At 36.9% G+C, this 72,089-nt stretch overlaps 1 protein-coding gene and 2 pseudogenes across 1 annotated transcript; all 3 read right to left on the reverse strand.

The window, feature by feature from the left end:
• Positions 1 to 17,930: 17,930 nt before the first annotated feature.
• Positions 17,931 to 45,483, reverse strand: TIPARP (TCDD inducible poly(ADP-ribose) polymerase). Its single transcript, XM_039857664.1, has 6 exons — positions 45,295 to 45,483; positions 41,253 to 42,208; positions 26,339 to 26,507; positions 24,850 to 25,010; positions 19,661 to 19,939; positions 17,931 to 18,980 (listed from the first exon to the last, which is right to left on the reverse strand). Exons 2-6 carry the CDS (start codon positions 42,167 to 42,169, stop codon positions 18,533 to 18,535), a joined length of 1,974 nt encoding a protein of 657 aa, XP_039713598.1. The 5' UTR covers positions 42,170 to 42,208; positions 45,295 to 45,483; the 3' UTR covers positions 17,931 to 18,532.
• Positions 45,484 to 50,352: 4,869 nt separating this feature from the next.
• LOC120599092 (uncharacterized) lies at positions 50,353 to 50,471 on the reverse strand (annotated as a pseudogene).
• An 8,103-nt stretch (positions 50,472 to 58,574) lies between these two features.
• Positions 58,575 to 58,693, reverse strand: LOC120599086 (uncharacterized; annotated as a pseudogene).
• Positions 58,694 to 72,089: the final 13,396 nt, after the last annotated feature.

Below are 72,089 nucleotides of genomic sequence, written 5' to 3' on the forward strand. Positions count from 1 at the left end.
ACAGCTCTTAGAGCGAGCATCTTTTTGCTAAGTGTTAATATTTGGAATTTTCCACCTGTAGAGCCTGGGCCTGAGAAGAAGCCACCTGTCAGAAAAGTCCTCCTGCATCTGGTGCTGCTGGTTCCTTCCTACGCAGGATGACCCTGTCCCGCCATATTCTTCCACTGTCAGAAGTTTCCTTAGGTCCTGGGGCTTGCTGAGATCGGAGCAGGGAACTCTGTGAAAGGCAACCAAGAATGACTTCCCTGGAGCGGGTATATCTGATAGGCAAAAAGTAGAGAGCTGACAGATGAGGCTGTCTTTGGACAGACACCCCTGCAATAGCTGTTTTCTCCAGTGTCTTCAGATCTGAAGGACCACGCCCAGGGTTGACTTGAGAACTGCTCCATGGGGGTGCTCAGGAACAACCATCCAGCTGGAAGTGGAGACTAGCTAGAAGACTTATCTTTGAAGCTGTACTCTCATAGCATTTTAAGCTTGAAAAAACATTAATTGTTCATTTAAAGAACTGGGGAAGATAACTAATGGGGATGAAGGGGATCTAAATCTCACAGGACACTCCCTTAGCATGGCACTGAAGCATGAATGACTAGATGCAATTTCTATATAAGAAACTGAGTAGCGGACTTCTGTAAAAATTCTGAGAAATGCGCATTCTTTGACAATGAAGATGAACTTACTTCATATATTTAAGTAATCAAGACTGAAAATATTTTCTAGGGAGAAGAGACACATGGTATACCCTGTAAATCCCAGAATACATAACGCCTAGAAAGTTCAAATGACATTTTCATATCTTCCTGGTACTGAGCCAGGAAATGAGTGGTAAGACATGTTTATATCAACAGCCATTACTAAAGTTTCCCACACAGCTGAATCTAATTAATTAGGCCCAGCCAAACTTGCCAGCCACACCCGGGACCCAACCGAATAACCCTTAGAGGATTTAAAAACACCCCTTCGACAAACACTCATTTATTACTACCTACATTCACTGAATCACCTCTAAAGCAGATACCACCTGATACAACTTCCTCAAAACAGAGTGCGTTATAAACTAAAAGTCAAAGATCTCTGCTTTATTTATTAAAGAACATCTCTCTATTCTCTTAATAATCATAGCAATGGTGCTTGACACTTTTCAAGCCACTTTACACACGTTAATGTCTATTCCAATTTGACATAATTTGCCCAGAACCAAGGATAATGCAATTTCTTTTCCTTCAGGCCCAAATCAAAGGACTGGGTAGTTTCTACCAGCTCCATTTATTTTCCTTGAAGTTAGTGTGAGCTTTGCTTTCCCTCAAAAGCCTGTAAAGTATTCCCAGAATGGGTTAGAAACTCCTCTGAGCCAGCCCCCCACCCACACCTTTCTTGGAGGGCTCTGGAAAGTTATTCCAGAGCAAACTCACATCCATAGGGACCAAGGGTACCTTTGGACCCAGAGTTTCATTCAGTGCACATGTATTGAGTGCCCAGTCCATGCCAGGTACTGCTTCAGATACTGGGTGAACAGCACAGACACACCGTCATGCTTCCTACTATCCCAAGGGTTAGCTTCTAGTGGGGTTGGTAGGGTTAAGGAGAAACAATAAACAAATAAAGAAGCAAAGTAATTTCTAACAGTGAAAAGTGATAGTAAGACAACACAAAGGATAATGGATCAGAGCTTGACTAGGGATGTCTGTGCTGGATGGTCAGGGAAATTTTGTTGAGAGAATAACATTTGAGTTGAGACCTGAATGATAATATTGTATATTAACTGTGTCATTTTCTGTTAGGTATACTATTCTTTACTTTGAAAGCAACTCCACAAAGGCAGAAACTCAAATAGAGTAAAGAGATTGATTATGAGATCATTGTCCTCTCCTACTTTCTTTTTCTTTTTTTTTTTTTTTTGAGGGGGGGAGGTATACAAGGAATGCAGGTAAATTGGTTCAGTCTCTAAGGAGGTCGACATTGTAATATCTATCAAAATTTAAAATGCACTATCCTTAGACCTAACAACCACACTTCTAGGAATTTAAACTATAGCAATAATGGCATGTATGCATGAAGATATATATATATAAGAATATTTGCCACAGCACAGCTTGTAATAGCAAAAGACTGAGAACATCACGAAAGTTCATCACTGGGGGATTAGCTAAGTAAATGATGGAACATCCATGTGAGAGAACACTTTGCAGTCATTAAAAAGAATGAAGTTAGCTCCAAGATAAATTCAGTGGGGGAAAAGCAAGGTACAAGAGCTATGTGTTCAATATGCTATCATCTTTAAAAAATATATGTACACATACATATTATCTTTGGAAGGATATATAAAAAGGATAAAAGTTTTTGCCTCAGCAGGGATTGGGGAGCTTAGGGAAACTCTACATATTCTTTTGTAACATTTTCCTTTTTACCTTTTTCATATCTTAGCTATTTAATAAACATGTTTTGAAAAATAGAGCATTTCAGTAAAAATAATTATATATGTAATTTTCATACAAAGTTCTTCTCATGTGTAGTTATGCATTACAATATACTACTGTAGTTACAGTTTCAGTTGGAATGAATTTTAAATGTTAAAAGTGTAAAAGCTCCAAGACTCAGTTGTGCAGTCAGCTTTTTGGCTGGCTCCATGAGTGGGCATTTCTCAGCCAGGACTTGGGTATGGTTCCTATAAGATGAGTTTAGTTAATGTTTCAGAAAAGGCATTTTCTCTCAGAATGGACATCCTTTTTGGAAGGCAATGCACTCACTTCTAAGCCATTTAAAGATCTGAACAACTACCCTGACCAATGTTCAGATAGATAATTGAAAAAATGTGACTTTTCTTGAAAAATACTTTCCAAAGCATATGTGATATTATAATTTTCCTCCTTCTAAGTTAGAACAGACCTTGGTTTCTAAGAATGAACTCGTTCCCGCAGGAGTGTTTTTCTAAATTCTCACAGCTATTTCACGTTCCGGTCCATTTATGATTATGGACTGATAAGAGTCTTTAGCTACCAGTAAAATTTTAAGAAATATGATGGAAATCAAATGTTTTTCAGATGTCTGTATCGCGAGCCCAATCTCTGTGGTTTTCTTCAATGCTGTGCCAAGGAAGGACAGCAAATAATACTTACAACTCCTACACTTCCTGGGAATAAAATCTGCCCCATGTTAAATAAGTCATTTATGCATATAAAAGTTTCATTTAAAAGAAAATTTGCCATCAATAATCTGAAATAGCCATGGAAATGACATTCAGTATCTATTTTTAAAATGCATTAAATATGTATCTAGTAGAATCGTGAGGAATTAATTTGCTTCTAGGCATAATTTCCATCAGCTGCAAGGTAGATATGAGAACCCACACAGGGACAGAGCCTGGGGAAGTGGCCTGCGGTTTGAGTGCCAGTGGGGCTGCAGGAAGGAGAAATGGCTCATTAGAAAAAGGCTTGGTAACACCCCAGAGAACAGCTGCATGCGAAGCTGAGTCAGAGAGCACAATCTGACCAAGAAGGAGCAAAGAGGACACAACCTGCTCGCCATCAACACGTGGACAGCAGCTTTGAATGCTCCATTCAAGGAGCGAATGTCATCGATTCTTGGCAGAGTCTACCTGCTCTGTGAAGCTGGGTACAGATGAAAGGTGTTTCTGAATACTCACTAGAAGGCTGTAGGGCTTGCACTTTAGCAAGAGCCCCAGGGGAGAAAGCCAGAGTCAATATTGCAGGAGCCTTTCCAGGCAGTAGGCCTGTTATCTGTGCCGACAGAACCTGATCGCAGGGGAGGAAGTTATTAAAAAGTGGGTCATGGGAGAGGGCTGGGCTAACTCCTGATCAGGGTCCTTTGGCCTTGTGATCAGGTTTCAGGGAAGGCTTTTGTGTGGCTCTTGAGGAAACACACCCTCTGCTGTGTTCTTGGAAGAGGGAGAGAAAGGGTACTGGTGTGGGTGCTGGCTAGTGGAGGTGAAAAGAGAAAAACCTGAGGGAGACAGAATAATTGAGACAGAGCTCTAGAAATCATGACTGCAAGTAGCTGTGTTCCAGGGAGGGATCTGCTCTAGTACAGGCAGCAAATATGTCTGAGAGTCCTGTGGAGATATCAGGGTGACAACTGTGAATAATCTTGGATTTCGACTTATATTTTCCACCTTCTGTTTTTGAGATCCTTCTTTGGAATCACTCAGCCTGGAATCAGATGACTTTCTTTATGAAGCATATTCTGTCTCTAAGGTCATGGTCTTTAGCATTAGTATTAATGATTCAAGCTACAGATTTATTATTTGGTATTTCTTAATTTGTCTTAGAATCACAGAGTTGGAAGGGGCAGTAGAGATCCGACCCACATATTTTATGGTTGAGGAAACTGGGGCCTAGAAAGGTTAAGTAACTTGGATAAAGCTTTCAGAAAAGCTGGGACTAGAATTTAAGGTTTTTTTCTTCTAAGCAGAGTCCTTTGCTACTTGAAAAGTAACACTAATTTCCTACTTTTGCATTCTACTCACACCTCTATTTATTCACTGTTTCAAACTGTGTGGTCCATTTCCCTGTCCCAAAGAGAAGTGAATATGTTGATTCAGCAGGAATTTTCAGAGAGCTGAGCCGAGAGAGGGAGAGGAGGAGAAGAGGGGAGGAGGAGGGAAGAGGAGAGAGAGAGAGAGAGAGAGAGAGAGAGAGAGAGAGAAAGCGAAGAGCAAGCAGCAAGAGCAAGAAGGCAAACATATATAAGGGCCTGCAAAGCTTAATGTGACGAAAGGAATCTTAATTGACAAATAATATCCAGATTTAATGACACTTGAGACATTATAAACTGACACCAGTTCAAACTATGAAATACAGAAAACAGGATTAACCTTTGTCTTCAAGGGAAGGCCATGCCTGCTTAAAGACAATCAGTCATCAGCTGGCTGATGTCCTGACATGGTCTGGGATTCTGCACTTAATCATTGCAGATAATATTCACACGATGCCAAGTAAAAAGAACTTGGCATTTTCTGGTTCAATAAGTCTAAACAAACCACGTAATTTGGCATTAAGTAGATTGTGTTTTACCATAATTTTCCAGTCCCGTAGTCTGTGTTGATCAAATCAACTAAATTATTGTCACTCTAGCTATCTATGAAAAAACATGATTAAAAAACTTGGTGTCTTACCTTACATCTTTTCACGTAACACATCTCCTGGTGATAGTGAGATATCTCATTCTGCTGAGTCACAGCAATTTCCTCCCTCCCTTGCTTGGGGTGGGTCCATAGTACACAGTGACACTTTGGGGACATATGCTGCCTTATATTTTTATGCTCTGTTTTGTCTTTTGTGTTCTTAAATTAACCTTATTCCTCAGGAATGGGTCCCAAATCTTTTGCTTCTTCTGTGCCTCTTCATTCACTCACCCAACAAACCTTATTTATTGAGTGTTCACAATACCTGGTTTCCTATAAAGGTACTGAAGATACAAAGATACCTTCAAGGAGCTCACAGTCTAGTGGTAAGATATACCTTTAAATAAATAATAACAACATAGTGTGGTAAGACAGACTTGGTCTGGATGGTGATTAGAAAGTCTGTCCAAGAACTATAAGCCCTATTCTGCTTCTTCCTCCACTGGTTTATCTCTGTACTCCTTAACTTCCATTCTTGAAGGCAGTCATCACATTGACACCCCCATCTGAAAGGTGATTAGAGTTAGAGATGATAAAGGTCACACACCTCCTCCTCCTCCTCTCCTTCACTTTACCTACCCTTTTATATCCCTATCACTTGCTTTCACAAACAGATGTGCAGTAGCTTTAAGTCAATAAAGGGGTGTGGCAAATATAGTGGTGCATAAACAATGATCAATAGAGAAGAGGGAAAAAATATTGGAACACAATTTACGTTCATTTTTTTACCCCCCAATTTTAAAGAATAATCTTAAATTTCCCCAACTTTTAGCTTTGATGACACTGCCAGCCTCATTAGGCCTATCTCTTGGATGGGCCCCATCATACAGTGAGTGTGGTACCCTAAGGAAAAAATGAGAGCTTCCCAGAGCAGAGAAAGGCGTGTGTACTCTTTGGAATATTGAAACATATCGCAGGTTATCTGTGCTTGGTTGAGTGGATTTAGAAATTATATTATCCTAAAGCTAGGGTCAGCAAACTATAGCCACAGCAAATTGCAACTTGCTGCCTATTTTTGTAAATAAAGTTTTATTTATACAGCCATGCTCACTGGTTTAGTATTGTCTATGGCTGCTTTCAGGCAGCAACGAAATAAATGAGTAGTTTAGGGGCTGGGAACCGGCTCCCCCCAGCTCCACATGTGCCACTCTGACATGCAGATTATTTCTAATTGAAAACAATGAAAATCCAACCAACTCAGAAAGAGTTTTATTTTATTTTATTTTTTTTACCTCCCCCTTACCTCCCTAAAGAGATTCAGATAGAAGAAACTGCTTCAGGAAGGGAACCGTAACATATTCACCTTAGCACATATGAATTAAGTGTGGCAGATAGGAAGGATCCAAGCAAAAAATGTTTGCTAAATTCCCCATAGTGTCTCATTGTATCTGGGTGGCCCTGAAAGAATGTTTACCAAATGTTTGCTCTTTCTCATCTACCTGTGAATTGCCTACTTCCCCCTCCTTAGTCCAAAATGACATATATACCTCATTTTGCCTCACTGTCTTTGCAATTTTCATGCTGATGTGAATTCCCTCTGAGTATTAAAATTTGATTTCCTTATGATAATCTGCTGCATGTCATTTGAATTATTCTACTAGTCAGAGAACTAAAGCCATAAAGGAAATCTTCCTGGGCCCCACAATAGTGCAACATAGACCATATGGCCTGAAAAACCTAAAATATTTATTAACAAGCCCTTTACAGAAAACATTTGCCCAAACCTGCCCTAAATAGTTCAATTTTTGTCAAATTTTATAAGATGGGGAGAAAGGATAGTGGCCATGAAAATCCTTACATCACACCTAGAGTCATTGGTTATCTCATGACAAAGTTCTTAAAACAAAGGTAGAATTAAAGATTAATTACACATTCTTATTTTATGAAAACACTGTTTCAAAGTTGCTGGCCTTTTTTTCTAATAACAATTAGCTGATTCTGGTGACCTAGAAGATATTTTTGGGAAAAAAAAAAAAACCACACAAAACAAAAAATCTCCCACATATTTAAACTGTTGTTTTAAGTTAAACTGTCTTTTCACCTTTGAACAATGTGAAACAATGTGAGGAATGCTTATGTATTTCACAAGAAACCTACATGGACAGAGCATTTTGAAAAAAAAATAGTTTGATGTTTTCACTTTATGTGATTCTGTTTCTAATGAAAAATAAGTATATCATGTAAAAATGTTCACATGTGTATTCTTAGAAACACTTGAGAGCAGAATTTTTGTTTAGCAGCCATCTAAATGAAGAATTTTGATGGAGGATGAAGCCGTATGTTAAAAATATAAAAATTCAACACTTTTCTACAAGTTTGCGAGAATGACTGACATCTGGAAATATGAATATCTACTAGCTGAATTTCAATAGAAATCTTTGTCTTAAGAGGTTAAGAATGAAAACATGAGCATCATGATTTAGTAAGCTCAGTCAATGATGGGCTTTTTTTCCACCTGGATATAAGTATCTTTGTGATATACTATTTTCCAGCTACTATTACTATTTTTTTTTATAATGAGAACAAAAATTATTTGTGTACATTTAATAAAAATATAAAAACACTACATTTCTTGTTTTTAAAATATTTTTTAACTTTTATATCATTCATATTTTTTGTTTCATTTCTAGTTTGTTTCTGTTTTGTAACATATCATTTATTAGTGGAGAAGAAGATATATGTAATTTGTGAATAAATAAATATACATACAATGGGGTGCATGCCCCCAAAGTTTTTAATGATAGGAATGTATCATCACAATGTTTAGAGACCACAGATTTTGAGTGTGAATTTGGAAATTAGTAAACAGGTTAAATAGGGCTCTGCCATTCACTGGCAACATTCTCTCAATTGGAATAATTTATTATAGGCTGTATTTTTTCAACTGTAAAATTTTGAGCTAAGACCCATAAGGCCCTTAATACAGAGCCTTTCACATAGTAAATGTTCAATAAATATCAATAAATGTTTAATAAACATTGGTAAACATTATTGTTGATTCTAAATATCTCCACATTCTCCAGCCTTCTAGGGTCACCCTTTACTAACACAATAAAATAAGTCAATTCTTCTCATCTCATTTATTTATGGGAAGGCCAGCATATGTTCCTGAATTTCTATAGAAGGTGCTTAAATTCTGCTGGTAGTTACATTTTCCTGGTGGTTGCTTGATGTCTCTCTCCTGGGTCAGTTGTCTATCACTCGAAGGCTTCTATTCCTTCTGTTCTTTCTCCACATGACTCCCAAGAGAAGACATAACCTCCTTTTCAGCATTCCTAAGGCTCAAGGCTGTTGTACGGCTTTACTTAAGACTTGTAGATAACACAGAGTAAATACAGTTCAGAACAGTAAACAACTTAAAATTTAGGTATCACACAATGCCCTTCTTAAGTTCACAGACCGCTGCCCACCACTGGGAATGTCTTACTGATTCTATATACCGTCGGGCCTGGCCTATTTTCCTGTTGTCGCCACAATCTTTTCCCTTCAGAGAACTTTCTGCTTCCTCATTTCTTCCCTGAATTCAGGGTCCAGCCCCAGTTTCTCAGACTATGGGCTACTCTGTCATGCTGAGGCCTGAAGCATAGCTGCAATCTAAGCTTTAAACCCCTCCAGGGTGCCATTCACACTGACTAGTGAATAATGTTCCCTGGAGTTGTACACTAAGGCAGCCCTGACCCTTTCCATTAAGAATGGAGATAGATGAAAAAACTTCACTTTCAAAATCAAGAAGCCATTAACATATCTTCCTAAATAAAAAAAACCATTCACCATAGGTCTCTGTTTCTCACTAAACAATCAATCAATAGAACCTTTTGAATTTATTGCTTTTCTCTCCTGACTCCAACCATCATCACCACCATCACCATCAGCATATCATCTTCTCTATCCACCACTATATCACCACAGCTGCCATCACCAACATCACAGTCACCATCATGAAGGACCACCATTATCACCCCCATAATCATGAGCACCACCACCATAACCATTACTACCTCCTTGTTGGCTTTTCTGAGGCCCTGTGGCAATTCTATGAAAAGCTGCTAAATTTCTCTAGTTTTTTAATTTTGGAAAGTCTATAGGCATGTCTGCCAATTGTCTGCTTCCAACTTTTTCTGCTCATTAGATACATTCCACCCCCCCCCCCATTTCTGGAGAGACAGATAGAACAAAACTCATGTCCTGGTCCTAATCTCTTGCTTCCATACAGCCCAACTGCAGGCTCTAACACCGGTCTCTTTGCACTTGGGTCTAATCCTGAGCTCTGTCAAACATATGGTCATGGTGCTGTAATATTGTTTCTACCCTTTCCATCCTGTCATCTTTGTCTCCAGAGAAAGCTACCTGATCTATTTTCTGGCCCTGGAGAGTCCTATCACCATTCAGACAACTCCAACTCTTGTGACCCCTTGTCTTTACAGGCTTCTTTGGGCCTTTGGCCATCTTATGACAGAAAAGCCCAAAGGCACCCCAGTAAGAGACTCTCTGCCACTATGGGAGCCAGTTGGTTTCTTATCTACTCTGCTCTCTGATGTGAGGTTTCTGTTGAACCAAAACAGCAAGGATGGGATGGCCTTTCAACTGGTGGGTATATCAGGACAATGGTGGAAGCCTTCTCATAGTGGCCCCATGACTCACCACTGTCCCCAGAGTGGAGAACATAAGCATTTCGTAGGCCTTCGCAAATAATGTCAGCCACAGAGCACAGCCTTCCTAAAGGCTTTCGATTTTCTTTTTGAATTGAATATGGTCTATTACTGGACAGGGAAGGAAAGGAAATTAGATTTTAAAAAGTTGTAATAATGCTTTCACTGTAATTAGAAGCACAATTATACTAAGAGCAAGAATCAAAAATTTGATATAGTACCTGGACATCTGAAGTAACAAATCAAATAAACTAACTTTGGTTCAATTATTTAGACTGAATGAAAGTGGTGTATAGCATAGGTGGTAGTGGGCTAGAAGTAAGGTTTTATTAGAACATAGCTAGGCTCATTCACTTTACACATTGCCTATGGCCACTTTTGTGCTGCAATGGCAGAGTTGAGTAGCTGTGAGATTCTGTATGACCTTCCAAGTCTAAGGTATTTACTACCAGGCTCTTTATAGAAAAAGTTTGTTAACTCTCACTCTAAGTAACAAATACTTTCTCTTCCTGGAGATGGCAGGAAAATTAGTTAGACTGGTCTTTCTTTTTATCACAGAAGTAAAGGCTGATACTCCTGTTAAGGTATTAGAAGTAGGAAGTAGCTGAAGCAGGGCTCCTACATAACCTTCGGAATCTGAGGGTATTTGGTCCTAACCAATAACAAAGTAGCCTTCTGTCAGTTCAGTTTATGATATTAGAGATTGGAGCCAAGACCCCATTCTAATAATGGTCTCTTCGCTTTGCTTCCTTTGGGCAAATACCTCCTCAGAGATCTTGCGGGGACGTGAAGTGATTGATCCAAGGCAGAATTGGGTATACCCAGAACTGAGTATTCCTGGGTTTCTCAATCGAATATTGCCTGGTAATTCCATCAGATATTGGTCTGCATTAATGCAGAAAGCTAGCTGAGTTTGATTGTTGGTAATGACATGATTTGACTTTATCATTCCCAAGGCCTGGCACAACAAGCTCAAGCTGTCCTGTAATGTCCTGGCAAATTCTGAGGGATGAACATCCATTTCTGATGCTGTCTATTGCCAGCCCCATCTCCCCTCCCAGAACTAGCCTTTTTTTGCAGTTCCATAAAGACGAGAGGTTGGTTTTAATGCTAGGAGGTAGAGTAGACAGAGTTAACTTTTGTTTTCATTGTATTTTATCATCTATGTAGTTTATATATTTTTTAAGTTGTGACTAAGAAGTAGATTTTGAGTCTAATACCAAGGAAACTGAATGATTTAACTTTGCAGGGTTTTAGCCCTACTCCCAAATATTAATCTTCAATTTGGCTTCATTCTGAGTCCTTGGACTCAAGTTATAAGTCAGCATTATTGTGGTTCGATGTTTTAAATGAATTCTCCTTTAATCCTTATGTAGTCTATGAGGTTATTTATTATAAGGAAACTGATTCTTAGAGATGATAGCCTGCTCCAGTGACCCACATGGAAGTAATGATGCTAGGATTCCAACTGAAATAATGTAACCGAAATGTTTGTTCCTGCCCCCTGTACAGGCCTTTTTTATTTTTTCCAGCTCTAATAAAATTTATTTAAATGACAATAGAGAGATTTATTAGTAACATGTTTCTGCTATTCTTTTTTTAAGGACTTTTTTTTTGGTCTTTATTGAAATATAATAGACAATTAGTTGCTTCTATTTACATTGTACAATTCACTGAGGTTTTTTTCACTTACAGTTGGCATACAATAATATACCAGTTTCAGTTGTATAGTATAGTGATCAGAGAGCCACATAACTCGCAAAGTGATCACCTCACTAAATCTAGTACCCCTCTTCCCCCTTACATATTTATTACATTATTAACCATCTTTCCCATGCTACATTCTACATCTCCATGTCTATTCTTCGACTCTCCATTTATACCTCTTAATCCCTTTGCCTTTTTTTGTTGTCCTCCCAACTCCCCTCCCATCTAGTATCTCTCTAAATATTCTCTGTATCCATGAGTTTATTTCTGCTTTTGTTGTTGTTATTGATTTTGTTCTTTAGATTCCACATGTACGTGAAATCATGCGATATTTGTCTTCCTGTATCCGACCCATTTCATTCAGAGCAATACCCTCTAGGTCCATCAAGGCAATATCTTTTTCCATCCCTTTCTTTTTAGTCTGTCTGTGTCTTTTAATCTGTCCTGCCTTCTGCCTTTGCAGGGTGATTTCTTGGATTTCTCCCTGGTTGTATGGCTTGTTCATCTGGATCCCAGGCAATTTTTCCTTGCTGTTTGCTCCTTATTTCTGTCACAACTTTGATTTGGTCACCAGAGAGATGAACAAAGCCTCTATCATCTATGCCATTTTTTTTTTTTCCGCCTCTGCACAGGCCTTCTTAATGCCAGCCCACAGGAAGGCCAAAGTTTCACATTAAAAATAGCTCTACTCAGAGTCTAGAAGCTTCATAGACTAGACAGCAGTAAATCCAGTTTTAAGTTAGTTTATAGGCTGAAACATTATTTTTGCTTCCGTAACAATTTTAAAGTAAATGGATACCTAGGGTCTTTATGAAAATAGGTTGGAAAACTTTCCCAAGGAGTGCCCTTTAGTGCGATCCCTTGATTTAACCTTGAAAAACAATATGTGTGACAAATAATCGTTGGTTTCCCTCCCCAACAACCACTTTCATTTTTCCTAACAAAACCCCAATCTTCTTCAGGGGACTAAACTACTGAAATGGGTGACTACTTGCTTAATGGATCACTCCCCTGCCCTAGAGAGTGAATACCAGTTACTCCAAATCATTCATAGTGATTCTGTTCCTCTTGCCAGTGATTGGTTTAGACATCATGTAATGCAACTAGGACAATAATACAAAAATGGCAGTCTACTGGGGTGCTTTTAAAAAGTTTTCCTAACTCTCTAAAGGAAAAAAAAGGCACTAGATTAAGAACACTCCTTCCTACTTTTGGATGTTGCAAATGAGATGTAATATTTGGGGCCAGAGGAGTACTCATCTTGTAATCGTGACGGGAGAACCAAGAGAATCATACTGAATCTTTGGAAATGTTACACCTTTAAATTAATCAGTGTTGGAATAACTTGTTCTGAATGAGAGATAAAGAATTCATTATATTAATTATATGACAACTTTATATATTTTTACCAAAACAATCTGATTATCCTGTGACCCTCTCCATAAGACTCTTTGGAAGAATGTACAAGAGAAAAGCAAAGCAAGAAGATGTCCCCTCCAATGAGGTTTTCTGCTAAGAAGTTCCTGAGTGCAAAAAAATAAGCGAGTTAGGTGTGAAGTGATTCTTAATAAGGTTTGAGACTTTAACAAGGTCCCTACAAAAGATGGGTTTCTAATATTCCTTATCAACAGGGCTAAAGAAAACTCTATACCTAAGTTAAAAGAATCTACTTTATATCCTGGAGCACAGTGCCCTTTCAAGGAGAAATTCCTGGGGTTGTAGGAGGTACTTAAGACGTTTTTTAAATAGCAGTGTACTCTTTCCTATGTAAGAACAAGACATCACCCAAAAGAAGCTTGAATATGCAAAGTAAACCTATTATTTAACAATCTCAAATGTTAAAAATTTTCCATCCCTACATCTTTCTGATCAATTCTCTAAAGCAATTTGATTTCTCCTCACCTTTCATGAAGACTGGGCTCTCTATAGTGCTCGTCTTTATTTAAATAGTGCTCATCTTTATTTAAATACATCCTAGAAGAAGCCTTATTTTAAATGGTTTATCTTTAGCATGTATATGTATCAATTTTGAAAAGCTACTGGTAGTCCGCTCTTTTGGAATTTCATATAACTTTTTAAAGTAACAAGCATTTGAATTTTTCATATTTGTAGTGCTTTTTAATTACTAATTTATATTAGAACTGCTTCCTGATTTTTCAGTATAATTTCTATTATAATTACTACTTCTATTAGCTTCCTATTGCTACTGTTACAAATTACCACAAATTTAGTGGCTTAAAACAACACAAATTATCTTACAGTTCTGGAGGTCAGAAGTCCTACACTCAAGGTGCTGGCAGGTCTGTACTTCCAGAGGCTCTAGGGAAGAATGTTTCCTTACCTTTTCTAGCTTCTAGAGGCCACCTGCATTCCTTGGCTTGTGGCCTCATTCTCCATCTTCAAAGTCAACGGCATTTTCCAGCCTCTCTGACCTCCTGCCTTCCTCTTATAAAGGCCTCGCTGATGACATTGGGCCCCCGAGGATAATCTCCCCATCTCAAGACCCTTAATTTAATTACATTGTAAAGCCTCTTATGCCATATAAGGTCACATATTCACAGGTTCCTGAGATTAGGACTTGGATATTTTAGGGGCCTACCAAATCTTTATTAGGATATCTTTATTTAGCCTATCATAGTACCACTTCTATTATTACTACTAGCAAAACTTTGATTGTATATCATGAGACAGGCATGCTAACTGCTTTCTATTTTTTATCTCAATTAATCCACACATAAATACTAAAATGGGGTAACTTAGGCTTGTTATTAAGCAATTGCCTTCTGATGACAGTAATTCATCACAAAATCGAGTAACGATGATACATAATCTGCATTCCTACTCCTATCAAGCACTGACTTGTATATACCTACAAGTTAATTATAAATAAGACTGTATACTTTCATTTTTAGAAAAAGGTAGTAATTTGGTAGAAATTTGCATTTAGAAGAAATTCAGCTACCCTTATGACTGAAACTAAAGCTTGTAGTACTGGGTTCACTTAGCTTAGATCATTGAGACCAATGCTAATTAGATTTATGGTTGCTAAGTGCACAGTTCATTTCACTCAGCTTAAGAAATGATGACTTAAACCCTTGACCAAGATACTATGAAATGCAAACCTTCAAATGGGACCTTTGTCAGAAAAGTGAGGGTTAATAATCCCAAATCCATCACTGCTGCTCAAAACCCAATTTTTAAACTGATGGTTGCACAAGAATTTCATGTCAGCACTGAAGAGTCCCACATTATCGTGTGGTTGAGTAGCATCTGTTTAGTGTACTCTTGCCACTCAAATCTGTTAGATGCAGTCCTTAATGTACTGTGAAACACTTTGAAGTGCAGCTGATGTATCTAAACATAAGGCCCACCAAATGACAAGTTGGCACCTAAGACTTGTTAGTATTGGGAGGGTTAGAAGCTCTTGAACACTGGGTTAAGCCTCTTAGCCGACTGATTTAAGGCTATTTTAAGAATGGATATAATTGAGATACATGTAGTTATAAAAACCTGAATATATAGTCTAGCCCAGAGATTTCTTCCCTGTTGGCTATAAACTCTAGCAACATATGGGAGTTACTGTAAGGAGCCCATTAATCCATCTGAGCACCAAATGTTGTCTGTAGACTAAGTATATCCTACATATCAAATGTAGATATGGTTATGATGAGTAATACAAGTTTGCTTAAAAGATCTCTGAATTCATAGAAGCTTTTGGTCATTTTGTATTTTGTTAATCACTAGGCCCTTATGTACAATTAATTCTGAAATTCTGACATCTCCAAAGTAGTTGGGCACCTCTGCTCTAGCTTGAAGAATTTAGCAAAGTATTCACAAAACACTTCTGACACACACTTCCATTCATTTAAAGCTTTAAAAGAGCTGTCATTTGACAGTTCTATTCAGGAGTTAAGTATCCCCAAAGATATGCTGAGTAGTTTAGCAATAAATTAAGACCAACTAATGCTGATGAAAACTTTCAATATCATCTTTTTCTTTCTACAATGATAGTTTATGAGTAAGGTTAGCACGCTAAAGAAGGTAAGTACTGTTTCATTTCTTGTCTTTAACTTGCCTGCAAAGAGCACCTAAATCAATAAACTAGATGAGTCTGTTTTGAAAACCCAACACTATTTTTTCTAAGGAAAATGTATCTGGCTTTTAATTTGTAAATAAATGTATCACTTTGCATAGCACTTTACAGAAAATTTTTGCACTGTAGGGTCCCAAAGTTGGAATATTATCATTTGTAGTCTTTCGAACAAAACTCCCTCTATTTCAAAGATGAGAACTGACCAAATGAAACGTTAAGTGATTTGTCAAAGACAGAAGAGCTTGAGTTACCAAAAACAAAAAACCGTAAGTGATATGGAGTAATTAGACATTAGAAAAGTGCCATACAAAATTCCCTAAATGCATTTTGACTACTTGATCCCAATTAAGAAAATCTAGAAACACTTTGTGGTCATCTTACCTTCCTTAAATGAAGAAAAACCCTCTGATTTAAATGGACTGTGTGGTACTGTTTGGGTGTTGAATACATTCTCTTTTTCAGTCATTTTCAGGCCTAGTATAAAAATTCCTCTTTAAAGATCAGTATTTCAGGCCCTAAGGATTATTTTTATATCTAAAAATAAACTAAACAGGTTTCTAGCAAAAGGCAGAGTTGGGTTTTAGAACTTAGAATTATAAAGGATCCAGTATTTATAAATTTTGCATACTAAAAAACTTCCTGTATATATAAGACTGTATGACACTGAAATATCTTGGGGAGTTTGCAGACTCTCCCTAGAATCTTAACCATAATTTAAATTAAGAGTAAGTTCCAACTTTTTGAAATAGTGCAAATTACAGCTGTGTCAGCAGGGAGGAAGATTTACTGAAATGCCTTTCAGTATGTTTTAAATCCATGGAACCATTACAAAACCTAGACTGACTCCATAATTCTTTGCTTGGTTAAAGCAACATATAGTACTATATAAGAATTTCAAAATTATTACACTGGGGAGAAAGTACTGTCAGAGACATTCACATTTACCAGTCAGATGACGAAGCTGGCTGGAAGCTAAGGTGCTTGAGAGCTGACAATTCTGTAATTCCTTTATTTCCTTCAGCACTTGTTGAAGGGGACAATCTGTTTATATTTTTCATTACAGCTGTTAGTGGATATAAAACTTTTCCCTTTATCCCAAATACTTATCTGCAAAATAATATTCACTCTTCTCTGGTGACTTAACAGTCAACTGCTAGATAATGTACTCTCTGCTGATTCCCAGAGCACAAAGTTTAAGCGTTAGATTCTAGTTAGGTCTGTTCATTCATTCAATCACTCATTCAACTAACCAACCAGCATTTATAGATCATCCACTATATGCTGAATTGTTATTTTAAACGGAACCAAAACAACAACCAAAAATTTTAAAGAATTACCAGAACTTTTATTTTTGCTTAGTTTTATTAAAAAAATAAATATGTCATAAAGCTTCTTTTTTCTTTAGGGAGAAAAAAAGGAACAAGTTCCATAAAATCAAATAAGCAACAGTAAGGTGTCTTAACTTGAAAAAGATTGGGAATCACTGGTTTACAAGTTGTAATTGAATGAAACAACAACTGTAACAGCCACAGTTGGCCGTTTCATGCCAATGGCAGCAAACAACAAGATCAACTAGGGCAAAATAAATAACTGTGTGGAAGCCCTGATAAGTGTTTAAACAGACTGATCCACTGAGACATCAGTATAGATATATCTTGCTTTAAACAACACAGAAGTTCCTGAAAAGTTTTGTGTAAATGAAATAAGCACAAACATACTAGGAGAGCTTGGTATCTGAAGGAATTCTGTGGTGAATTCTTTCGTGAACAGCCACTTCTATTTTTGTAAATCCAGGTATTTGCTTTGCTTAAGGTGAATTATACCTGTTACCTCTCTGAACTGAGGCATCAGCATATTCACCTAACACTGCTCCAGCTAGGCCAGTGGCACAATTTTCAAGTTTGTGTTTCTTATTAAATAAGTAGTGTAAAATACAGAGCCAGCCGGGGAACCCGGCTGCATCTGGCATAGCAGGCACAGGGGTGGGATGACCGCCTTTAACAATATTTCCAAGTCGACAAATACTTTGAGAGTCTAGTTTGTGTAAAGCACAGTAATAAATCTTATTAATTTGGTTATAGATGTACTTTCCATAAAACCTTCAGTCAGGGCCTACGTCTGGAACCCTTAAATAAAATAATACCTCTAGTTCTTAAGGCTTGACTTTAACCAAATTAGCTGTCCAACTTCTTCAAATTGAGTGGATGATAATGGAAGAAACAGAGTTTTCCAAGGCTGAAGTTTAACAAAACTAGAATCACATATAGCTAGTTAGTGAAAAATTTTGCTGATAACAAAAATTTTCCAAATAGTTCTTTTTTTTTTTTTTTTTTTTAAAAAAAAAAAAAACTTTCTCTAAACAGAACTCTGAATTCTCAAGCTAACTGCACTGAGGCTCTCTGGCTGGGTGATAACATTTCACTCTTGCTGATAAAAATAAGAATTTCTTTCCACCCACCCGAATTTCATGAACTTATCCTACACCACAGCAGTGATGCTTTGAACAGGGAATAAGTATGACAGTACTAGTTCCAGTAAGTTTACCGTTGTAAATATATAGAATTCTCACTTTTTCACAGCTTCCATTTCATGTGGCCAAACTTCTACCAGGCTTAAGTCACATTTAATTAGTTAGGCTGTTCTTTTTCTTTAAAAAAATACCTCTAATAACATTGCTGCCTATATGTACAAGTGTGAATGAAGAATATGCAATCTGTAGTCTTTCCCACACTGAGTACACTAACAATTAGTAAATAATTAAAGAATAAGTGGTCATTTTAAAACCTGTGTTTTCCTTAAAAAAAAAAAAAATTCACTTTCTAGGGTCTTAAAAGTGCCCTAATTAATGTCCAATGCTGTTCTTCACTCTGTCCCACCCATCCAAAACCTGCTACAAATGCTGGATTGAGTTTATATCAAATAATTTATCAGTACCAAGATTTTTCAAATGGAAACAGTGTTACTGACTTCTTCATATTGGATAACAAAATAAGGGTAACTCTGGTCATCATTAAAAATGACAAAAATCTGAGGCTCAAAGAAATTATCCACGCAAGAGTCATACAGGTCACTGGTGACACTGCCAGGATTGACGGGAGGAGGTCTTCTCATGCCATGACTGCCCATCGTGTATCTGCCAGTGAGCACTTTGGCTAGAAACATAAAATGGACTCCTTTGGAGGACTTCTTAGAAAAGTTATGAGAGTAGCTTGCCTTCTTTGCAAAATAACTGCCTTGTCCAAACATTGTAGCATGCTTTCCACAGACTCGAGGGTCAAAGTTGTGCTTACAGATTCCATCTACCACATCCTGCGATGTTCCATGAAATAAATGTCTCTCATTTATTATTCTGTCACGGCCACACATTTTCCTGTTCATATATTCCTTTTTCCTAATGCAAAGAGTGGATAGGGAATTCAGAAGAAAGAAAGTATAGGTCAATTTAATAGATATGATGTAGTCGTAAACTTTTCTTTATGGTTTCAGTGGAGAGGAAATGTTAAAGCAGCTATCAAGATCAAAATGCCATCAAAGATCATATTAAAAGTTTAAACTTATCTTTTCCACTGCAAACCAGAAAAGTCCTTTTCTTTTTTTCTCCACCAACAATTCACATGCTTTCTCTTACACTTCAAAACTAGTTCTAACATCTTACCTTCTCCTTTATTTTCCTTATCTAATTCCACCAACCTGAGTGTCTCTTAATTCTGAGCTTCCTCAAACCTACACGTATTCTTTTTGCACTACATTAATTTGTTGACTTGAGAGGCAGCCTAGTAAAGTGATTAAGAACAAGATACCTGGCGCCAGACTGCCTGGTTCAAATTCTAGCACCATATCTTATTAGCTGTATATCCTGTGGCAAATTATCCAAACATTTTTGTGACTCAGTTTCCTCTCTGTAAAATGTAGGTTGCAATAATCCTACTTACAGGTCTGTTTACATGTGAGTTAATATATCAAAAAATGTAAATATATTAAGCTCTATTCAAGTCTTTACTATTACATTCTGCATTTGTCATTAGCTACATTAAGAAAAGCTCTCTTGAACTTTTCATACTGCTGACTCACCTTTTATATTTCTCCCAAAGAAACTGGTTTTGGACTCTCAATATTTGCAAAATTCTATATTTAAACTCAGGCACAGTCTTATGAAAAAGATTGTAAATGATTCGATAACTTTTGTCCTCTGCAGAAACAGGCACTTGGATGAAGTCCTGAGATGGATGCATATAAACCCATGTTTCAGGGTAAAAGTTTGCTGAGGTGACCCCATCTGGGCAGATGATCTGTGATGATGAAGTTGCTTCGAGAGGTGAAGGAGCCTGGGTGGGAACACCACCAAGTGTCCTAAAACAGAGAGGAAGGAATGTCAATGTAAAACATTCAGAAATAAGTACATCTCATATACAGTACTCTATGGCAATATCTAATATAGTTTGTATAGCTTAAATGCTTGTTTAAAAAATGATATAGAAAATGCTATCAAAGAAAAAAATCTTAGAGCAAATAGTGCCTAGTACACAGACATTATTAGCTTCCTCCTGGCCTCCTCTTTGTAGAGAAAACTACATAATATACTGCTATAAGGCAAGCAAGAACAAATTTATAAATACCTTTACTTTTTGAATCCTAGACTCCTCTTTTGCCTATATAGTTAAAGAAACTTTGTTTCAAGGGAGTAATGTTAATTTATATGTATTCTTCAAACTCTGCTGTACTAAATAGAAAACATATTACTAAAGCTTATGTAGGGTGAGGGGAGCAGAGTGAGAGGGAGACAAAGTTAAGCAGTCGGAAACGTGGGAGCTTACAGGGAGAAGACACAAAATACTAAAAATCAAAAAGCTTAAACTTTAATTTTGTATTAAAAAAAAATAAAAAATCATGCCATAGGCATTGAAAGTTGACATCTGGCATTCACTTCATTTTCCAAGATCACATACAACCACAAAACCAACAATATTATTCAAATTTTATAGCTTTAGGTGTGATGGAGCTAATTACTTTAAGCTCTAGACACCGGAATGCATATCCTTGAACCTTTAAATTCAGGTCTATTACTTTGAAGGATTCAGATAAGCAGCAGCTTTGCTCAGTTACTTATTTTTGCCTGATTAAATACTTAAGTTTAAAGCACATTTCTTGGCCATTTTCAACACAAGAGCAAAAGGGAAGAAGCAGAGAGAAAGGAAATGCTGACCCCGAGACCCAGATTCAGGGTACTGTAACACTCATAAGCATGTAGTGGTCACAAGGAAGTAATAAGTCTGCCAAATGGATTAGGAAACTGAAATTTCAAAAGAGCTTTGTGACACAGAGGTTACAACTGTGGATGAACGTGCATCTAATCTCCAAGTGCATATCTTACCATGATCCTCTTCATAATCATAGCCTTACGGACCAGGCATTTTACATGTAGTATCACTAACTGTCATAACCACCCTGCAAGATGCCTTGGTTATGCCTACTTTTCAAATAAAAAAACTGCTAGCATAGCTAGCAAAGAGCAGAGATAGAATTTGAATCCAGGCCTCTGTAGATAGTTTCCAAGTGTATACTCTTTCTATTTCCATATATTTCACAATTCATATACATATTTAACAAGGCTTGAAAGTGATGGACACCAGGATTGCAACTCAGGCTTGCTTGCCTGACTCCCACTAACACCACCACCACCTCACATAGTCTTTTGACATTTAAGAGATGGCTAGATAAGAAGCTAAAAATTATAGAGGCAAAAGTGCCTTCTTTAACCCCAGCCCCCTTCAAGTAGCGGTGTCTATGATTTATTTTGCCTCAAAGTCCCTACGTGAGACAGAGAAGAAGTTCTGCGTGGATCCAGAGCTTTCAGAAAACCCTAAGTGCTTTTAAGTTCAGAGGCAGATTTAAAGGGGTGCTGGTTTCTCCAGCCTTCATGACAGAAGGCACAATAGTTTTTGTCCTCTGAAGCATTTTCACAAAGCCCTGACAGATTCCTCCAGAGCCTTCGTTCACTGGTACATTTTTCTGAAGAGAGGCCCCACTGTTTTAATCAGATTCTGGAAAATCTGTAAGTCCTTAAAAGCAATCACTATTCTGGAGGATGGCAGGAAACACAGAATATATGCTCCTTTTTTTTTAGCTATCCCCTCTATCCCTGCTCTGCAAAAAGGGTAAATCCTAATCCACCAGGTTTTCTAATATCATCAGTGGTTGAAGTCACCAACAGAGGTTTCTGGGTTGAGGAAGGAAGGTAAGGTTCTCCCAAGCACTCTGTTCAAAACAGGTTTTAGGCTACAACAACTATATTGAAAACCTGGCACTGACAACAGAAGGGACTCTGCTTTTCTTTCTGATACCAATTCTGCCTAAAAAACAGTTTCATAAAATGAAAGCTTCTAACGTACTCTTTCTACTTTCAAGGGACAGGCTCTATTATTTACTCACATGCTTGAAGATGAGCCTGTGTAAATGAATCCTATCCAACCTAAGATATTAAATTAGATTTTTATTTACATGGTCAGCATCCATTCCTACCCATAGACACTTACTTATAACAAACCAACATCCTAATTAGGCCAAACCATAAAAAAACATAGACATGTCTGATAAACTTTATACACTCTAATTGCCATGGGTTAATTAATATATATATATATTCCAAGCACAGTTACAAATGTGGCTTCATTTTCTGAGAATGCTGCATCTGTATTCTGCTCATGAGTATTCTAACGACATACTGTGCTTCATGGTGCTGTACAGCCTTCCTTAGGGAGACAAAGTTGAAGGGTAAGGAGCTTGTACTCAAGGACCTCTGAAGAATGGATTTTCAGAATCCAACGTCGCCTTTCATCACTCATCTTGCCTTCTCTCTTTGTCATTTTGAAAGACATTTCCTAACTCAACTTCAATAATAAAATAAAAACAAATTCATTTTATCCTTTTGGGGGAGGAGTCAAAGAAACTGTTACCAGGCCTTCTCATGACCAAGCGGTGACTGCACAGGATAGATGTCCTTTCAGCTGAAAGGAACTCCCAAACCTCTAAATCTGAGATTTGTTTGCTTTTGTGTACCCTCAGCTCAAGTATTCTAAGAATATTAAAGAATAAGCACCTTTTACAGCCTCATTAAAAAGCAGCAAGCACAAGGAAAAAAGTTTTTTTTTGTAACTATGAGGTTATGGATGTTTACTAAACTTACTGTTGAAATCATTTTGCAATGTATACATGTCAAGTCATTATGCTGTACACTTGAAACTAAGTGTTGTATGTCAATTATATTTCAATAAAACTGGAAGAAAAAAAGCAGCAAGAAACCCTCATTTAAAAAGAGCTAAATTTGGAGGAAATTCATGAATTAAGTCAGCCTCCTTCCCCCACCATCTTACTACCTTCCTACTCTAGCATTCCCAATTCTTAGCTATCTCTGATTCCCTGATATTTGTGGCTTTTCTGATGCTTATGTTTTTCTTTGACCTTTTGTATTTACTAACAGTTAAAAACAAAACTTTTTAGCTAAGATCATAGTCTCTTTGGAATCTATTTCTGAAATCCACTTTTCAGACTGAATCTCACTCCTCTTTCTCCCCATTAGGCCAGTCTAAGTGTCCTTCAGCCCTAGACTCTAGGGCAGACAGGAAGTGAAGGGGCTGCACTTGCCCATTCCGCTCTGGTAAACTTGCTGCTTCTCTGTTCCTTTCTCATTGAAGTATCTGCATAATCTCTTTGATTTGCTAAACTCTTTATATCTGATTATCACTGTTTCAGATGACTAAAATAGGAAATTTTAAAAACAAAAGAGAGAATAGTGACTTTCTCTGTTTGTAAGCCTAAGTTATAAATAGTAAGGCCATATTTGTGGCATTAATGCTACTACAGCTAATATTATTTTCATAGTTCATACTTTTACGAAACAAGCTGAAGTTTTTTTTAAGAAAGGAAGGGGCATTCCATAATCACTTGTCTTAGGATTGGAACAAATCAATTTTCACCATTTTATAAAACTCTCTCAGTAAAGCAGCACTAGAATGAGCATTCTTACTCTCACACAGAAGCTACATCTCATTTGATTGGCTCAGCATGCCAAGACTCCAGTCTCACTAATGAGTTCTACTGTCTCACTAGCAGAACAATATGTTCCTAACTACTGGACGCTGACACTATCTCCAGCTGTGCTAATGAAATCACAGAAATGGCATTTTTATTAGTTTCCAATTTAAAAAAAAAAAACCTACAAGGTAAAAATTTTCACACTTGGACTAGAAAGAAAGCACACATTTACCCCAAGCCAATATATATTTCTAAAGTTGGCCTTATTACACAGTGCTTTTAGATACTGAAAATGTCAGGGATTTTCATTTGTATTTTGTTTTTAATGTTCCCTTTGCAATTTCAGAATTAGAATCATGAAGATTCTGTCATAAATGATCTGGGAAAAGCATAGTTTGGGTTTGAAATTAAAAAAAAAAATGCTAGTAAGAATATAAAAATACCATCTTCATCTCAAATATCAGAAGAGACCAACCAATATTACTCTAGACCTCCCAAGTTAATAAAACCAAGTAAACCTAGTATCATTTTAAAAATATGACTAGAGTATATAATGATTTCCCTAGAGATAATAATTTCCAAAAAAAAAAGGGGCAGTGTGCCCCACTTTTTAGCATCTAGAAAGGAAAAGAAATGGCAGTTGGAAAAATGGAAGAGCTCACCTACAATTCAAAAGGATGAGTTTGGTCTCAACCTAAAAGTATGACAGGTAATTTTGGTGAGTATTACAGGAAGATGGGCCTTACAAATGAGAATGCAGATCATTTGAAAGGCGAATTCCTCTCATGTATATGTATTCAAGGAAGAAAAATGGAGAACATTACCTTGAGACTCTCCCTACTTGACCTGGCAGTTTATCTGAGCTGGGAAGTAGTTCCCTAACATGAAAGGTGTCATCAGAAAACTCAATCTTCTATGAGGGAGGAGAATGCAAACTTCACCTCATTCCAGATATAATTATTTTTAGTTGTGGAAAAAAATGTTAACTCTACTGTGCTTTTCAGTTCAAAAAGCCTAATAGGATACCCACTCTTTTAGTGTTAGGTTAACTGTACCTTATCTGAATTCCATTTTTTTGAAGGATTAAACCCAAACAATAACTTAGAATTTCACATTCTAGAGGTAATAATCAAGTTAGTCTCTTAATTTAAAATCTTTTTCTCTTAGGCATTCAATTATACATTTATGTAAAATGAGAGTAAATATGAGACTTTCCACTGGACACTTACTGTAAATATGGAAGCAATATAAAACAGGAGCGGAAAAGGGGTCTCCTTTTTATTTCTCTCCTGAAGAATGAATTGTGGAGGATATAGTGGTTGTTCCACATCATAAATCGGACCTCTTTCAGACCCCGAGAGTTGGCTTCTTCAATCAATCGAATAACAGACTATGGAGCAGTAAACAGAAGGCAAAGAGAAAAAAAGTAATCACTATGAAATATGAAAACTGTTAATATAACCAAAGCCACAAATAGTTAACCTTGCTATTAGTATCAGAAGGGTTTCAATAAAGTACAGTGAGTGAAATTAATTCCCTTTACACACAAGGATTTTTACCTTTTACTTTTTTTGGTAAAGATGCAGAGTAGAAAGATGTTCCCTGTTTATAAGAATATGGATTTCCAACTTAAGAAATATGTAAAGCCGAGGTAATTACCCTATCCTGAGGCCTTAAAAATGTCCTAGAGATTTTTTTTTTATATTTCTTAAAAGGAATTTTCAGAGGAGGATTACAGATGGTAGTGTATACAGTTTAAATAAATCAAGTTCCAAACCTAAGAAACCTCTCAGAGGAAAAATAGAGGGACAGCCCAAGTATTCTGAGAATACATTTTAAACAGCCTCTTACTCTCTTGGGAAAGTATTATATATCAGTGATTAAAGAGAGTCAAAAAGTTTAATTCAATATGGCGTTTTATAGAAATTAACATACTAGGTCATTTTCTTGTTATTGCTTTTTAAAAAAAAAAACCCTAAGGTAGATAGGTTAGTTTCCCGTTTTGTAATGCTGGAAATTAATCTGATTAAATTGAAGAAGTCAGATCTTTGGAATGTGAAATTAATCTTTTAAAGTCCATTTCAGGATGTTTAACTTGACTCAGAATTCTCATTTAGAGGCAAAGTAAACCATCATCATTTTAAAGCCTTGCTTTGTGATTGATGAGCTATTCTTACAATCTTAGACTAAGGATGCATGTACACATTTGATAGAATTTTAAATGACTAATTTGCCTGACCACAGCTCAATAAACATTTTCAAGTACTTCTTCCAGGGGCTTAAGAGTGACTGTTTCCCACTAGACTTCTAAAATGCTAAGTGCAACACATGACCTAATCACCATGAGCCCGGGAGCCAGATAAAGCCAAAAGTTACACCAGTGCTCATCTCATTAAAATTACTCCAAAGGCGTCACTACGTCTGAGTACTTACCACTGTAAATACTTTCTCTCCATAGTATAAGATACTGGGGAAAGCATTTTATCTCTTTGATAATAGTGGTATTCTACTTATGGATTCTAGCAGATTAATGGAAAGAAATACATTTTCAGAAAAATCGAGAGAGAAAAGTGTTACTTTTATCAACAAAGCTCAATTTTATATCCATGAGCTCTTTGATTTATAGTTCTGTTTAATCATTGCTGAAAAGGAAGAATGAAAGATCAGTGAAAAAAAAAAAATTTAAATGCACTTTTGGGAAAAAGAACCTGTAAATACCTCAGGATACTCTCTCCATCCAAAGTGGTCCCTACAGAAGAATTTCCAGACTGTGTGGTAAATAGAGTTGGCATTGCTAGATGGTGGTGTGGATAGCCTTCGTAGTTGGTCAAATTCAGTTGTTTCATACACATTCATGGCATTCAAATCTGCCCAAAATTCTTGTCCTCTAAAAAACCCAAGAAAAAATGGTTTGTTACCATTACATATGCAAAACAGAAATATCTAAACATCTCACTGGACATTAAAAATATCTAGTATAGCATGTTGTCGAATTTTCAAAATGGTCTTATTTGGTGTAAAAGGACATTACTGATTGTTTTCCAATTTCCTACATGCCCTTTCTTAATAAGATCAAAATTTCCAGGCCATGAAATTATGGTAGGATTGATTCTATCCCATATCACTGGCCTAAATGAATCAACATAATCCCATCATCCCCGCCACAGTGGGATGAGTCAAACCCTGGCCTCAGCCAATCAGGGAGTCAGATTTAAGATGATGCTGACATAGCAGACAGAAACAAAAGAAACTTCCCTTGAAGCTTGTCCCTTTTTTCAGAGCCATCAGTTTACCTAAGCTAATATAGATATACACAATACTGCTTGAAGACAGAAAACAAGAAAAAGGAAAAATAAAATGACTTCAGAGGAGGCCAGTATTGCTAATCTACCCAACATCAATATGATTTCTTATCCTGTGGATGAAAAAAAGAGTTAACAAAACATGAAAAGGAAAAAAGTTTGGCTTATTATGAGGTTTAGCTATGAGAATATTTTTGTCATTTTTGTTATCTGATTATATTATATTTTATTATCTGATTTGCTGCTGTTGAATCAACATTTTACAAACATCTCAATACTGTTGCGAAAATCCCACTATATGGATTAGAATCATTTAAGAAATTAATTTATAACAGTGGTCTAATTAAAATATTTGTGTTTCTTTTTCAATGGAACTTTAATGTCGAAAAAAATCTCAACCATTATTTTAGGTAACTGGAAAAATGTTCATAGCTCTTCTTTTTGTGTATATTTCAAAATGTCCCTAAGAAACAAAAAAATAAAATATATTATAAAATAACATCATAGCTATACTTTCCACCCTTTCCACTGGAGATTTCTAAATGGACATCTATAACACACAGGATACTCCAGATCCAGTGGCACTTAGCGTGACTGGTTCATATGAAATTCAGACATTTGGACAGATATTTCCAATAATTATTTCCTTGTTGTAAATTAGGATTTTGAAAAGGGTATTAATTTTGACCTATGGGTTTTGTGGGTTAGTATAACACTTTCCAAACTCTGCTCTTAGAACCCTTGTTTCAAGAACTGTTAATAGGTATTCTGTGCAAAAAGCATGCTGTGGTCAAATGTTTGAAAAACCTTGGTTACACACAAAGTTAAACAATTTACTTACTGCAGCCACTCCACAGTCTCTTTAATATGCTAAGGCAAATATTGAGGTGTCATGATGAGGGCTATAAAGTATTCTTCTAAATCTATGACAATGCTCTTCCTTTTCCCCCCTGAATATCTATTAACATCTCAATAAATACCCCTGACAAATATCAGCGAAAGGAAATCTATTTTCCATCTACCATCTGATGTTCATAACTTGTGAATCAGCTTCTATTTAAAAAAAAAAAAAAAAAAAAACCGAGTTATAAACCCAACTGATGGTGAAGTACAAAACTTGTAAAAAGCAGTATGGTTCTAAAATTCCTAATGAGCTCCCCAAACCCCTAATTTCTTGCTCAGAAAGAGTACTAACTAAGGATGTGGTCTTAAAGGAACACATAATTTTAATTGTAAAATGGGAATAAGACAATAAAATGTAGCTTGAAAACACATTCAGACACTGCTTTAAAATGACTTATGGTAAATTGAAATAGTTAATCAAAAGAAAAACTTCTGTGAAATCCTTAAAAAAAGAAAACACTGAAAAGTGGAACTGCTATACCTAAATTAAACTTTACATCAACTTGCTTTAAACAATTTTCACTTAATTTTAGAAGAATTTGATGTTGTCACTGAAACGAGAGATAGTGACCTCTTTCTCCTTCGTAAGGTCATTTTGTTTCTAAATAGATTTTCCTGTCTTAAGTTTATTTCCCAGTAACTGTTCCCAATTATGAGTTAACAAATCCTCAGTATTTTCTTTGAGTTCTTGGAAGAGCAATCATTATGTTAACATGCATTTATAATATACACAGCTAAATGCTTTTTGCTATTAAAATATCAGATTTTATTCTGGACATCACTCTAGCAATTTTTGTTTAATCCTGTATTATTAAGACTTCATAGATAATGATTTGCATGAGAATGACATGTAAAACTGCAGCTTTTGCTACATTCTGTGCATTTCAGTTCTTTGGGCATTATGAAATTTCTATGACAAATTCTAATTTACTACACAAATGTTCTTTGGATTGATGCACCAAAGTACTATTTTAACTCTATCTGATTTTCAATATGTTTTTCTAGACTTGACAGAGACAAAACAACAAATTTGAAAAACATGAAATTATCTTTTTATAAGATTAATTTTACCACCTGCTCTCCCTTAAAACCGGGAATGTTTAAAAAATTCAAAGCCAAGAGTTTTTTTTTCTCTTCAATCTGCATCAGTATAAATGCATGAAATACAGATGCCAAATGTTCAACATCCACCACTCTTCTTTATCAAACCATTGTTTTCTATTATCAGAAAGCAGTTATGAGTCATGTATGTGTGGTAATGGTGATGGTGGGCTGTATTAGGCAACACACAAAGAATTAAACAGATGTACTTCCTGGCTTCAAGAGAAATGAAAAACCAAATGTAAAACCAAAGATGTAGTACATCTGCCTATCTAAACTGTTCATTCCCGGAATGAGAGGACAAAGAATAGGCATGTAGCATTATGGGAGAGGAGGTAGTTATTGGCATGCAGGAATGGATAATGGTCAGGAAAAGTAAGGGCTTTACTGTATCAATACAAGATAACTTTCTGTAAAAGAAAAAAAAAAAGGCTAAGAACAGTTTAAATAGGAAATACTACCAGTAAGTAAAGGGTTTTGTGGAAAATCAAGAAAAAAAGAGTTAAGAACTTTGCTTCCTGGAAAAAGGGTGGGGACAGGGAGGGGCAGAAGTACTGCAAATAGTTGGAAAAGGAAACCTTCTAAATGGGTATGTAAGAGATGAGGAAATGTAAACCAGGGAAAAACAGGCGATGTGAGAGATGTCAGGCCCTGAGCTGATAAGGTAAGTCCTGAGTCTCAGAGCCTTAAATAAGGGTAGGAATTTAAAGTATTGAACAGATGGTGATAAAGGGTCTAAGAAGTAAATACAGGGTGTGTAAAAATTGAGCAACAATGTTAGAGATGGGGGAGGGGAGCTTTATAAAAGCAGGGTGCAACAATCCCAGTTGGATGAGAACACTGTTAAGGCCTAAGGGCATCCCTGTTGATGGATGGTCAGAAAAGGGTGAGCCCAGTAGATAGCCACTGTGACATAGGATTTAGATTTTGCTAAATATATCATGCGGCTAAATCAATCAGTACTGATTTACCCAAGATATAACCCTATTATGATAAATCAGAAAAAAAAAAATCTCGTGAACAGATTTTTGCTATAAAGGGAAAAATGAAGTGCTAAAATATTAACAATTCTGTTTCCACATGCTCCACCAGTAAACACACCACTACACATACCAATATAAAAATCCAGATACAAAACTAATTTAAAATTCTGAAAAGGACACCCAGTCTCATAATTTAGATGCTTTATAACAATTGTTCTCTTCCTACTCAACAAATTTCTTGACATACTAATTAAACCAACATTTTCCAACATACATTAGCAATACCAAAACCCACACTGTCAGAAAGTATGCCCCCACAGCATTTCTTCTATGTATATTTCAGATACTAGATAAACAGCTACAATGAAAACCAAAACTATTAAAGAAACAGTTGCTGAATGAAATAGAAATTAGCAAGAACATGACTGCTTTACTAAAAAATAGTACTTGGGATTATGCATTTGGAAGCTCACTAAAGAGTATAACCATTTGGGGCAATCTCTCTATTTATAAATTGTTTGAAACCAAGAAAGAAATGTGAAAAAGAAACAAAATAAGCTTAAAGTAGACACACTGATTAGGCACTGGGCTATATACATGGAAGTAAGATGAAAAGGGCAAAATGCCAAAGAGTCAGTAGGGAGAAAGACAGAAAAGACAAACTTCGTGGCATAGTGTGAAATGTGACACAAAGGTGGTCTGGGGACAGTTCAGAGAGGGCCCACCTCTGCTGATAAAGGGGTCGAAAAACGTGGTCAAGAGAGAGGTGTCCCAGAGTGGATGACATGAGAGCCAAGTCTGACCAGCCACAGGCAGACAATGGGAGGCAGGACACCACAATGCAAAGTGACTGACATGTATAGAAGCTAACCAAGCAAAGCACAAGAGACCCAAGGGTGTAGCACATGCAGTTCATGTGAGAGGTCAGGGTGTATGTGTGTGCGAGGGGGATGATAAGAGATAAGACATGACTGGATAGGTTGGATGGGGCCAGATGACGAAGAGCTTTGTATGCTGGGTTAAGAGGTAGGACTTAATTCTGTGGATAGTAGGAATCACTGGTGGATTTTCAACAAAGTTAAGACTTGCTTTTTATAAAGGTCACTCCCACGGTTGTGGTATGGAGAGCTGATTTGTTTATTTTTGGTAGGGGAGGGTGAAGAAAGGTGGGGAAAGGGTAGGGAGGCACTTATTTGCTATTTATTAGCATGCTTATTATTATTATTATTTTATGCTTAGCTATCTATAGCTATTAGAATTGCACATGAGACAAATAATGACAGAATTGAGGAGGCAAGAGATGCTTTTTAAGTATGTAAGAGTTAGAACCCAACTGCATGGAGTATAATTATATGTGGGGCTGAAGGCCCATGTTTCTGGGCCTGGTGACTGGATAATGGTGCCATTAAGTAAGACTGGAACTGTAGGAGGTGGAACATATTTAAGTGGGAAGATGATGCAAATAAACTACAGAACTCAGACTTCAGCAAAGATCAATTAAATATAAAGTTTTCTGAACTCTACTCTGTACAGTTTAACCAAATGGGTTAGACTTTGGAACTCTGGCTTCCTGCCTGTAAAAGTTAACTGGTTTCTACAAGGACAAACCTGTGACCTCAAACTAATTAACACCTGCCCTAATCAGCTGGATTAACTAGACACAATTAATAGGCCCTCTTACTTTATTGCTATGATGTAAAATGAAAATGTCTCCCTCCCATTGAGGGTCACAATGATAAAGGATAAAGATCAAATGCAGTACGGAGAGTGTGGTAAGGCTCTTCTGCTACAGACTTGAGACAGGAATGACAGATGGGGTATGTTTGCTGCTGCTAAAGAAATTTCACAGGCACACAAAATATAGCTGGCTTTTGATACCTGGCTTTGATGTTTCCAGGAACTCATTTAGCAATGCTGGAATATCTGGCAGCTTATATATTCCTTCAAATATGTTACAAGGTGATGAGAATCAAAGCCATGGCGTATACAATACCAATATATTTGATAAAAGCAGTGTAATTATTAAACTTCAGAGGACTGACTATGTACTCTTAACTTTATGCTTTAGAAGCATAGTAACTGTCATTTATTGATACTAATTAAGATTTTTGCTAACACTGATTCAAATAAATAAATATTGGAGGCGACAACAAAAATTATCTATAAATACTTACATACAAAGCAATATCTTTCAATATTTACCAGAAGTTAAAATTCTATACTTCTACACTGACACTAGTAACAACTGGGTTTTTCCCTTTGTATCCAGAAGTAGCTAGAGACAGGCATACCTACAAATCAAAATTGAGAGTTTACATTATTATGCATATGGCCCTCAGTAGTTACAGTAAACTAAGAATCAAATGTTGACTCTCAATTAAATCTGCCCACATCTAAGGAGAACCTGACCTAACCAAAGCAGGGTTCCTGAGGCTTATATCACTCTGTAAAACAATTAACATCAATCTTGGATCATGGATTTATCTTACAGTTCTAAATACCTCAAAAGATTTTTGGGTAGGTAGAAATATTCCCCACTTTAAGATACAATTCTTTAAAAAGGGATCACCAAAAGGCAAAATTCTGACTGAGTATGCTGCAACTTTAGTCCTTCCTGGGACATCTTACAAACAGGTGAATGAGAAGACAGCAATGAATGTTGTCTAGAATCACATTTATCTGTATGCTAAACCCCACGTCTGATTTACAAATTGTTATAACATCTAATCATGGTATTCAAGTCATTCTAGAAGTGACCAACATAGTGAAATAAAAATGAGAGGATAAGAGATAGAAGAAAAATGGAAGGCAAGTAGGTTTCCTAAATGAAAGGGTGCCCTGTTTTTAAGCTTTTGTAATTCTATAGTCTACAAAAGAATGTGGAACTAAATAAACACATAACAGTTTATTTTTTAAAAAATTGCATTAAGACACAGTCATTTGTGTACAACTAAATGTTTCCTAACCCCCTAAGAAATAATATACATTGAAGTCCCCTCCATCCCATGCAACCACTAAAAACAAATGACAATATTCATTTGAGGAAAAGAATCTACTAAAATACTTTTTTGTTTGTTTTATTAAAAAACTACCAGATCAAAGCAAAGAATACAAAAGAACTTTCTAATAAGATGTGGATAAGTCTGAAATCTTTTGTAAATAAAAATTATACTTATGAGAACATAAGATCTCACTGCTATCTATTTACGGAGGCATGAGATTAAATTTTGTACCCTGAAGACATTGGAAATGTTATACAACCTTAACTTTTATCCAAGTTCAATCACATGTCCTGAGACTCCTAGAAGGTAATTTAAGTGAGACATACTTCTTAACCAAGGCCTGAAGAGGAAGTGAAACTTAATTTGTACAAGAACAGCTGAGATAGAAAGCAAATAATAGATTTAAAAAATGTGTATCATTGCCTTACACTGCCTTAAATTATGCAGTTGTTGCTTTTTATGAAGATGAGTAAATATCCTCTTCATTAAGTGAAATATTTTTGAACTGAGGTTTCTATCTTACCTTAAAGTCAACAATAAAAAATACCTGCCATGTACTCAAAGTACAAATACTGATCTATTCAATTTTGTGAATATAGAATTTGACAGCATTTAAAAAGAGCTGAAATGGGTTTATAAAACTTCTCTACGTAAATATTATAAAAATCAGTCATATGTAAGTGCTAAAACTGCTTAAAATTTTTTTCAAATGAGCTCAAACAATTCAGAACTCATTTACACATAAATACTAATTATAAATAATTATCATAAAATATATCCTCTAATAATTCCCAGTAAGATACAATCTACTAGCTTAATTTATTTCTGGGTTGATTTTTAAAATTACAAACAACTCCTTTAAAAAAGGTTTTTATTTAGAACTTTCTCAATTTACCATGGTCTTTTCCCCTAATTAGTACAGGTAAACTAATTGATAAATGCACAAATTAAAAATATAATCACTGATGGATTATGAGAACCTAGATATGAGTAAGAAATGCCTTTAGCACTAGAGATCTGAATGTATACAAACTATATAATGAATGCATCACACCCTGAGAATTTTTAAAGCAAATTTCTGAAAGGAAAAAAGACTTCCTATAGAAAACATAGTAAGATTTTTTTTCTTTTATTATTGTCTAGGTTTTGTAAACTATGACCACAAAACCTTTCAACAGGGTTTTAAGTCAGTCAACTTTTCCTAAGGGAGAGGGATTCTACAAAGCCAAGTTTCCCTAACAGATTCAACTTTACCAATTACTTAAGACAGTCTATGTTATTTTTCAGTAGCAAATTAATTACAGAACACTTTACACAATGCTTCTAAGGTGTAGCAACGTTTGGAGAAACCAAAGTCAGAGAGCAAGCAAGCAAAGTTCCTTGTTTCATATACTCTACCCCTGTTCAAAGATGTTTTTTCTTTTATTAACTTGGAAGGAAAACCTAGTAATTCTCCAGTGCTTATTTTTATTCTCTCAATGCCTGGAAATGAAAGAGAGAAGCCAGGTGACAGTCAGAAACCAAAGACCAACCACAGCAGGAAATTATTTAGAGTATTTTGTGCCATTTGCCCTCTCTATGCCCGGATCAGCTGCAGGAGCTGTGAAGATCACAGGGTGCAGGCAAGATTCTGAAAGCATATGCACTAATGAAAGCAAAGTTCACTCTTGAGCCCCTACCCCTGCCATTCTTCACTTACTATTCAGTGATGATAAAAATTTAGAGAAAAGAAGTCACCCAAACTCATAGTATGGCTATATGTTAAATGAGAAGGGACAGTTTAAGAATCTCTTAATTCAAAATGAAAAAAAAATTAATGTAATAAAAAATACTTCCAGTAAGTGTGGCCTAAACTAAAAATATTTTCTAACCATTATGAGAAGTGCTATGTTTCACCATTAAGACTATTCACAAATCCCTCCTTATGCTCAGAAGCAATAGCACTAAAAGAAAGAACAGCCATTTGCATAAAGAATACAAATTTCCCAACAAATCTTTCTCAGATAACTTAGTCATGGAGATTCTAACACACTACTTACACAACATTTTGTGGTATATGTATTCGCAAATCACTGGTTTCTGTACAATGAAAAGGAACAGTCAACTCTGGCATTAATATGAGAGTACCCTTTTCATTGTGATGACTGTGCAAAGCTTCTTTATTGGTCAAGTGTGTGTTACCAATAAGTTAACAGCACATAGCAGAGAAAGATCCAGGAGACAGACACATTTTGTTGTATGGACTTTACAAATAGGAATGCTTACTTAACTCTATTCTATGCTTGTCTTAGCAACAGTAACTGATTAGGTCAGTAAGGAAAACTGGATGTTTCAGAATTATAAATTAATATCACCAACATCTAAAATTTGAATTACTGATCACAGAATTATATTTAGCACAAAACTGCAATATTGTCTTTTGCACAGATCAAATATAAATCCTTACAAACTACCGAATTGAAAAAGTGGATTTTATATAAAATCTTTTACTTTCAAAGATTTCAAAATATATTTCATCAGAACTCACCTCGTGCAATTTTAAATTAACAAGGAATTAATCTATAAGGGAAAATCTAGGTTTTCAGTTAACGTGTCAGGGATTGGGCTGGATTAGTTTTAACATTTACAGGGATTTTAAAGAGGTGAGTCTGTGTAGTATAAATCCCAGTCCTTAGAATACACTCCCATAATCTATAAATATAAAAATAATATTTTATGTTAAAGAATCTCCTTCTTTATCTGAAATGTGATTTGTTAGCTCCTAGAAATGGTGAACCATAGAACTATTTAATTGCTTTGTACAGTCTGTGTTTATGGTGTTTCTAAGTACAGTCCAACCCAAGATCTTAAGCTATTACCTAACAATATCAAACCCAGAATGAAATAGAAAATGGCTCAACCCTCAGCACTCTGGTATCTTCCAAAGATACAAAATCACTCATTTTACTTCACTTTAGTTTAAGACTCCCAGATTTATTTTAGAAGAGAAAATCTACTGTTTTCCTGCAAAACTTACCAGTGTTCACAATTTCAACTAGCCTCATAGAAAGCTGTGCCAGAATAATCAAGAGTCATCTTGTAACATAAAATGTTTTTTCCTTTGCAAAAATGATATACACACATACTTAAGTTTTTATTCCACAAAGGACAACTGCAACTCACAAACAGGATACTGGTAATTATTAATGGCTGCTGACACAGGTTAAGAAGACCTAAGGTCCTAATTTAAACGTGATCAAAATTATTACCATCAGACAAAGGATGCAGAATCTGGTGGTCTCAAATCAGGGAATAAGAAATAAGGCCACAGGAAAACAGACAGAATCTCAAATGGCTGGATTTTAGCAGCATTCCTTGAGTAGTCAAGGTTTGTATAATCTACATACTGCTTCAACCCTTAGAAATAGCCCCTACACCCAGTATAAAAGTAAGAATCACTAAGATCAGAGATGAAGAGACAGAATTTATGAATTTACCTTTGCTCCATGGTAGAATGCAAATTTAGAATCTAGAAATTCTAGTATAACAATAGGAAATAGATTTGCAGGGACAGAGTAGAGTTAATCAGTCAAAAGTTGCATTTTTTGCATGTCCACATATGCAGAATAAGTTTTCAAAGTTGGAGTTATTACTTACTTTTTTTCCTGTTTATTTACAATAAGCAAAAGCTTTAGTCAACTCAATAAGAAAATGCATAATGCACGATATACACTTTATACAAAATGCATAATACTTTTAAAGATTGCCAAATTACTTTATAAACTAATTCCTCCAACTGTTTTTGCTTTTTGCAAGGTTCATTTTCATTAAAATAACTACATCAAGAACAGACTGACCCCAACCTGAAGCCAGGTGACAGCTGCTTCAAACAGTCTAATCTGTTTATTGATTAAAAACAGAAAAGAAATAAATGAATGATTGCTATTGATTCCCATGATAGCTCTACACAGACCCAGTAACTTTTCTGGATTAGTATAGACAGATGCCAATTAGTTTTATTTCATATGTAAATAGCAGCAAAAAGAGGTACAAAAAATAATTCACTGAATTGCTTTACCCTAAAGCACAAGGCACACATTTTGAAAGTCACTTCAAATACAGTTCTTGCTTATAGAGCTCTCTCTTTCTCTTAGGCAGGAATTTTAAAAATAAATTCTAACTCATCCAGCTGTGTATATTCAAGAAATACCAAAAAGTCACAAGGCATAGTAAGTTTCAGCTGTTCTCATCTTTCCAGTGTTATCAATAACACATAATGAGTTAGTTCATACACCATCACAGCTGTGTAGGCCAGAGCTAACTTAGCTAATTTAACTATTCCAGTAGAGTTCAGTTAGGAGCCTGCTCTATTTTAGATAATCCATTCTCCAAGTCGTTAAAAAACAACAACAAAAACCAGCATATGCTCTTTATTATCATTAATATGCAATTCTCCCATCTTCTTTCACAGAGTTCCTGTGAAGTCATCTAAGGCTATTGTCCCATGGACAAATTAGGAAAAAAACCTTTAAGAACAATTAGCAATCACAATCACTCGAACTATGACAGCATTTTAGGCTTAAGCTGTAACAAGTGAAATTCCCTTTTATCAATACCCTTTCATTACAAAAGAGGAAAAACGAACACTGTCCTCTGAGAAAAATTAACCAGGGAGTCAGAGTTTGCAACCCTGTACTTCACCATCCCACACTTTCAGGAAATTCAGAATTACAAATAATCACCGGTCATATTTTCACCTATAGATTGATTACCTCCAAAATAAGGTCTGCAGAGTGTCTCTTTATGGTTGATAATAACTACAAGAATTCTTGCACACTTCACAATGGATATAATGAGATAATCAATTGTGATCTTAGTTGCTAATGGGAGATTTGCACAACCTTCATAATTTCAAATATCCACAACAGGATTCTATAGTTTGTAAAGTTCAAAACTGCTTAGACCGCCATTTAGTATCATTTCCTACTGATGAGTGCCCTAAACTGTCAGAGACTGTATTTTCTTAATCAAAACATAACATTCAATGTTGTTTTCTTAACTTCCTATTTGAAATTTGGAAATTCGCTAAAGCCCATCCTGTGTGCAAAAGAAGCCTTAACATCTAAATATCGATGGAGTTCATAAATATAACTAGTTTCCAGTTGATGCTGATGATAAACATCTGCAGGTGTACAAAAGCAGAGTGTGATGGGAGTGGGATTATATCATAACCTGTGGCGAAGGCAAAATTGGAAAAGAATAATTAAAATAATCTCATTATAATGAACCAAATAAGCAATTATTACTGAAATCCTTTTTAAATCTTTTTTTTTTAGTATCTAACATCTTGACTAAAGAGTTGGAAGGGATCTGTGACCATATCTAGCTTGACTTACTTTCCGATTTCATTCTTGAGAATAACATGCACACTGCACAACTAATTTGGATGAATTTAGATGTTAAAGCTAACACATTTGTAAAACAAAGTTTTATGTGCACAGTAGACCCTGAACTATGAACTTGCCCTAAGTTTCACACAATGAAGTATTATTGATATAGTATGTAATAATAATTTATCAAGTCACATAAAATATTGAACAAAGTGGAATAAACAATTGCCATTCATTATTCCTGCATCCAAAGACTGCTGGGTCTGACTTGAACATATACACAGCTGAACACACACTTCCTGGTTATGTGCAATCTGCATAGATAGACCAGCTTTACAGGCCTGACCACAGAGATTAATAGCTTTAGCCAAATAATTTGGTAACCATGTGAACCTGGGCTGCTCCAGCTTGTTTGTGAATCTCTCAGCAAGGCTCAACATGCCGTTATCTGCATCTTGTTGCCAGGAAACACAACATCGCTTTGGAATACAAGGAAAACCAGGTTGCAATGACCACAGGTCAACTTCCCAAAAGCCTAATTTTTGACACTTAGATATCTACAATCTTATAACATTTCTTACTATAGGCCTAGGAGAACTTCACTTTACTGTTAATACTTTTTGCTATTTTTATCAGGGCAGGACCACTTACTGCCATTAACAATGTAGCAGCAGCAATAGTAATTACAATAATTCACTCATACTTGGTCTCTCGAGTGTCAAATAAACACACCTTCATTAAAACTGATTTGAAAACCAAGCACTTACAACAACTACTTTATCACTGATCCAACAGTGCATGCTTCATGGGCCTCTATTTCTAGTCTTCAGCAAAGTAATTTTACCAAAGGATAAAATAAATACCCAATATGCTGCTGATCTAAGAAGTTTCTGGATTTTCTGGGATCAGAATCAGTCTTGCCTTGCTCATAACGGAACATGATGTGTTGGTCAATAATCCTGCTAGTTTCTTCCTGACCAATTCAAACAGACAGAAACTTAATGTACCAAGATGCTGAAGTACTCAGCAGACTGGAAATGTGCTTCATAAGAGTGAAGTGGGAGGCTACTGTTCTACAGTCTTGCAACCTGGAGATGGAAGGATTAGAGTGGCTTTGAGAGTATATAAAATTAATCACCCTTGACATACCAACTAGAATTGCTAGCTCAAAGGCAACAGAGATTTTAGACAATACCTTATTAAAAGATTTTTAAGAGAAAACATAAAATATCTTCCAATGCGGGCTTAAAAAGTTAGAAGTAATTAGCTTTATTATAGGATCTAAGAATTTTGCTACCGAAGCAAGATGGAATGCATTATATTATCAAAATAATATATTTGTGATCAAGGAAACTACATTCTTTATATAATCTTACTTTTACCCCAAAGGAGTCTTGGGATAATAATGCCTTTAAACTTGGGCCTTATATTGTTTTTCATCTGGTTCCATACATCTCTTTAGACGTTCCTTTCCATCTTATAAGATGCGAAGTTCTAGTCTCATAATTAAGTTGCTAAAAAGACAGATATGTGTACTATATAACTGAAATATTGAAATATTTAAAAAAATCACTCATTACTTAATACTAAATGGGAGCAAAAGAAATTAAAAAAAAAAAAAAAGACCAGGTTTCCCCAATTCCAAAAATGCTTTGGCACTATGTTAGAACACACAGATCAACATCAAAACTAACAGAATTAGATAACTTGGAAGTGGTTTACTGCCATCATTTGCTTGCTGACTCTCCAGAAACTTAAACAGTGTAAAGCGACCCAATCAGTGAACAAAGATGACTCCAAGGACGTTTTTCTCCTGAACTTCTGGGTTAGGATACTCGGGGTATTTTTTCCTCCCTATAGACCACACCTCTCAGTAGTATATATCAGGTTATTCATTATTTGTGAGACTGTCAGGATGACCTCATGGTCTCCTAAATAAGGTAGCATGGACAGAAGTGCTCTTCCCTTTCCTATGTAATTTTAATACTTATTATTGGTCATATGCAAGTAATTACTAACATCACACATTTTAACTCCTATGCTACAGGAGAAACAACTTGGAAAAATAAAGATTGTTTCTATTATACAGTAATTTTTGCATTAGCAACTTTACATGTGGCAACTATCATTTTCTTCTTAATTTTTACGTTCGACTAAATAAGAATTTAGATGTGAAAATTTTCAGTTCTCTATCAGTGAATTTTGCTTTGACATCCATGAAAAAGAACTACATTACTTATATACATGTCTTACATACAAAAACATGAAGATAACTGTTTTTTATGTACTTGATAAATAAACATACTCATTAACACATAAATTTTCCTTTCACTCATTGTTAAAAGATTCAGTTCTAAAAAAATACCCTGAATTATGGAACAATTTATTGTATCTATAAGATAAACAGAATAATAAACTTAAAGAAACTAAAATAAAAGACATTTGACATGTTTGGGCATGATTCATAAGCTTGGGAGAAACTTCTGAATCATTCACAGAAAAACTGTACCACTCAAAATGAAAAGAGGGCCACAGAACTCTACAAACAATACTATTTTCCTTTTAAAAAGAAGCAGCTGCTCAACATGCAAAACTTTAAAATTGGATAAGTTAGGTATCCATTACTTATAAGAATCACCATGATTTTCTTTCAAAAGCAAGCTCTTTTGTGTGATTAAAATTATATCTGATTCACAACATTCAATGTATATGCAACTTCTCAGTCACATAGATACTGCACAGTTACATCTGAATTGTTCAAATCATAAAAACTTTGTTGTCTGGTTAAGTCAATACCCTGCATTCACCCACCATGAAAAATCAGGATAATACACAGCCAAAAGAATAACAGTGGAAAACAAGAATAAAACCTGTTAGGTCACTACTAAATAAAACCACCTTACTAAGCTTTTAACCTCTTTACCTTCTGTATAGAATTTAATAACAATTTTAAAGAAGGTATAAATACATACCCATACTTCATTCTCATCCTATCATTCTCTGGGTTACAGTAAAATCTTTCCAAGTGCTCCTGGGAATCATTGGAAACACTCTGCCACTTCTGAGTAGTTGTCCTCTTGATCTGCCAATGATATGGCAAGACCGTGTGGTGCTTCAAACAATCCCTGCCATAAATACATGTGCCTTGCAAAAAGTCCATGCAAATTTCAATTTCATTCTCTTGGTGAGTGTGGTACTGTAGCTGGTTCACCAGCTCGAATACAAGGTCAAGGGAAGCCTCCTCACTTTTGTCCTGAAAAAGCTCAGTATTCAACTTATCACTTGTGTCCAAAATATACTGGATTGTAAAACTGTTGTCTTGGAAAACCCCTGGAACATAATCCATGACTTTGTCTATGCAATCAGGACTAGCAGGAACATCACTTGAAACTGGGTGCAAAAGAGCAGTCTGGAAGTGCCCTGCGGTAGATTCTGCCACTGTTCCACTGATGGTTTCTGGTGGAAAGCTGTGATCCTGGATTGGAACCACTTGTTCTGGAGCATCAGTGGAAGGATGAGATTCTGGTATTTGGCCCCCAACATCTGTCCCGTCAGGAATCAAAACAGACATATTGTTTTCTGCCGGTGGACACGATGGATTGATTTCCAGAGGTTTTTTCACCATAGGTTCATGTAAGCTGTTCTCATCTGCATTCTGGTTTCTAGATCCAAAAACCCCATCAAGTGAGCCAGATTCTAGCAAAGTATTTAATATTGGCCTCAAAGACCTCAGGGTTCCGGTTCCCAACCTCTTCTGATCTTTTTTCTTAAAACAAGTCTTCAATGGAGTGATCTTCTCAGAGAGTCTCATCTGGCATGAAAAGTCATCAGGAGGAGAGGGAGGCTGCACTACACATTCTGACTCAGGTTCATTGGTTTCCATTTCCATGATGTGAACTAGCTCCAATTGCTCCTCAGTCTAAAAATCCTACCAGGAAAGGAAAGAAGATAATCATTTATAAGCTGACAACAACTCATCCCATCATTGATCAAAATATTTTTGTTTTTGTTTTTTGAGGGAGCTCTGTGACTAAGTCCTTGAAATCACTCCTCTTACATTATATTTCATCTTTACGAGTCAATTTTAAATTTTATTGAGAAATCAAGGCTCCAAAGCAGCCAAGGCTATTCAAAAGCCCAAGCAGATAAAGGTAAAAAGGAGAATCTTCCAATAAACTTTTGAAATTTGTGGATATAATGTACAACAAACTGTTAATTCTGCTGGAATATGAATTTTTATTGTAACTCTAGAATGGGGAGGGGGTGAGGGGTAGAAATAAGTGTGTCTAACTGATGACAGTGAGAAAACCACATCTTCACTGCTTTGTGGTTCTCTACACAGTTATTTATGTATTACCTATCTCATGAAATAACAAAAACTTTTTTTGTAAAAAAAAAAAAGTTCATCAAATGAATGATAAACTTCAAAGTTAAATAGTGAGCGAATCTGGGGGTGTGAGGACATACTCAGGAAACAGGCGCTTCAATTAAAATGTTATACTGCAGAAGCCAGGAGCCTGCTGCAGCATTTCTATTCATTTAAGTTCTCACTTAACTTCGGTCGTCCGTGACTTTAAGGGAAATGAATATAACAAAACTAATTTTACCATAGGCTAATTGGTATAAACAAAAGTTAAGTTCTTACAACAAAACATTATTTGATGAGCTGCTATATTCAGAAGATTTCAGTATATTCCCCAAGGATGTTAAGGGTTTACTTTTGTAATCTCCAAAACATTACCACTACTGGAGAACTACTAGGGCTCGTTTAGCAACAGAAGCTACATCAGCAACCACCACCGCACACTGTTTTGGAAGCCAAACACAACTTCGCAATACAGAAAGAGCCTCCTTGTACTTGTCATCTGAAAAATTACGTATATTTTTTAAAAAGGCAAATGAAGGCATATTATAGAAGAATAACAAGAATATAAAACACAAACCATATTTCAGATTCCTTACGTACTGAAAGAAAATTAAAAAGTGGTTTCTTCAACAAATCAGACCCCTTGAAAAAAACTGGAACTTAAAAGAAAAAAGCAAAGAAAACTTTGTAAAATGACAAATGGTGTCTCTTCTACAATCTATATCCCTCATTAACTAATTCTGAAAATATTCACTCAGCATTGTCAGGTGGAAAAGGGTTGATGAGCAATTAATCCTTTTCTCTCGTCCACGAGACTGAAAGAGATATTTGATGCAAGGGTTCATGACTTCATCAAGTATGCGTCCCAGGTGCCCATTACAGTGCCCAGCACAATGCAAACAGTAGGTACTCCATAATATTTTTTGGTTGAATTACTGACGAAAAAGAACCTGTTAAGTGCCTAGTTCGATTAGTCATTATGGATCGACAGTAATAAAATGATAAAATTGAGTCCCCAGAAAAATGAGCATTAAATATCTAATTGAAGAGATTCTTGAATCTGCGTGTGTAAAAAGTACATAATGATCAAACTCAGAAAAAAAAAAAAAAACCAGTATATGTCAAGGTGTTAGCGTATACAGTACGTATGAAAGGAAAAGCTAGAGTTCAATGTGAGCTGCCATTGTTAGGGAAAGGTTCACGAAGGAGGGACAGGACAGAAGACATAAATCAACTGGAAAGGAGCCAAGCCAGGCGTTATTATTCATCATTCAGTGCTCTTGCCTCAAGGCACAATTGGCACAGACTGTGGTATTCCCTTCTCGCCACACCAAACCCGCCTGTGCCTTCCCCATGACGCGCGCACGGACATAGGGACGGATGGACGGACGGACACACACACACACACACACACACACACACACACCGCCCCCCACACACACACCGCCCCCACCCCACTCCTATTACACCTCATCAAGGCAAAACAGACCCTAAACACAAACACTATAACTTTTCCAATATTGCCCGCTGTCACACTCGGAAATAAAACTGAGGAAGAGGCAAAAAGCTAGAGGAGCGGCCAGAGTGGGAAGTCACTAGAATCTTGTTCCTCAATTAGTTTGCATAACAAAAAATAAATATTGGAAGGACACTTCCTCCGGTTCCCTGCTGAAGGCGACCTACCGCTCCACCCTTCACCTCGTGATGCCCCGGCTTCTCCAGCACTCCCAGCTCAGAGCACGGTCCGCGGAAACCGCCGGCTCCAAACGCCGGACTCTCCCGAGGGCCCACCGCCACCGGGCGCCGAGCCCGGGTCCGAGCAACGCCTCCTGCGGGCCGCGACGGTTAGCGCAGCTCCGCGCCCGGGGCCGCGCCAACTCGGCGCGGCGCAGCTGAGGCGCCGCCCGGCTGGGCCAATTCCGGGAGTTCCGAGCACCCCGCCCCCGCCTCCCCCCTCTGCAGGCACCGCGGCGCCCCCCAAACTCTCGGTCCAGCCTCCTTCCAACGAGCGCTCCACGCCCAGGCTTCCCTCCACCCCAGAAACCCCTCACGGCGCCTTCCAAAGTCAATTTCTTCTTCACCTCAACCAACCTCCCTGAGAGGATCGTCCCGCGAGTCTCGGAGGATAAAGCAAAACCGACCAGTGAAGAGCCGGGGAAACGCGGCGGGCGCTTCTCCAGGAGGAAGGCGAAGACTTCTGCGCCTTCAAAGTTAACCTGAAAACAGCCTGCAAACTTCTGGGCTGCAGCGGGAAAGCCGGGTGGCCGGAAGGCTCCCCTGGCTTTCGTGCCCTTCCCTCGATCTGCGAAGTGCCCTCCTGGGGAGGCCAAACAGACGCTCCCCCGCCCCCCGCGCCAGCCCTGACCAAGGTGGGCTGGGGGGACGCCGGCGACCCTGACTAAATCCTTCGGTCTTACTCCGACTTGTACACCTGCCAGAGGCCCTAAGTGACTAAGAAGTATAAACCAATTCCATGCCGATATTGACGGGATCCGAAAGAATTCAGTTAAAAAAAAAAAAAGGGCAGTTTAAATAACAATCACCCCAGATCCGTGAGGGGCGGCTGCGAGGCCGGCACCCCCTTCCTTGCCCGCCATCCCCGCTAGGGTCCCTTATCGGCTCCGCAGAGCTCACTCGGAGCCCTTTACCTGAACCCGCAGCCTGAGAGAAGTGACCACAGGAGCCGAGTCGCAGCGCTGCTGGCTTGCGGGCAGCGTCCGCGTCGGGAGGCCGGAGCGCAAGGCAGGCTCGGGGGTCTAGGGGTCGCAGGCTGGAGACGCCGCGAACGGCGCACGGGCCATTCCGCCGCCGCGAGCGCAGAAAGCCGCGACTGCACTCCCGATCCAGCTCGCTCGCCTGTCACCTCGAGCTCTGCTTTAAAGTGGCTTCCGGTCGCCGGCTCACAGCAGCCCGGTCGTGGAGGCGGAGCCTGGGCGGCGGGGTGTGGGTGGGGTGAGGGGGCCGGGCGCTCAGTGAGTGCCGGGAAGGAGACCCGCCCGCGTGCGCGTGCGCGCGCGCGCGCTCGAAGATGCGCGGGGTGTGCGTGCGGCGGCCGCGTGCTCCCGCGAGGGGGCGTGCCCTTTCGAAGGCCTGCTGGGCCCCAGAGAGTCCGCGTGTACGCGCGTCTGGGAGCGCGCGGCGGTGAGGGAGGGCGGTCTGCCCTTCATGGGGCGGGCTCCACCTGCCTGCGGACAGATGGAGGGTCACTTTGTTCCGAGGAAACTCAGGCATCTGAAGGAGGATGTGAAACGGAACGACCCGTTTCTGTGCGGTTGCCTTTGTTTATTTGCCTCCTCACAATATGCCTCCTGCCCCTGACGCCGCCGAACCCCAAGAGGAAGCAAACGGCTGCTACCACCGATGTGGCCAGACGGGGTCGCTAGACCCGTAGCGAATGGGTCGGCCCTCCAGCGCACCCGGCTTGGTCGCCTGCCCAATGGGTCGCAGATATTCTTGTTTGACCGGTAACGTAACGCAGCACTGCAGAAGGGAAACCTAGCTTTGGGGTTTGACGATAAAACTGCATATATATATATATGTATATATGTACACGTATACATATATACACATATATATAGTCACAAACTGCATATATATACGTATATATGTACACGTATACATATATACACATATATACATATATATAGTCACAAACTGCATATATATGTATATATGTACACGTATACATATATACACATATATATACATATATATAGTTACAAACACCTTAGTGACTTATCACTCAATACTTGTCAAGCGTCCGTTGCATGCAGCCCTGATCAGCCCAGATACCATGTCTGTCCCCATGGAGCGTGTAAAGCATCACGCACTCACCTTAAAAATATACATCTATGAAAATTTGCCCTATTTTCTGTACTGTAAAATGCCTTGGATAGTAAGTCTATATATTGAATAGGTTTGCAGTGGTGAAGGAAGAAACGTTAAATTTATATAATCACTGTATATAGGAGGAAAAGGCCCTGATCAAAATCAAAGAAAGTTAATTATGGCTTTATCCTCAACAGCTGACAGAGAACAAAAACAGCTTGCAAAGAGATGCTCTCTGCCTGTGGCCTGAAATATAAACCGACTTAATTCCACGATGTGGGGCCTTTCTGAGTTGAAAAAGCAAACTATTACCTTAGCAGACATGGAAGCCTATAAAAATAGGATCTGAGAGGTGGTAGTAATAGATACATGGTTCCAAGCCTTTCTTAAAGTCTTCTAAATCAGACATAGTGACAACTAAACTCTTCTAAATCTATCCAGCAAAGAATAGATTAACTGTAGTATCTGCCTACCAGGCTTATTTCAAATTGCATTAAGGCAGGGCTGTTAAACTAAGGTGGAAATGATATGGACAGGATTCAGAAGTTAATAAAAAATTTTCAGGTTTTAAAACCCTGGTCTATGTCTACTCATATATGGAACTTCCTAGAAGCAAGTATCTGAGTTTAAATTGATTTTACTATTTGATTTTTGATTATCTGTTCTATGTTCTCTTTTCATGCTTTCCTTTGGATGAAGTATTTCTAATTCTATTTTTCCCAACAATTAGATTATTTGCTATATATATTTAATGACTTAAAACACCTCTCATTTGCTCATGATTCCAGATTCCCTGGCTCAAGAATTCAATCTGACCATAGTACAGGTGGCTCATCTTTGCTTCATGATATCTTGGGCCTCATTTGGGGTGGCTCATGTGTCTGTGGCCTGGCCCAGTTTGGGCCACATGTCTTGGGCCTCTCTCCTGGCTGTTGGCTGGATTTCTCTGCATGGCTTCTCCACATGGTTAACTTGGGCTTTCTCACAGCAGGGTAATCCCAGAATTCCAAGGGGGAGCATTCCAAGAGGACAAGCCTCAAGATGAAAGCCTTTGCTTGCATCACCCTTACTAATGTGTCATTGGCCAGAGCAAGTCACACAACCGAGCTCAGAGTCTATGGCAGGGGGCCATGAATATTAGGAGGTGAGCTTCATTGGGGCCACTCAGATTAAGGACAGATCACCTTAATCCAATCAGGGATTAAGTAAATTACTTCCAGGGTGTAGCTCTTTAGAATTCCAACTTAAAATCTTTCCTCCTTGGGTCCTGAACTCAGAGTTTTCACCCTCCACTCTCACCCACTCCCCTCGAGAGCTTTAGCTAGTTTTCAGCCTCTTCACTACTACTTTCAGAATGGTAGTTGCCTCAGAGGGTAAAATGGCACCAGATTCTGGACTCACCACTTTTGGATCGAGTCTCAGACTGCTAAAGTTTTATTGCTCCAGGAAAGGTATCCTCTACAAGGTATCCTCTACTTTAGATGTGACCCCTGGAAGACAATAAGAAAGGAAGATCCTCCTACGGAACAGGAACTAACAGATTAACTGACCAAGAGCATGGATTACTTGCTATAATTAATCAACAGGATCTGAGATGTTCTATGGACCAGTGACTACCGTGTTTCTCATTTCTCCCTTTTCTGAATAGGAGTTTTACTAACATCCTGTACTTTGTCTATCCACCATTACTTATTAAGAGTATCAAGGCAGATAACTTTTCTTTAAAAATTGTTTGTCAGAGTGTGAAGATCCACACTCTTGATGGGGAGTACCCTACATTACTAGGCTTCTGGATCCTGATGCAGTGGACCTGAACTCATTATAGTAACTGATGAAACTTTAGGATCGTTTCTCTTAGGGAGGAGGTAAGTATATTCCTTATTTGACAAGGGCAGATACTGCTCGTTGCCCCTATCTGTTAGAAATATCTTGATACTTTTGTGGGGGAAAGGAGAAGGGCTGGCAATGTACCTAGCCAAAAAACTCATTTCCATAGATCCCATACAGTTCGGGTGGCTATGGGATATAGTTTTAGACATATGGTGAAGATTTCTAGGAAAACATTTCTTTTCCTAATATAGAGACACCCTTTCCATATCTTTTTTTAAATTCTTTTTATCTTACTCCTCAAATACTAACATGAGGATGAAGATGGAGCCTCATGACAAAAATGAAGGTGAACATGATGTGGAAAATATGAAGATGGAATCCAAAAGCTAAGGATGCCAGAACAGAAAGATAGAAGGAGTCTGGATCATTCTTGACATCTTGAAGCTGCTGCAGCAGTTCTAGACTGGCTACCCCTGGACTTACTGTATGTCTGAAATATAAACCTCAACTTGGTTCTCTGTTACGTGTAGCTAAACGTGTTCTTGGCTAATACATAAACTGTCATAAGTTATCTTCTATCTAGTCCTCCTGCTTGCAGGCTCTACCAGTTACATAGCAATATGACCTAGTATATAAGAGATATAAGAACTCACAAAGCAATACATCAACTCCTATTGCATTTTCTGTTAATCAAATTATATGATTAAGAAACATATTTATTAAAGAAAAAAAAGTAGAGAGAGGAGACATAAGAATACTTCTGAAGTCCCATTTTAATATTTTGCCATAGTTATGTTGTCTTAGTCAAAGATTTTTTGTATTGTAACATCACTATATTTTACTTAACTTATCATAAGCAACTTTCCATGTTACCAGTCTTTTAAACAAATAGCTGTCGACTATTCCAAGTAAAGATGACAAATTTTACTTAACTGGTTCCTTGTCATTGAACTTGTCAATTCACTTTTTAAAAAATCATTTATTCACTAAGTATCTAATACATTCAAGTCACTGGATTAAATATTGTGAGTATCCATACATGAATAAGTGGCTCCCTCTCCGAATGCTCATCAAAAGGCATAAACATATACATGCAACATGTATACTTTCTATGTGTGGCCCTAAGCCATTTAATTCTTTTTAAATATGCTTATAGGATTGAAATATTCTAATTTCTTTTGCAAATATACCTTTTATTGCTATTTCTGTTTTCTCTGTCTGCTGGATTTGCCTTAGCATGACTGATCAGTGGAATGAACAACTTATTAATGTAAAAGCCAGGACTACTTACTTGAAATTTCAAGTGGCTCTAGAGATCCCATGTTCATCTTCATTAATGGAGTACATGTTATGAAATACAAGTATCAATATCTGTTGCTTTCTGTTTTCGTAATTATTAGTACTAGTTATTTCCCCAACATCCTTCTGGTGGAAAGATAATCATTTCTGGTTACCACATCAAGAAGGAAACAGTGACTAATGTGACTCAGCACAATGAAAAACCTGAGATTTGAAAATAGGCCTTTGCTCTTAGCAATGTTGTACTGAGATTACATGGAGAACACAGCCTACTTGCATAAATGGCAGACGGATCATTCCTAATCTATGAGTGCTAAGTCCAAGCTATAATGTTTCTGACTATATATAAGGATAACTTATTCTCTAAATCAAAAGAAGTTCATATGTGCACATATCTAATACGTCCAAAGTGAAAGGAAAATCCACCTGTTTTCTAGCCAACTGAATGACTGTTGTTTTTGAACATACAAAATCTATTATTGAAAATTCTATCTTGATGCTGTAACTAATGGGCCAACTCTTGGAACTTAGCTAAAGGAAGATTTCCTATTTTCCTGAGAAGGAATTCTGCACTTTTTGGATTCTAGAGCAAGAAAAGATTTTGGCTGACTTTATTCACCTCAAGTAGCTTTTATTTATTTATTTGTTTGTTTGTTTATGTGAGTCAACCCTTTGTTGGCCTCACAGATTGCAAGGACCTTGTCAGTTTACAATCCCTTATTACTATTTTTTTTTTTTTAATTTTTTTACACCTACAGCACCTGGTCTTCCTAGGTGGTCTCCCATCCAAGTACTAACCAGGCCCGACCCTACTTAGCTTCTGAGATCAGACAGGGTCAGGCTTGTTGAGGGTAGCATGGCTAGAGACTTCAAGTAGGCTTTAAATATGGTGTTAATGGGAGAAGAATGGAAAATTCCACTAGAGAATATGTCACAGCAGCAAAAGGTAGAGAATTTAATCAGCATGAATTAAGGGTGAATTAATTCAATGCTCAGAGGTGGGTTGGTTTAGAGCATGACATGAACATGCTTTGATAAATGTAAACTTAAGATTTATGTTTTCATAAAGTGATAGAATATTCACTTTGCAGACCATTTCCAAGTAGTAAAAACATTTCTCAGTTATAATCTTTTCTTGAAACTCTAATGAGGTAAGGTGCCTCTGTCTAGGTGAGGATACAAGGCTTAATGGTAAATTTAACAGATAAAATATAAATAGGATGAGTTCTAAAATGTTTATTTCAAACTACAGATGCTTCTTGAATTACAATGGGGTTATGTCTTGATAAACACATCATAAAATGAAAACTTGTAAGTTGAAAATGCACTTAATACACCTACTTACCAAACATCACTTTATCCTAGCCTACCTTATATGTGCTCAGAGCACTTACATTAGCCTACAGTTGGGCAAAATCATCTCAATGCTGCTGCCCAGCATCATGAGTACTATACCACATGTCATTAACCTGGGAAAAGATGAAAATTCAAAATTCAAAGTACACTCTCTACTGAATGCATATAGCTTTTGCGCCATCATAAAGTTGGAAAATCTTAAGTCAAACCTTCGTATATTGAGACTCTCCGTATTGTTTATCTAAGATTCACGTTTGAATACTGACTCATCATCTGCTGAACTGTTCTTATTGTCACAGGATAGCTAAGTGTGCTCTTTAAGCCTCTTCAGTTTTAGACCTGTTGAATAATTCCCACATCTAATCTAATTGGTTTGGGGTCTATACAAAATGATTCTCTCAGAGAAATCCCCAGACGTTTTCCAAAGCATTCATTCAGTTGATTCAGCACACATTTATTGGGTGTGTATGTGCCGGGCACAAGTTACGCAATGATGACTAAGATAATCATTTTCTTATAGTGAAGTCTGTGAACTGACTACCCAGATCATTTAGGAAAGTCTGCTGCAGATTCCCCAGCCCCACCCTAGACCTCAGAATCAAAATCTGAGAGGACAGGAGATTCTGCACTTTGAAGAAGTCACCTAAGTACTGCTGCTTTAAGAGCTCATAGTCTTTTAAAACACTTGGGGGTGGGGTGGGAGGGAACAGAAACTTGGAAGGTGTGGCCAAATAAGAAAACAAACAAGTATATTATGGTGTGGTAAGTGCTATAATAGAGGCAGATCTGTAAGAATATATAGAGAGGAGGAATTAAGCCTAACTCTATACTGTCAGAGGAGAGAATTATCAGTGGCAGATTTCTTGAAGTATCTAGAGTTATTCCTTAGAATGTTAAGAAACTCAATTGTTTCTACTTGGAGTAAATTTAATAGCAAAAAAATTTAAAAAATAAAAAATAAATTGCTTTTTTAAAAAGTAAATTCCCAAGTAGTTAATTTTCAAAATCATTGTACAGAGATCATCTGAGTTAGTAGCATTTCTACTTGTGTGAATTTATCCTAAATTTGGGTTTCATGCACAAGTTTGGTTACAAAATTGTTTCCCGCAGCAAATCAATTGTTCATTAAGTCCCAGACTCAGTTCTGAGACAGCTTCTCTGTCCCTGCTTCTTACACTATCATGAGACATTCTGGACCATAAATACTTCTCATTTTTGCTGTTCAGGCTCTGCAAAGCCAATAGTCTATAGTAAAGACTTTCTCCAGTGACAAAACAGAATTTAGGAATTTAATTTATCATTAGTCCTGGCTAGCCACACTGAGCAGGATCATGTATGTAGCATACTCAGTATGGTGATTTGGGCTGACTGGACATCCTTGCCATTTACTGAGCAGAGATATTCTGACACCCATCTGCCTTTCATCTCTGACTCCTCCACTACGCAGATAGCTCCTAGACCATAGATTTTCATCCTGGCTTGTACATGAGAATCACTTGAGCCACTTTAAAATGTTTCTGTCCTCTACACAAGGCCAATCAAATCAGAATCTCTCGGGTGGGACTTGTGCATTGAATAGGGACTGAATCTTATTTATCTTTTCCTCCCAGGTTCCCAGGAGAGCAATTGACATTATCAGATAGTTAATGATCCCATTCATTCAACGCATATTTATTATTTGAATTGTAGGCACTTCTTAGTGATATAGGGATACAGCAGAGAACAAAACAAATGGTCAACTCTTATCAACATTCAAATTGGGAGAGACAAACAAGTGGTATTAGGTTGTGATGAAAACTGTAAAAATAAAACATGGTAAGGGTATACAGCCATATAACTTATCAAAAAAGGTTGGGAGTAATTACTTATAATTATGTCAAGACAATACAGATGAGATCAGGACTGCCCTGGATAAACCCTACTCTAGTTAAGGTATTAAAGAGTACTACTGTAAGAAGAGAATGAGGGACTTTTTAAAAATGATGTGCTGTACAGGAAAGGTATTTCCTAAATGGAAACATTTAAGTAGAAGCCTGAGGAAGATAAAGGTGCTAGCCATGAGGATATTAGGAAAGGGGCATTCAAGGTGATAGTATAGCATATGCAAAGGCTCTGAGGTAGGAGCAAGCTTGGAATGATAGAGGAAAATCACAGAAACCAGTTCGAGTGGAGTGGAATGATTAAAAGGAAGTTCTGCCAAAGAGGTCAAAGGAATGACCAGAGGCCAGACTTCATGGCTTTTAGGCACATGGTAAGGACTTTGGATTCTACCTTGAGACAAAAATCTATATGATTTACATTTTAAAAGGATAACTCTGGCTGCTGTGTGTAGAGGAGCGTTATAGGATAGCAAGAAAGCAGGAAAGATCAGTTAATAGTCTAGGCAAGAGATTATAGTGCCTTCAACTAGTGTGGTAACAACCAGTAGTGAAATGTGGTTAACTTCTAGACACATACTAAGGGTAGAGCTGAGAGGATATGCTGGTGAACTAGATACGGGGTATGAGGGAAATTGAAGAACCAGGGATGACCCCTCAGCAAGAGCAATTAGAAGAATGAAGTTGTCATTTATTGAGATGGTGGGTGAAGATTATGGGACACAGGCTTTTGAGAGCAAGGGCAAACGAGTATAGTTTTAGACGTGTTAAGATTGAGTATATTACATATATGGAGATGGTTAATAGGCAGTTGGATAATGAAGGCCAGAGTTTAGAGAAGATGGGACTGCTTGCTATCATATCTAAGAATATACCCATTTCTAAACCTACATGGCAAGCATATCGGTTCCTCCATTTGACATGAAAGTTAATTAGGAAGGCTTAGATGTGTGTCTTTTAAAGAGTGGTGGACTGTATTCTGCATTTGCAGAGGAGGAAGATTTATTTTCACAGAGCCTAAAAATGAGATGTCGCCCAGTGGTGGCGTGTCTACTCATTCCATATTTCTCCAGAAGAGGCAAACTGTAATTCCTGTAAACCTAAGTTAATTTACAGTTCTCTTTACCCAGCTTTGTCAGTGAAGACCCCATTCAGGAAAGATGACTGAATAAGAAATGACTTTGAGGCTAAAGATGTGAAACAGTTGACATTTGTGTGTTCTATAGGCCTAGAGAAAGAAAAATAGCCAACCAAATCAAGCATATTAAAATAGAAAATCCAAAATTGGTACAGGCTCATACGAGTTTCTAGTAATGTAAACCTAAATCTGGTTTTAAAATAAAAACTTATAGTATCAATTAGAGTTCGCATTATTTATTGATTTCTTGCCTTCAAACTTTAAAGAAGCGGCTGTCTTTTATTTTCTAATGCAAAACAGATGGGAATTTACCAAGCAAATCCGTGTTAAGCAAACAATTTGCAACATTATTTGCTGTATTATTTTGACTTCATCACCTAAGACTCTTATTTTTCACTTTCTGAGGAGTTGGAAATCAAGGATCTGAATGGCTTCTTCTCAATGATCAGTGTGTTTACATTGAAACCAAGATAACCTCTTGGTTTCAAAGTTTTGCAGTCACCAAAGAACAACATTTCTTTGGTTAAAAATAACATTCTATTGACATGAAATTAATGTAACCATAAGAGAAATGGAAACTGAAACTTTTTTTTTTTAATCAGACTTCAAAGTTGAAAGCCAAGAAATTTCAGCTGTATCAACAAAACCCTAGGTACAGAACCTTTGGTGGAAATAAAAGAGCTAATTGCATAGATAAGTGACCCAGAAAAGGACTTTTGAGTAACAATCTCATTTTTATTCTTTCTTCTATTTTATTGAACAACAGCTACAAGTAGTTGCTGGGACTGCAATGGTGAACAAAACAGGCATGATCCCTGCCTCCATATAACATATGGAAGAAAAGAGATATTACTCAAATAACCACTCAAATCGACGTAGTTGCAAACTTTATTAAGTGCTTTGAAGAAAAGCTGGGTGCCATGACTGAGACCTACCTAGGCCAGGGAAGCCAGGAGAGGCTTCCTTGCTGAAGACACATTTGGCTGAGCTCTAATAAGTAAACATTAACTAGATCACAGGGGCAGATGGGTGGGAGCAGTTAACAGTAGTCAAGAGATAGGAACCACAAGTGCAAAGCCCGAATTATGACGGTGTGGCATGCCTAAGAGAGCCGATGTATCTGAGAAGTAGAAAGTGAGAGGGAGAGTGGCTGGAGATGATTTGGGGGATGTATACCTTCAGGCCTACTTAAGGATTCTGAAGAAAAATAGGCAGTCATTGAAGTGTTTTAATTAGGAAAATGACATAACTACATATTTTTTTAAAAAACTCAACTCTGTGATAAGGGAACTTTCACTTCCAGTAATGGATTAGGTAATTCAGGTTAACACTTTTACCAAGAAAACTCACAGAAGTTGGACAAAATATTTAAAAATCACTCACGTAACAATGAAGAATTAAGGTAACAAGATCTGAGAGAAGGAAACCCAGAGAGGTAAGCAGAACATTTAGAGCTCCTTTTCCCAAAGATTTGACTGAGAAGCTGAATAGAACTTTTGACAGACTAACAGGAATAGGGGTATAAAATTGGAGTTCAAAGGGGAGTTACCCCAGACTTTGGGTTGGGACCCAAAGGAGTACATTGAAAGTAAGGACAAACCAGAAATGGACCAGCCCTCCCAGCTTCAAATCCTCCCAGGGTGATCTAAGATTGCTAGTGGCCTTAACCTCTTTCCAGAAGCAAATATAAATCCTTCTTGGAGAAAGATAATATTATTCTAAGCCTCAAACTAGTTTTTACAATTATCCAAATGCACCATCTGGTGCTCAAATAAAAATAACCAGGTAAGCATTCACAAACTGATGAGACATGTCAAATGATACAGAAGCCAGATTAAAGATTCTCCTACTGGCCAATATAGGGGAATTCGAAAGATAAAAATAATGATGGTCATTCATTATAATGTACTGAAGGAAAAAGAATCCATGAGTCAATAAAAATACTCAAAAAAAGAGGGATGGTCCAGGAGAGGAGGGAAAGCTCTTTTTTACAGAAGAATGCCAGCTAATAAATGTAGATGGCCTGACAGAATTAGAAAATAATTTTTGTAACCACTAAAACAAAAATTGATAACGGAAGAGATTATCAATGCCTATTAATACCACTGTGGAAAATGGTATATTGGAAATATCCTATTCACATTGGAAAATAGGATATTCATATGGTCTCTAAGTATCTCGTTATACATTATGCATAATAACAAAAGCAAAGAGATAATCTGACAAGAGAAGCCTAATTCACACCACTTTAACCAAGTGATCAAAGTTAAAATTACCACTAATGGACATTATTCTAATACGATGAATAGAGGAGACCAAATCATCATCAGTGTTATATTCTTGTCAAAAATATATTCTTGATTCAGCACGCATCTGCTAAACTCCAGTTACGGGTAAGGCAAGTGTTAGGAGCTATGGAGACTAAGACCTTAAGATATCATAACTCTGTCTTCTCTGAATTAAAGTTTATAAACTAGTTGGTGAGACAGGCCATCCATGAAAATTATACTACAAGAGTTATTTTGTTTGCCTAAACTAAAACAACAATATTTCTATCAAAGATTTTTTCAAACACCTACCTGGTTATCCCAGACTCTGGCATTCTCCTGTATGAACTATTATTAATTACCACTTTGAAAGCAGTGCTTTAGTAAAGACAGAGTTTGATTTGAAAATCTTTAATTTTGCCCACTGAGCTATATGTCAACTAAATTCAACCAAAAGTTAGAGACTCAATTATGCTCTGGGGGCTGAATGGGCACGGGGCACAGAACTTTGCTAAAGGCAAATACTTCCCTGGGAGATGTGTCTTTTTAAGCTGCTGGTAGCCATTTCAATTTCAGTGTAAGGGGCATTTGATCACCCTAGGAATAAAAAGGACTCCCTTGAAATAATACAATGAAGAAAATGATATAGAATTTCAGCCATTCTTAAGAATGTATGGGAGGGTGAGGGAATTAGTTGTGGAATTGTTTGGTTTGTTTTTTGGAGAGAAGAGAATTGGTTGGTTGGTTGTTGGTTGGTTAAGGAGAGAGAGAAAGGAATAAAAGAGAGAGAAGGACACTACAGAAATTTCGCCATAACTTATCATAGCTACCAGCCCTGGTTAGGGAGTTGGGCAGGTGGAGGAATCAAATTAGATTTGATCTAAAACTAAGCATGAGAGAATAATCAGACAAGTCCAAATAGTGGGACTTTTTAAACTGTAAAAAATATCAATGTCATGAGAGGAGAAAAAAAAAGCAAAACTATTCTAGATTAAAGGAAACTAAAGGCTATGTCTGATCTTTACGTAGATACTGGGTATTAAAGAATGCTACGAAGGATATTATTCAGTTGGAGAAATTTGAATACGTCCTGAATACCAGATATAGTATTAATGTTAAACGTCTTGAGAGTGAAAACAGAGGTACTGTGATCATGTCCCCGTTCTTAAGAAATAGAGATACATGTTGAAATATTTAGGAGGTGAAGCATGATATCTGTTGAGTAGTTTCAAATGTTTCGGGGGAAAAAAAATGTGTACATATATGCAATCCTCACTTTGCATGGTAGAGTAGGAATCAAAAATGACTAGAGTGAAGCTGTGTAAAATTATTTTAATAATCAGTGGAAAAAATTACCTCTATTCTATGACCTTTAAACATTTTTATCAAAATATAAACTTTTATACTTAGTTATAAATGCAGAAAAATGAAAAATTAGTAAAACAATTTTTCATTTAGAACACTGTAATTTAAAACACTAGAAACATTGAGGATTAAAGTATTTTATTTCATTGTAAAAAACTTAAAGAGTAGTTTGAACAATTCTTCTGATTGTATAACTAACTATATGGATGGAACATCTTCTCTATGCCTTTGCAACTTCTCATACTCCTTCCTGTTTGAACTAGCTTGTATCATTTTATCCTTTGCCCTTATCTGTCATGAAATATCTCCAAAATTTTCTTTAATGTGAAGTTTTTGCCAATGTCACTACCTTCAAGACATCTTTATCCTTTTCATCACTATCACTTTCTTCATTAATCTTGATAAGTTCACCTTTATTAAGTTCTTCTAGTTGCATAGACTGTTTCCAGTAGTGGCAGTGTCAATACTCTATAAGTTATCTCTTCTATAACTCCATTTATGTTTGATTCTAATTTCACTTTCAGTATTCTCACTTTCAGTTTTTTTTTCCTGCACTTTAATCTTTTTTTGGCCCATTTCCTCTTTCACATATCTATTTTTATAAAATGTGAGTTTTCACTGGGAGACAAGGAGGCAACACAACTGCATGCTTCGCTGTCTGTGTATGAACTGAATAACAGATATGCAGTGACCAATCACTGACAGATTTGGAAAGAAATGTGATTGGTCACTGTCACTGATTATGATGGACATTTGTTAATTATGCGGTGCTTTGAAGACTGAAGTTCTGGTAGTGAAGTTTATACTTTATGTAATTACAGTTAGTACACCATGGTAACTGAAATTTGAGTCATGTCACTGAGTAATTGCCTGTGTGTGTGTGTGCGTGTGTGTGTGTGTAGATGTGAGTGAATCTAGATAAAAGATACATAATAGGTGCCCATTGTACTATTCTTGCAGCTTCCCCCTGCCTATAGCACATGGTCTTCCTAGGTGGTCTCCTATCCAAGTACTAACCAGGCCCAACCCTGCTTAGCTTCTGAAATCAGACAAGATCGGGCATGTTCAGAGTGGCATGGCCGTAGACCTATTCTTACAGTTTTTCTATAAATTTCAAATTTATCGTAATATAAGTTGGGAGGTGGGGAGGAAGTCATGAGGAGACGAGATAACGCAATTAAAAAACCTAGAAAAATAATAAACAATAAAAACGGATCAATGGGGAATCTAGCGAATAGAAAAGGCTATGGAACCAGACTGGCTGGGTTGGAATCCCATTTTACTCATCAGCTGTGTGAACTTGGACAAGTTATATAATCTCTCTGAATCTGTTTTCTCTTGAAAATGACGATAAAAATACTACCTACTTCATAGGGTACTATGATGATTCAATAGTTGCATATATGACACGTAAAACAATAGTACATAGTAATTACTTTGTAAATGTCAGCTGTTACAGGTTTGTTACAATAGAGGACACTTTAATATGTTTAGATACTGATCAGAATCCAAGAGAGGCTGAAGTTAGAAGGGATAATTAATGATAATATGGTTCCTAAAAGGTGGGTGGGGATGGGATCCAAGGAAGAAACAGAGACATTGGTCTTGTACTAAGGGAGGAGCATCTCTATTTTAACAGGAGGGAAAGAGAATAGGATGGGTGTGGGTATAGGTTGGTTGATAAACTTGCTAGAGAGGTGTTACAGTATAATGACTAATGTTTTCTGCATAAAATAAAGAGTGAGATATTTCCTGAGAGTGAGCAGCACGGTTAAGGATTAGAGGTTGAGGAGAGTGGGGAAGACTTAAAATGGCCTTTGCAGAGAACGTGAGAGCCAAGTGACTAAAGAAACATAACTAGATCATTGGCACTGTTGAGGGCCCAGAGCTAGTGACCTTAAAATCACATCAGCTTGCCCTTTTGTGTTTCTCAGTTGTGGTGCCTAGTTGTCTGGTTTCAGGCATGGAGGATGTGGGCTGTTAAGTTCATCCAAGATTGAGGTTTTTCCAGACTGATGTGAGGAAGAGATATAGAGACAAGGGAATTTTTTTGGATATTGGCAAGAGGATTACTGGAAGTATGGACCATGAAATCTAGCGATGAGAAAAAGTAAAGGGGGCCACAAATGGGAGAAGGGTCCTCTGGAGGTCATGTAATCATCCTATAGTAAGAATTAACAAGCAAACTAGTCATTTCCTAAATTAGGGAACAGTGTTCTGTGTAAACAGGATATTGGAGCTTTTTCTGTTTTAGTTTTGGCTGATGCCCTAAAGACCAAGAAGTAAACAATAGGTGCGATAATGAAAGCTATATCATCTAATGCAGAACTTGCAAAGAGGGGTCAAACTGATGTTGTGACCCTTAATCTAGTCCCACCTAGAGTGTATGCAAGCATTGAAGCTGAAAAATTGACAAGGAAGTTTTTGTTGGAGAATCGTTGGAATACCTTGGCTTTTTCTTTCCCTCATAGGTGAAAGGAGTGGTGCTCCTCTCTCTCTAAACCAAGTGAGAGAGATATGTTAAGGAAACTACTTGAAGAGCTTTAAATGTGCCTCTTTGAGTTTGAAGAGCATAAGGACTAGTAAGAGAAACTGACCAAATTTTGGTGGTTGCCGGGGGGAGGTGTATAAGCCTGCATTGGGGACAAGCTTCATATCCACTAGCAGTGGGGCAAGAGTAAGTATTTCTCCTGGGCCAAATGTAGGCCCATGAGAGCAGCCAGTCTGGAGCTATTTCAGATTCCATGACTGGCCAGAGGGAGTGGCCATCAAATGGCCAGGGGCTGAGTAAGAAATTATAGGAAGCCAGTAGGAGGCAAGAGATATTGCCTCCATCGTGGGAATTTATTGGAGTGCTCCAAGGCAGGAGTATCTCTTCAGAATTTGCAAAAATACCATCGAAGGAAAGATTAAGCAATAGGATGCTGCCATCCCAGAGGCTGCTGTGGTGGATTGTGCCCATGCTAATCAAGAGAAACCTTGACAGCCTCTTCTCTCCTTAATCCTATCTTGGAAGATGCAGAGGTAGCCAAACTGGAGGGCGGGAAAGGAAGGATACAGAGCAAAGAGAAGAAAGACAGAAGCTGACATCTGTACTCTTCTTCCTCCCCACCCACCTCAAGCATTCTAGCCAGCAATGATAACAAGATGGGGGAGGAGAAGAGCTTTAGCTTTGAATACGGTTCAAGTTCTATTGAACATTTAAATTACTTGAGATGATTCCTGCCTTGTAGAGTACAGCTCATTCATTGTAATACTGGTTACTCTAAGTTAGTGAAATAATGACAAAGTCCAGACTGTGAGGGGAGTAGCTAGCTCTGATGGAGTTGAGTAGAAGGTCATTGAGGGTGAAGAGATCAAGATATGAGAAATCTGGTATTGGCTCAGTCATCTTTGTGGATGATGGAAGTCTTCCACAATGCTGGCACAGGTTGGGGTAGAAAGACTGCAAGCCATGTGCCCAAGGCCAGTGGCTGTGGAGTATGTTAGAGTCATTAGAAGATAGAGACAGAATTGTTGAAGTAGGATAGGGCCTGAATTCATGCATATTTTTACTAAGTTCCTGGGTGATCAGGAATATACAACAAAGTTTGAGAACCATTGCCCAGAATTTAGTGGAGAGAAGTAACTGACTGGTTGGTACATAACAATATCTACCAGAAGAAAAGAAGATAGGGCATTTTAGCCAAATAGGGACTTCTGGGAAGTATGTATGTATGTATGTATGTATGTATGTATGTATGTATTTTGCTATCAGAGGGTATGGAAGTAGTGCTCTGGGAAGAGTAATGGGGACAACTAGCCTCTCAACCCATTATCCATACTACCACTATTTCTTTCTTTTCTTTTTGTGAAAAGGGATATTATGGATTGAATAATGTCTCCTCAAAAAAAGATATGCCGAAATCCTAATCCCTAGTACCTTAGAAGGTGAACTTATTTGGAAATAATCACAAAAATTTGGAAATAGATGTTATTAGTTAAGATGAGGTCATACTGAAGTAATCCAACATAATTGGTGTCCTTAAAAAAGATGGCCATAACAACACAGGAAACATCATGTGATAGTGAAGACAAAGATTAGAGTTAACGCAACTGTAAAGCAAGAAACAGTAAAGCTTGTTGGTCAACCACCAGAAATTAGAAAGAAGCAAAGAAGTATTACCTACAGATTTTCAGAAGAAGCATGGCCCTACTGACACCTTGATTTTGGGCTCCTACTCTCCAAAACTAGGAAACAATACATTTCTGTTGTTTTAAGCCACCCAGTTTATGATACTTTGTTATGGTAGCCCAAGGAAGCTAATATAATAAAATAACTGATACAATGAGACATTCCTTTCATGGTGTACTGTAAATTATCTCTCTTACATTCTACCCATGTTGAGTCCCTGTCCCCTTTGTATTGAACATATAGTCTCTCTCAGAACACAGAGAAGCCATGTGTAAGTCAATGGATACCATTAGAACAAGAAAAAGTTCACTGCTTCTTGACATGCTTAAGCTGAAACACTTTGTGTTCTTGATGAAGTGGTCAGCCCCCACACTGGCTTTTGCACTTATTATTGACAGATGAGTCAGTCATACAAGACTGGTAGTTTATCTGAGTAGGTGTAAGTTAACGTTATTTTGGAAAAAGGAAAAGAAGCCTGCAAAATATACCTGTGTCCTACTTTCACAAGAAAGCATTCCCCTGAGGAATCTTAAAACCTCCATCAAAGTGTTGAATTGATAATGGATTCCATCTCCATAAGTCTTCTCACCTCTTCTGATTTTCATAGCTATTCTCTTCTTCCCAATATTGAATGGAAGTCATGGGCCACAGAATGGTCCAAGAGACAACACTAACTGACCTCAGGAAAGATAAAGTTCCTGATTTATTTAGCAAAGGCGCCACTCAGAGCAGGAAGAGAAAGGTATAGCATATTTCATTCAGCTTTCTCCGACCTCCCACAGACCCTAAGAGGATGCTCAGCTGCCTTTGACATGTCAGATCAAGACATACCTTGTGGTCCAGAAATGCTACTTCTAGAAATGTCTCTGACAGAAAAAAAACTGAAGGGCCAGATAAAGGACTAGAGTGGCTTATAGATCCTAGAGAGGGTGGAGTCAGTGGTTGGTTACTAGCTGAGCAGAGTAGTCCAAGACTTATGTCTGGAAGAAGGGTTATATAGCGCATCTCCTTTTATATCAGGACCTTGAACAAGGACTGTCAGAAGAAATAGTATGTTAAAAGATCATCTGGGCCAGCGACTCTTGTCCCAGCTTTGACTGTACATACATAATTCCAAAACTTTCTCTCAAATCATAAACCAGTTTTCTGTAAGACAATTTCATTTAGATGTTCTACAGCTATCTGAAGTTCACCATATCCAAAACTTTAGTTCATCTCAGCCCCATCTTCCTCCCCCAAATTAGTCTCTTCTTCTTGAATTTCCTTTTTATATGCTCTCTAAACTTCTCCCAAAGATTTATCTATTTATATTGTCTCAAATTGCTCACCTCTCTCAGGCTCTCCAGTCTGTCTTCGGTATCCTTCACATCCTTGAAACTCCGTAGTTAAGGCCTCCAGTGTCCCTGGTGGCGTCCAGTCCAATCACGTTACTCCCCTCTTGCTTTCTTCTCAGCAGCATTCAAGCTGCCTACCTTTTAGCTGACTATTCTCATCTATTGACCTCTGGTACATTACACATCTTGATGTTCTCTCTACTTTCTTTCCCTGTTTTTTTTTTTTTTCCTATCTCTTTACATTCTCCTCTTCAATCTCTAATATACAGTTTCTCTAACATATCTTTAAATACCATCAAGATATGCTGATCCACCATATGTCTAGTAGGCTCCAGACTTAGAAACGTAATGACTAACTTGACAGCTCTCTGTGTCCTTCAGGCATCTCAAATAAAACATAGCCCCAATCAAACTCCATTTTCTTTTAAAGCCTCCTAGCTCAACCTGTCCTTGCCCAGCCAGTCTTCCCTACTCAGTAAATGTCATGCAATTGTTCAAGCCAGGAACCTCTCCCTTTCCTTCATCTCCTACATATAATCCATCTCTAAATCATATGGTTTCTACTTTCATAGTAAATTTCAAATGTACTTTATTCACCTTCTACTACTTTGTTCTAGGCCAACATCTGTCCTCCAAATTGATTTCCCTGGTATATCTCTTGCCACTCTCACCCCAGCCTCAATCTCTTGACCCAGAACAATGAGAGTGAACTTTTAAGGACTTCTTACTACGGCCTACAGGCCATGCATGATGTGGCTTTTGCTAGCCTCTCCAAGCTCATCTCATTCCGTTCTCTCTTCACCCACACAGCTTACACCTGCTGTCCTTTCAGTTCCTAGGACTAGTCCAGGTCTTTCCCACCTCAGAACTTTTGCAATAAACTGTTCTCTTTTCCTTGAACACTCTCTACCTACTCCTTTTTTTTTCAATTTTTTTTCAATTTTATTTTTTTATTTTTTAGGCGAGACAACCCTTGGTTGACCTCATAGATTACAAGGACCTTGTCAGTTTACAATCTCTTATTTATTTATTTTTTTACGCCTACAGCATCTGGTGGTCGCCCATCCAAGTACTAATCAGACCCGACCCTGCTTAGCTTCCAAAATCAGACAGGATTGGGCTTATTAAGGGTAGCATGGCCATAGACTGCCTATTCCTTTTATGTGTTCCCTTCGCCTAATCACACTTACCATTAGGTACAATGATTGGCTCATAATAGGCTCTCAGTAAGTATTTGCTGACTGAGGGCAATGAGTGGATCTAAGTAGAAAATTCAACCAACAACCCACTGATCAGTGAGTAGGACAAGGAGAAACTGTCCAAAAAATGCCTAGTGTTCCTTTTTCTTAAGGAACACCTTTTTCTCATTGGGCAGAAAATAACTAAAATATTGAAAGAATATTTATCTAGAATGAGACAATATAAATGCTTTCAGACAGAGGCAGTGTATAAATCATGAATAAATACTCACTTAGGCAGCAGTAGTATAGAAAGACGTCTAATTGCCAAATGATTGGTATAGACTCATGGTTTCCTACATTTTTATCACCACGTATTTGTTTCATTATGCTTTTTCCACAAGAATCTCATATTTAAAAAATTATCTACTAAACGAACTACATTTATTATGTAATAATTTACTTTTTCATTTTTAATCACATGAAATTCCTAATTAGACATATATAACCCCTAATTAGAGCATTTAATTAACCAGCATGCTATGAAAATGAAAGCTAAAAAAGTAGGGCCAAGTAGCTTTGTTTTCATATTGATAAAATTTTCACTGAGCTTTTTGAAATATTTAAAATATCTTACAAACTTCCACCTGATATTCCATTCGAAGCTCTAGGCTGTGTGTTTAGTAAAGGAAATAATATACATGGTTCATTTATCTTTTTTCTTCATAAGAGTCTCCCTGTGGCTCTTCGCTGATTAGTAACTGGAAAGTGAATCGGATTCCTTGGGGCATAGAAACTCTTATCACTGTGGTATTTTGTTAATGAGGTAATCAAGGTTTAGATAGTCTACCAGAGCCAAAATACATTAACAGATGGCAGAGCATTCATTGCTCTATGTCATGGCAGATGCCACTGTGGAATCAATCTAACATGCCTCTTCTTTTCTCCAATGGTTGCCATGTAGCAGTAGAAAGAGAAATAGAGAGGAAAAAAAAAAATGAAACTTTCCATTTTAAAGGAACAATGGGGTATCTTTTTATCTTGTCTTTAAGATAGGAAGTAACACTATTTACTAGTCAAAGCTAATTTAAGCACTAAAACTCTATTTTTCCTATGTACTGGTTATATGATTTTAATCATTTTAGACACCATGAGTTTTTAAGTAATTTCCATCAAGAGAAGGAAGAACATGTAAATATTTTATATCCATAAAATGAATACTCATTCATGTGCTCTAAAAGTGTCTAAAATAACTAATAATTTTCAGGCTGTCACACTTTGAGAACATTTCCTAAAATCTGACCATTACCAATAAAATTGGTGTTTCTATAGAGGTGTTCAAGATAAACAAGCAAATCATGTTACATAAGTTCTAAAGAAGAGTAATGTTAATCATATAGTTATTGAGCAACTTAACACCGGAAGTCAAGATATTTTAATTCATAATTTTGCTAACAGGTGCTGAATCTTCTATACTTTAATAGCTTTTGTGTGGGAAGCAAGCTGTAGTTTAGTTGGTGGAAATTTTATCTTACTAGACAAATGCTTGATAGATCAAACTTTTTTGGCTCTTAATGTACCCCACGACAGATCCAAATTTTCACTTTTCCTGTCAAGCTGTTCAGAAGCATCCCCATCTTAAAACCTTAAAGGACTTTATAAATGAAAATTTTCTTTCACATTTTAGCCACAGGTGAGTCTTCTGAGATTTTATATAGCCTCTGCAAAGCTAGAATCCAAAGCTGTAGGTTCTTTTTCATATGTGTACATATATATATATATGAAATATATATTTCTTTTACTGTAGTAAAATATACATAACATAAAACATGCCATTTAATCATATAATTCAGTGGCATTGACTACATTCATAATACTGTTCAATCAGCACCACAATCTATTCCCAAAACTTTCCATCCCCTAAATAGAAACTCTATCAGTAGGTTTATTTTTTGCAACTTATCGAATAAGTATTCATTAAATAAATAGTTCATCCACTAAAAACATATTAAGTACCCACCATGTGTATCATCCTATGCTCAGTACTAGAGATGAATAATGGACAACTATGATGAACAAGAGTGAACAATAGAAAGAGTTGCCCATTTTTGAACATTTGTCTTTCTGTGAATGGTAAAGTAACCAATGCAAATATCAGTGGCAATATTAATACTTGCTCTTTGACCTAAGAGCTTTATGCATGCTAATTCATTTAATTCCTACGATCACCCTATGAGATATGTACTATTATTATTATCCTGATAATATAGATGATGAAACTGAGGAAAGGGAGATTAAGTAATTGTCCAAGGTCACATGGCTAATAAGAGCTGGGGCTAGGTTTCTAACTCAGGCAGACAGGTTCAGTGTGTATTTTTAACAAGTACATTTTATTAACGCATAATTTAATGCATAATTTATGCACAAAATAAAATGCACTCAATATAAGTTATGGTTTAATGAGTTTTAATCAGTGAATAGAATACAACCATAGTCAAGAAACAGCACATTTTTGTCACCCTAAAATGTTCTCATATCTTTTTGCTGTTCATGCTCACTGACCTATAACTCCTAGTTTAGGCAACTACTAATGTGGTTTCTGTAACTACAGATTAGATTTTTCCCTACAAATAAAATCATATAGTACATACTCCTTTATGTCTAGTTTCTTTTGCTCAGCATACTGTTTGAGATTATTGATGTTGTTGCATACATTAGTGAGTAATATTCCATTACATGAATATTCCATTATTTGTTTATCAGTTCATCTATTGATGAAAATGTGGATTGTTTGCCGCTTTGGCTACTATAAGTAAAGCTGTTGCAAACCTTCATGTACAGATATATGCTGATCATGTTTTTATTTGTCTTGGGTAAATGCCTATGAATGGGATTGGTGAGTCGTATGATAAGTGTATATTTAACTTTTTAAGAAACTGCCCGATTAGTTTTCAAAGCAGCTGTAACATTTAATGTTCCCACCAGCAATGTTCCACATTGCTCCACAGTTGTTCCACATCCTTGCCAACAGTTGGTATTTCGATATTTTTCATTTTAGCCTTTTCAGTGGATGTGTAGTAGTGACTCATTGTGGTTTTACTTTGCACTACCCTGAAGTCTAATGAAATGAAGTATCTTTTCATATATTTACAGGTCATCATTCACACATCTTTTGTGAAGTGTCTGTTCAAATCATTTGCCCCTTGTTTTATTGGATTGTTTTATCTCCTTACTATTGACTTGTAGGATTTCTTTATATATTCTGGATACCAGCCTTTTGTCGAATATGTATTTTGCAAATATTTTTTCCAGTTTGTGGCTTATTTAATTTTGTCTAAGAGCAGAGGTTTTTCATTTTAATGTTCAATTTATCATTTTTATATGATTTGTCCTTATTTTAAAGAAATCTTTGCCTTTCTCAAGTTCAGAAAGATTTTCTTCCATGTTATTTCATCTAGTCTTGTACAATTAAGTACGGTGTTGTTTGCAGGCTTTTGTAGCTATTCTTGCTCAGGTTGAGGAAATTTCTACTCCTAATTTGCTGAGAAATTTTATTATATATGAAACATTTGTCATATGTTTTTTTTAATATCTATTCAGATGATCATATTGAATTTTCCTTTATTTTATCAACATAGTGAATTACATTAATCAACTTCTGAATTTCAAATCAATCTTATTTCTGGAGATAAACCACACTGGATCATGATACAGCATCCTCCTAAATACTGCTGGATTTGATTTGCTAATGTTTTGCTAAGGATCTTTGCGTCTTCATTCATGAGAGATGTTGGTCAATGGTTTTCTTATGTTTTTAACAGGTTTCAATATCAGTAATGCTGGCCTCATAAAATGAGTTGAGAAATGTGATTCCTTCTGCTATGTTGAGTTTATATAGAATTGATAGCATGGTTTCCTTAAATATTTGATGAAATTCACCAGTAAAGCCATCTGGGTCTAGAGGTAGGCTCAGATCAGGACTTCAATATTTTTTAAATAGATACTAGGAATTCGATTTCTTTAATAGATATGGGGCTAAGCAGGTTTTCTATTTTTTCTTGAATCAATGTTGATCATATCTTTTAAGGATTTTGTTCTTTTAAGTCGTCTATTAACAAATGTTCATGTTACTTTATTATGCTTTTAATATTTATAGAATCTATAGTGATGTCTGTAGTGATTTCTAATAATTGTGTCTTTTTATTGATTTGATTGATCTTTTCAAAAAATCAGCTTTTGATTTTATTGATTCTCTCTTTTGTCCATGTTTTATTATATTGATAACTGCTCCTATCATTATTTTCTTCTTACTTTGGTTCAATTTTTTTTCTTTTTTTTCAGCTTAAGTTGAAAGCATTTTTAAAAACTTTTTATTGTAGTTGACATACAACATTGTATGTTTCAAGTGTATGACACAGTGATAGAAATTTATATTCCTTACAATATGATTATCACAATAAGTCTAGTAACCGTCTGTCACTATAGATATTATATTGACTGTTTTCTCTGCACTGTATATTACATCCCTAAGACTTATTTTTTTTTTTATACCTGGAGGCTTGTACCCCTTATTCTCCTTCACCCTTTTTACCCATTCATCCCATCCCATCCCATTCCCTCTGGCAACCATCAGTTTGTTCTCTGTATTTTTAAGTGTTTCTGTGTTATTCATTTTTTTTTTTTAAGATTCTACATGTAAGTGAAATCATACAATATTTGTCTTTTTCTATCTGACTTATTTCACTTAGTATAATACCTTCAACCTCCATTCATATCACAAATGGCAAAATTTCATTCTTTTTTATGGATAAGTAATATTCCATTTTGTATATATATACCACATCTTCTTTATCCATTTACCTATTGATGGACACCTAGTTCACTTCCTTGGCTTCTGTAAATAATGCTGCAATGAACATAGTGGTGCATATAAATTTTTGAATTAGTGTTTTTATTTTCTTCAGATAAATACCCAGAAGTGGAATTGTTGGGTCATATAGTAGTTCTAGTTTTAATTCTTTGAGGAATTTCCATACTGTTTTCTATAGTGGCTGCGCCAATTTATAATTACACTAACAGTGCAAGACAGTCTCCTTTTCTCCACATTCTTGACAACACTTGTTATTTGTTGACTTTTTAATAATAGCGATCCTGACAGTATGAGGTGATATCTCATTGAGGTTTTAATTTATGTTTCCATGATTTGTGAATTGATCATCTTTTCATATATTTGTTGGCCATCTGTACATTTCCTTTGGAAAAATGTCTTTTCAGTTTCTCTGCCCATTTTTTGATCAGATTTTTTTTTATGTTGAGTTGTATGAGTTCTTTACATATTTTTTGGATATTAATCCCTTATCAAATATCTTCTCACATTCAGTAGGTTGTCTTTTCATTTTGTTGAGTTTTCTCTGCTGTGCAAAAGTTTTTTAGTTTGAGGTAATCCCATTTGTTTTTGCTTTTGTTGCCCTTACCTGAGGAGATATATCCAGAAAAATATTGCAAAGATTAATGTCAAAAAGTTTACTGCCCATGTTTTCTTCTAAGATTTTTATGGTTTCAGGTTTTGCATGTAACTCTCTAATCCATTTTGAGTTTATTTTTGTATGTAATTAAGAAAGTAGTCTAGCTTTACTTTTTTTTAAGTATTTGTATAGTTTACCCAACACCATTTATTGAAGAGACTGTCTTGTCCTCATTATATATTCCTGCTTAAATTGAAAGCTTTGATTGTCAATTTTGTAACTTTGTTCTTATATATGCTTTTAAAGGTATAAATCTCCAAGTACTGTTTTTGCTGCATCCCACAGATTTTGATTTGTTGTGCTTTCACTTTCATTCTGTTCAAGATGTTTTCTAATTTTTCTGTTTTTTCTTTGATACATAGGTTTAGAAGTATGTAGTGTAATTTTCAAATATGTAAAGATTTTCCAGATATCTTTCAGTTATTTATTTCTAATTAAATTCCCTTGTAGTAAGAGAATATTTTCTGGATTATTTTAATTGAAAATTGCTTAATGGCCCAGAGTATAATCTATCTTGATTGTTCTCTGTGCACTTGAAAAAAATGTGTATTCTGGTATTGTTGGGTGGAATAATCTATAAATGTCAATTATATCAAGTTGGTTATTGTTCAGGTGTTCTATGTTCTTACCGATTTTCTGTCTACTTTTTCAATTGCTTATTAAGATATTAGCATTGAAATCTCTGTCTCAATTGCTGATTTATCTATTTTCCTTGTAGTTCTGTTAGTTTTCTTGTATTTTAAATCTGTTATTAGGCGTCATCAAGGGTACTCTGGCTGGTCAAAGCTCAAATCCTATGAGAACACTAGAAATTGGCTTACAGTTCCCCAGTCATTATATAAACTCTTAAGATGTGGCTAATATTGTGTTTATCAATCATTATAGGCTAGATTATGCTGTAATAACAAATAACCACCAAAGCTCAGTGGCTTATAACAAAACAGATTTCTTTTTTGTTCATTTTACATGTCCACTGTATGTTGGCTATGACTCTATCCTACATCTTTACTTTGAGACTCAGAGCAATGAAGCACTTGCTATCCAAAACACTGCTGGTCATTATGGCAGAGAAAAAAGAACATGACAAACAGTGTTCTGGCTCTTAAATCTGTCTTAAGTGTCATGTGCCACATTCACTCATACTATTGGCTAACTCAAGTCTCATGGCCAAGGCTGACATCAATTGGATTGGGAAGGCTAATCTTCCCCCAGAAAGAAATACTAAATATTTATGAATAATAGTCTACCATGCTGTGCTAAGTATTCAGTTTCTTCTTTAAATTTTCATAACAGTCTTCTAGAAATAAGTACTATTTTTGTCCCTCTTTTACAGATAAAGAAACTGAGGCTCAGAAAATAGCCTAGCAAAAGTCAAACAATACTCCAGCCTTATCCATAGTTTTGCTTTCCATGATTTCAAGTTACTCATGGTAAACTGCAGTCCAAAAATATTAAATGAAAAATTCCAGAAATAAACAGTTCATAAGTTTTAAATTGCTTGCCATTCTGAATAGCATGATGAAATCTTAGGCCATTCCACTCTCTCCCACCCAGTATGTGAATTATCCCTTTGTCCAGCTTCTACATGCTGTATACGCTACCTGCCTGTCATTTGGAAGCTGTCTCAGTTATCAGATCAACTGTCACAGTATCACAGTGCTTGTGTTCAAGTACCCCTTATTTTACTTAATAATGACCAAAAAAACACAAGAGTAGTAATGCTGACAATTTGGATATGTCAAAGAAAAGACATAAAGTTCTTCCTTTAAGTGAAAAGGTATGAAAGTACAGGAAAAAAACATAGTATATATAGGGTTCGGTACTATCAGCAGTTTCAGACATCCACTGGGGGTCTTGGAATGTATTCTCCATGAATAAGTGGGGAAATACTGTAATCAAATGGCAGGGCCTGTACCCAGCTAGTCTGACCCCAGTGTAGTTGTGCTATTCTGCCACAAGAAGAGAAAGAGAAAAAGGAGTAGGGGAGTTTGTGAAGGAGAGCAGCAAAAAGAAAGAAAATGAAGGGAGATACTAAAAATAATTGCAAACTATTTCCTATGGCAATCCGATCCCGTGATCAGAAAGGGGTCAGGGGAAGAGAGTGCAGAAGGCCAGAGAAAGGAGAAACTCCTCTTACCAGTTCTTCCCAGTCCACCCCTCATCTGTCCATTCCATACCACATGCCCTCATCTTGCTCCACCCCAAGAAAACCCACCTCCTGCCTCTCCACATTCCAAAGGTCCTAACCCCATTATTTATACTGAGGTTCCCC

The sequence above is a fragment of the Pteropus medius genome, unplaced genomic scaffold, assembly GCF_902729225.1.
Source record: "Pteropus medius unplaced genomic scaffold, Ma_sr-lr_union100, whole genome shotgun sequence".
Taxonomy (NCBI): Eukaryota; Metazoa; Chordata; class Mammalia; order Chiroptera; family Pteropodidae; genus Pteropus; species Pteropus medius.

Coding starts and splice junctions, on each gene's coding strand:
- TIPARP (XM_039857664.1), bottom strand. CDS start 42,169: ATGGAAATGGAAACCAATGAACCTGAGTCAGAATGTGTAGTGCAGCCT. Junction 26,508..41,252: donor AGGATGAGAATGAAGTATGG/GTATGTATTTAT, acceptor TGGGTTTTTTAG/AGGACAAGAATTTTGGGCAG. Junction 25,011..26,338: donor GATGGAGAGAGTATCCTGAG/GTATTTACAGGT, acceptor ACTGCTCCATAG/TCTGTTATTCGATTGATTGA.